The sequence below is a fragment of the Hyla sarda genome, chromosome 1, assembly GCF_029499605.1.
Source record: "Hyla sarda isolate aHylSar1 chromosome 1, aHylSar1.hap1, whole genome shotgun sequence".
NCBI classification, from domain to species: domain Eukaryota; kingdom Metazoa; phylum Chordata; class Amphibia; order Anura; family Hylidae; genus Hyla; species Hyla sarda.
This window is the reverse complement of record NC_079189.1, coordinates 517,941,785-518,013,873: the sequence shown is the minus strand read 5'-3', so window position 1 is coordinate 518,013,873 and position 72,089 is coordinate 517,941,785. Positions and strand designations below refer to the sequence as shown.

Sequence of the window (72,089 nt, the reverse complement as noted above, 5' to 3'; positions counted from 1 at the left end):
GAGATTGGCCTTCAAGCCATACTATGGCCACAGTGTCAGACTGCATCGCAGCACAGACACTGAATATATACCGGCTCTTACTTCACCAAGGCCAGGCGTCTCGGTGACACATATCGCCCATCAACCACCATGTCCTTCACCTTCTCACAATATACAGTATATTCGTGCTCAGGGCTCCAGACATGTACTAGTGACTGAAAATGTTGTATACATACCTGAACGACAACTTTAACTTAGCATAGCGGTCAGAGGTGTGCCATGAACCGCGTACGAGGGCACGCCTATAGAGGGCATACCCTATGATAAAAGAATAAAATAAGGGAGGGTTGGGAGGGTTCCGCAACAGTCACGTACATCCCGCCTGGACAGAGAAGGGGGAGTTATATACTCACGCCCCTCACTTAATCCTTAGAAGCCCCACCTAGAGGTGCAGAGGGGCGTCATAATATTTATGCCCCTGGCACAAATACAGCCCTATGGGCTCCATATATATATATATATATATATATATATATATATATATATATGTATATATATAAAATAAACCACAGGGGTCCCCAAACAATGTGAAAAATCCCACGCATAAGACAAATGTAAAAAACCACAGAGAAGCAGCGTTTTTTTTTTTTTCTTTTTTTTTCTTTTTTTTTTCTTTTCTTTTTTTTTTTTTTGTTTCTTATACATTACTTCATTCATTTTTCTCATTTTGTTCATTTTGGCATATACCACCTTGGACTTACATGGCATAGGGAAGTTGATAACGACCAGGGTCCATACAGGTACGAGCTGCTGTTTGAACACAGACACCTGGCCCCGAGCGTCCGAGGGTTTTGGTGGGTTCCGGACGCACCCGAGGCGATTGGGTGTGTCGGGACTGACACCCACCCTTAATATGTACTTATTATATAAGTCATGCTAGCAGGGGTGACCCACGGAATAGGGGTTTTGTGACCATAATCCGGTCTACTCTAATTTAATAATGCCTTGCTATGTACTCTGAAAAAGTGAGGTTCGAGAGAACCTGAACCCAACACCTACCTGTTATATTTAGTTGATTTCATCCCTTACATTCTCTTTATTTCTTATGTTTATTTGCTTTTTTCATATCCACGGTGCGAACAATCGGCGGTGGGAAAAAATCCCATCACCGACAGTCGCACCATAGAATACAGCGAATACGCGTTTTCGCTTTTTTCTATGGTGCGACTGTCGGTGATGGGATTTTTTCCCACCGCCGATTGTTCACACCGTGGATATGGCTTCTATATACACATAACTGCGCCCTGTGATATCATATTATATTGGTATGTCCGTGATGCAGGTATTATCTCTCATGACAACCTGGTGTCCTTTACCACTTTCGAGTAATACTTACCCGTCAAACACTGGGTGACTCCGATAAGAGGCTCAGCCTATGACCACGCCCCCGGGGTGGGTACCATTTCCCCTCCCCTCCCGCATCTTGGCCGCTGAGTTATAGAAGCCTACGTGGTGCCGGGTTTTTCGTCCCTGCACCACGTGGGTTTTGTGTACATCAGCCTCCATACACGTGGAACGCCGATACCACGTGGTCACACTCATGACCGTTGATTAGGGGTTTTCTGATTGGCCTTACTGTCTTTGAATTGAGTCCGATCTGTTGTTAATTTGCAGGCTCACACGTTGCGCCTATTAATGGATATGCGATGTGTGAGTCCGACATGAAGGTGTATTCTTATTACGCCCACTATTGTTCAGCCCTGCTGGGTTCCTCCTACTGGGCGTACCCAGGGCTCCTCCCCGCAGGTGCACGCTTCCATGAGTCTCTATAAGACTTCCGGTATACACATATTATCTATTAGTGACGCTGCAGTCACAAGGCAAATGGCTGGGGTTATGATTGGATCGCAATGTATATTTAAGAAGGGACGGACTATCACTGACCACACCCCGGAAGAAGCCTCCGTGGCGAAACGTCGGGTTTTGGCGGTGGGATTTTGCTCCTCTGTACCACTTGGTAATTATGAAATGCACTTTGTCTTGATTTTATGTTGTTTATTTGTTGTATCATTTGCAACATAGCAGCACCTTAATTACTCATATCTTTGCTATGCACTTTATTATTTATGTATTGTTATACTAATACAATACTACAGCTGATTGAGCGCCCACCTCCATATCTTCAGTGTCCTGTCATTGTTTATCTCTACACGCTGCTTCTCTGTGTTTTTTATATATATATATATATATATATATATATATATATATATATATATATGTACAGTATATACGCCCTGAGTCCGCTCCCGATCTATAACACAGGGCCATGGCGTGGCCCCGTGTCATAGTGGGTCGGGCCTGGCCTCTAACAACCGGCGAGACCCGTGGCTAATAGCGCGCGGCATTGATCGCGGTGGCGCGTGCTATTAACCCTTTAGACGCGGCGTTCAAAGTTGAACGCCGCATTTAAAATGAAATTGAAACCATGCTGGTTAGCTCAGGGAGCTGTTCGGGATAGCCACGGTGAAATTTCGGCATCCCGAACAGCTTACAGGACAGCCGGAGGGTCCCTACCTGCCTCCTCGCTGTCCGATCGCCAAATGACTGCTCAGTGCCTGAGATCCAGGCATGAGCAGTCAAGCGGCAGAATCATCGATCACTGGTTTCTTATGAGAAACCAGTGATCGATGTAAAAGATCAGTGTGTGCAGTGTTATAGATCCTTATGGGAGCTATAACATTTAAAAAAAAAAGTTTAAAAAAAAAGTGAATAAAGATCATTTAACCCCTCCCCTAATAAAAGTTTGAATCACCCCCCTTTTCCCATAAAAAACAAACAGTGTAAATAAAAATAAAAATATACATATGTGGTATCGCCGGGTGCAGAAATGTCCGAATTATAAAAATATATTGTTAATTAAACCGCACGGTCAATGGCGTACGCGCAAAAAATATTCCAAAGTCCAAAATAGTGCATTTTTGGTCACTTTTTATCTCATGAAAAAATGAATAAAAGGTCAATAAGTCCTATCAATGCAACAATGGTACCGCTAAAAACTTCAGATCACGGCGCAAAAAATTAGCCCTCATACCACCCCATACGCGGAAAAATAAAAAAGTTATAGGGGTCAGAAGATGACAATTTTAAACGTATACATTTTCCTGCATGTAGTTTAGATTTTTTCCAGAAGTACGACAAAATCAAACCTACATAAGTAGGGTATCAATTTAACCTTATGGACCTACAGAATAAAGAGAAGGGGTCATTTTTACTGAAAAATGTACTGTATAGAAACGGAAGCCCAAAAAATGTACAAAATGGCGTTTTCTTTTTCAATTTTGTCTCACATTGATTTTTTTTCCCGTTTCGCCGTAGATTTTTGGGTAAAATGACTAATGTCATTACAAAGTAGAATTGGTGGCGCAAAAAAAAGCCATGATATGGATTTTTGGGTGAAAAATTGAAAGAGTTATGATTTTTTAAAGGTAAGGAGGAAAAAATGAAAATGCAAAAACGGAACCCCCCCCCGGGTCCTTAAGGGGTTAAAATCATGTGTGTCACCATCGTTCCCCATTTGTAATGGAACGAGGCAGGGATGTCCCCTGTCTCCCCTTCTCTATGTACTTTGCATAGAGCACTTGCTTAATGCCATCAGACTAAATCCTGACATCAGGGGGCTCCATGACCCACTGTACCATTGTAAGTGCTCTGCTTTTGCAGACGATGTCTTACTATACATCTCGTCGCCTATCACGTCTCTCCCTTCTCTGTTGCGTACCCTAAACCAATTTTCAGCTTACAGTAATTATAAACTGAATCCCTCAAAGAGTGAAGCCCTGAATATTAGTTTGAACTCACAAATGGTACGGACATTGAAGGCGTCATATCCTTTTAAATGGCAGTCAGATTTGCTGAAATATCTAGGTATACAAGTCCCCTCGAACCTCACAGACTCTTTCCGCATTAATTTCCCCCCTCTATTACAAACAATAAAATCAGATTTATCTAAATGGTATAGCAAAGACTTTTCTTGGTTGGGGAGAATAAACATCTTCAAAATGAATGTCCTTCCACATCTCCTCTATCTCTTTGCTGCCGTCCCATCCCATATCCCACAATCCTTTTTTAAAGAACTTTCAAAACTCCAAACGCGCTTTATCTGGGCTGGAAAGCACCCAAGAATTGCTAAATCAATACTCTGTAGACGAAAGACGGAAGGTGGTTTGGTCTTACCCAATTGTCTCTATTACTACTTGGCAGCAGTTCTTACTCGAGTACTCGACTGTTTCCACAGTAGAAAGGACAAGCAATGGGTCAATTTTGAAACTCGTTCTTGTGATCAAGATCTGAGATCCCTATTGTGGACATCAAACTCCACCTCTGTCTCTCGGATATGTGAGAATTTACCACCCATCATGTTCTCAGTTGTGAAAGCACACCTCACCTACCTCACCCGAACTCCACTTTACACACCTGATGGCCCTCTTACCCCATTCCTTTCAACAGGCTTTACACCTACGCTCCTTTTTAACCTATAAACGAGAGGACGGAGTATCTCTCCGCTCCATACTAACTGAGTCTGGATTGAAATCGCTCACAGACATCTTAGGAGACTCCCCAAGTACAATACTACTAGAGTTTCAACACCATCACCTATACCATTTTTACAACTTTTATAAACATAAATTAAACTTCAGACGCCCATTGACCACATTTGAGACCCTTTGCACTGCATCCTCCCCGATCCCACATGCAATCAGTGCTCTTTACTCCCTCTTTTTGGAGAAGGATGCTACTACTGATCTCCCGTTCCGTACCTCCTGGGAGAGAGAGATGGATCTCCCACTATATGACGAGGAGTGGACTAGGGTCTTGACTCTATGCCATAAGGCATCCATGTCCTGTAAATCACAAGAAACAAATTATAAAATTATCACCAGGTGGTATAGAGTCCCATCTCTTCTCTCCCGCATCTATCCCTCTGTCACTAGCAGGTGTTGGAGATGTGGCCAGGACGAAGGTACAATGACTCATATCTGGCTAACTTGTCAGAAACTGAACTATTATTGGTTGAATATCCTTACCACTATTGAGACTTTGACATCTATATCAATGCGAAAAAGCTCGGCCGTGATCTTGCTATCCATCTTCCCACATTCCCCATTTCATGCGTCCTCTAAATTGGCTAATTTCCTTTTAATGGCCGCGAGAGCGGTGATACCCAGATTGTGGAAGTCTGCCCACCCCCCAACATTTTCTGCCTGGCTCCAGGAAGTTTCACATACGTGCCGCATGGAGGAACTTCGGGCTGACTCGAAGCGCCAACATGATAAATTCCAAGCGGTATGGTCTCCTTGACAATCCTTCATGTCATCCCCTGATTTTACAAGAATCCACTTGGAATAGTTCACTCCTCGTTACCCTATTTGACTGTTGGTTGGACAACTACACTCACCACTTTCACAGAACATACACTCTATATCGCCAGAAGGGTCGATTTAGCTGGCCCAGTTGACTTGGTAAGATCTCTCTGATACTTGTTTGCCTATCCCGCTACTTCCTCTCTTATATTTCTTACTCCCCACTCTATCTGACCTTTTTTAATCCTCTTCTCCCACTTCTTCCCTTGACCTTTCTCTCCTGACCTTTTCCTATCCCCACTCATCTTACTAAAGATAACTAAAATGTTCCACCTTGATGGTCACTTTTAGTGTTGGGTTATTGTCCTCACCTTTCCTCTATCCCTTGATTGCATAACCTCACTCCTTTACCAATACCACCACTCTGACATACCCATGTAGTGACCACCTATTGTGCATACTCTATTATTGTTGTATTGACAGGTCATACTATGCTATCGTGAAGCTATATGAAGATGCTAATAATGCATATTTTTGTATGTTGTTGGGGACAACTTTTCTTGTTGCCTATTGTTTCTCTCCTTATTATGCTGTTATTGTATTGCACTTAAACGTTCAATAAAACCTTACTGTTAAAAAAAAAAAAAACATGTGTGTATGTGTGTATATCCCAGCATTACTTCCAAACCGCTAAAGATATTAACATGAAACTTGGTACACATGTTACTAATATGCAAACATAGGATAGGTAATTTAACCCTTACCCACCCTCATTTGTGAGGGTCTGTGTTTTTTTTTTAAGTCCCATAAAAGTCTATGGGAAATATATATTACTGGATACCTTCCAAACAGCTGGAGATATGTCCATAATACTTGGTCACATGTTACTTATATGTCCACTAGAAATACAGGATAGTTATTTAGCCCTAACCTACCCCATTTGCGAGGGTTGGGGTATTTGCTTAAAGTCCCATGCAAATCTATGGGAATTGAATGCTCCAGCATAACTTCTGTACAGCTGGAGATATTTCGATACTACCTGGTACACATATTACTTTTATGTAAAATAAAAATATAGGATAGATTTACCTTGACCTACCCCTTTATGTGAAGAATGGGGTTTTTGTTTCAAGTTCCATGTAAGTATATGGGACTTCCAGTACCTTACTCCACAAGCTCCGCTTTGCATCTTCTGGTGAATGCAACACCCTCAACGCATGTCACGCCTCATCTCGCAAAGACACGCCCATTTTTAAGCAACACCCCATTTATTTTCTACCCTTTTTGTGCATTGATCTGGCTTGAAAATTACGCCCACTCCCACAAATCCACGCCCCATTCTATTTTCGGCTTACAATATCTTCATCACAACTCAGCCCGACCTTAGGTCGGGATATGAGGATGGGATATGAGAATGGGATATAAGGGCGGGATATAAGGTTGGTGTCACGCGCTGCGCTCCGGCCGCGAAATCCAGCCGTGAGCACAGTGTCCCGGGGTCCCCGTCTGTCAGCGGGGCTGGGATTCGCATCGTGGGACGCGCCTGCATGCGAATCCCAGCCCATCACTTACACCGCTCTGCTGCTTCGGGCACTAAGCTCCGCCGCGCTCATCCCCGTCTCCTAGGGTGCGCGCACGACGGAGCTCTGTAATTTAAAGGGCCAGTGCGCTCTTAATTAGTATGTACACCTGACAACACATTATAAGTTCCTGCACCTCCTGAGACCCCCCCCCCCTGCCGGATCTTCAGTGCCTATTGCCTGAGAGAAAGCGTACCCTATTGCCTGTTTGCCATACCCATGTACCCAGACTTTCCCGTTACGTTTTTTGACTATGAACGTTTGCCGTCTGTCCTGACCTTCTGTTACGCTGACTACGCCTCTGTCTCTTCCTCCTGTACTTCGCATTGCCCGTTTACCTGTGTAGTCGAGCCGTATTCGGGGTAGCGACCTGGGTGTCACCTGCCGCAGCAAATCCATCCCGCTTTGCGGCGGGCTCTGGTGAAGACCAGTGGCACCTTAGAGGATCCACTACCTGCTCCGTGACATCCACATCCAGGTGCGTGACAGCAAGATCCGGCCATGGATCCAACTGGGGTTCCTCTGCCTGATTCGGATCTTGCATCTGTCGTGGCGCTTCAGTCCCAGCAGTTAACCCAGCAGGCACAGCAGCTTAACCAGCTATCCGTCATGATGCAGCAGCTCCTATCTGCCCAGCAGAATCCGCCACAGCCTCCTCCAGCTCCAGTACAGCCTCCTGCTGCACCCGTTGCCACCGGTTCGAAACTCCATCTGTCACTTCCTGAGAAGTTTGAGGGGGATCCCAAGTCCTGTCGGGGTTTCGTGACACAGTGCTCATGGCGGACCAGTTCTCCACAGAACGTGCAAAGGTGGCCTTCGTCAGTCTCCTGTCTGTTAGGGCCTTGGCCTGGGCTACTCCACTATGGGATTGCAGTGATGCTATCACAACTAATCTCCAGGCATTCCTGATGGAATTCCGCATAGAATTCCCGCCCGAGCTTCCTCTGCTGAGACTGCTTTGCTGAGTCTTTCCCAGGGCAACTCCACTGTGGACGAATATGCCATCCAGTTCCGGACCCTGGCGTCGGAGTTGTCTTGGAATAATGAAGCTCTCTGTGCTACCTTCAAGAGGGGATTATCTAGCCAGATAAAGGATGTCCTCGCTGCCCGGGAGTTGCCATCTAATCTGAATGAACTGATACAATTGGCATCCCGGATTGATATCTGTTTCTCTGAGAGATGTGAGGAACTACTTTGCCTCCCGCAGTGGAGGCTATGCAGGTGGATCGGACTCGCCTGACTCTGCAATAAAGAACTCTCCGCCGAGCTAAGAATCTGTGTCTCTACTGCGGGTCATACTTCTCTTCTGGCCGGCCATGCCGGAATACGTAAGTCCTTGCAATTCATCTCCCGACTGTATTGGTGGCCAACTCTGAGAAAAGATGTTGTTAACTTTGTCCGCTCTTGTTCGGTCTGTGCCCGGGACAAGACCCCTCATTCCCAGCCTGCTGGTCTACTACAACCTCTGCCAGTTCCTGAGCTGCCCTGGACCAACATAGCAATGGACTTTATTACCGACCTTCCATCTTCCAGCGGCAACACGGTCATCTGGGTTGTGGTTGACCGTTTTTTTCCAAAATGGCCCATTTTGTGCCCTTGCCAGGGTTGCCATTGGCACAGCAGCTAGCCAAGCAATTTTTTACTCACATCTTCCGTCTCCATGGACTACCTCCTCATATTGTCTCCGATCAGGGGGTCCAGTTTGTCTTCAAGTTCTGGAGAGCCCTCTGTTCACGCCTCCAAGTTAAATTGGACTTCTCCTCTGCTTACCACCCTCAATCCAATGGTCAAGTCGAAAGGGTGAATCAAGTCCTGGGGGACAATCTTCATCATTATGTCTCCGCTCGTTAAGATAACTGGACAGATTTACTACCCTTGGACGAATTTTCTTATAACCATAGGAATTCTGAGTCCACTGGAACTTCCCCCTTCTTTATGGTCTTCGGCCTCTTCCACCTCTTCCCCTGTCTTCCTCTTCTTCTGGAGTACCTATGGCTGACGAACTGGTTTGAAATTTCACCTCCATCTGGCAGAAGACTTGCCATTCTCTTCTTCTTGCTACGGATCGTAGCAAGAAGTCTCAAGCGGACAGGAAAATACATCCTCCTCCCGAGTTCTCTCCTGGGGAGAAGGTGTGGTTGTCCTCCAAGTACATCCGATGTAAGGTACCCTCTTACAAACTAGGTCCACGTTTTTTGGGTCCCTATAAAGTCAAAAAACTACTTAATCCTGTGGCTAATTCTCTCCATCTGCCCTCCTCTCTCCGGATCCCGAATTCCTTCCATGTTTCCCTCTTGAAGCCTGTCATCTACAATCGTTTCTCTTGAGAAGACATCACGCCCTCCTCCATCTCTGGTACCTCTGATGTTTTTGCTGTAAAAGAAATTCTTGCTTCCAAGTTGGTCAGAGGAAAACGCTACTTCCTTGTGGATTGGGAAGGATTCGGTCCTGAATAGAGGTCTTGGGAGCCTCAGGACAATATTCTGGACCAAGATCTTCTTAAAAAGTTTCTGACCCGTAGGAAGAGGGGGAGACCAAAGGGGGGGTACTGTCACGTGCTGCGCTACGGCCGCGAACTACGGCTGTGAGAGCAGTGTCCCTGGGTCCCCGTCTGTCGGCAGGGCTGGGATTCGTATCGCGGGACGCGCCCGCATGCGAATCCCAGCCCGTCACTTACCCCGCTCTGCTGCTTCTGGCACTAAGCTCTGCCGCGCTTGTCCCCATCTCCTAGGGCGCACGCGTGGCGGAGCTCAGTAATTTAAAGGGCCAGTTCGCTCTCAATTAGTATGTACACCTGACAACACATTATAAGTTCCTGCACCTCCCACACCCCCCTGCCGGATCGTCAGTGCCTATTGCCTGAGAGAAAGCGTACCCTATTGCCTGTTTGCCATACCCGTGTACCCATACTTTCCCGCTACGTTTTTTGACTACGAACCTTTGCCGCCTGTCCTGACCTTCTGCTACTTTGACTACGCCTGTCTCATCCTCCTGTACTTCGCCTTTCCGATTACCTGTGTAGTCGAGCCTTATTGGGGGTAGTGACCTGGGTCGCCTGCCACAGCAAATCCATCCCGCTTTTCGGCAGGCTCTGGTGAAGACCAGCGGCACCTTAGACTCCGCTCCCGGATACAGTCTGAGTCATCAGCCACACAGGTAGAGGATCCACTACCTGCTCCGTGACATCCGCATCCAGGTGCGTGACAGTTGGGATATAAGGAGGGGATGAAAGGCTGGGATATGAAGTCAGAATATAAGGTAGGGATATGAGGACGAGATATGAGTTTGGGATATGAGGTCAGGATATAAGGTCGGGATATGAGGACAAGATATGGAGAAGGGATATGAGGTTGAGATATGAGGACAGGATATGAGGTCGGGATATGAGGTTGAGATATGAGGAAGAGACATGAGGACTGCATATGAGGTCGGTATATGAGGAAGAGATGAGGACAATATATGAGGAAGGGATATGATGTCAAAAGCTGCCTTCTTGTTTTCCTCCCCAACAAGGATTAGGAAGGAAAAACCAGCAACGCTGGGTACTCAACTAGTATACAAATATACTGGGTGACCGCAAGCACTAAAATTCCCAGCATACTGCCACCAATCACTGGCCTTAGGGTCACCACACTATCTGGGCTGCATACCACACAAATATGTTAGAAATCACATAGGGTTTCATTTTCATGCATTCAAACAGGCCCCTACAACAATTGTGGTGGGAAAAGTCCCTAATTTGAATGAATAGGCTCTGTAGAAGAGTAAAAATATTACATGCATTATTTGCTGTACATATATGCATGTACGATGTGTATTCATTTCTCCTATTAAATTTAGATGTTTTATACATGATATCTTTTAGTTTAGAAAATGGAAGAATTTTTGCTGCTACTTCATATTTAAATGTCTAATCAAATCAAGTCAAATTAAACTTATTCCAATAATTAAATATAAGGGTTGAAAGAAAAAAAATCACACTATAGCAGATGCAGCAAGTGTTATCTCTAGAACTCGGCTAATGAATATAAAAGAAGGGACAAATTAAAAAAAATACATGGGTTCTAAATAAAAAGAAATTAGAAAAATGTATTAACATTTGCTGTAGAATTGCTTTGGTTTTAAAAGAAAAACACATTTCATAATTGTTTGATTTTTCTTTGGATAAACTATTATGAAATGAGACAGTGCAGCAGACTATCTAGCTCAGTGTTTCTTAACCAGGGTGCCTCCAGCTGTTGCAAAACTACAATTCCCAGCATGCTCGGACAGCATTTGGCTGTCCGGGCATGTTGGGAGTTGTAGTTAAGCAACAACTGGAGGCGCTCTGGTTGGGAAACACTGATCTAGCTATTATGAGTTGCAAGAATTGGGGCACATTACCAAGACTTCTGGCACAATGCTTCAATTGTGATTATAGGTCAAATTGCTCTCGCCTCGTGTCAATATTTCTCTAAAAAATAAAAAATAAATAAAAAATAAAAGGCACTTTAATGAGAAAATTCATCAAAACTGCACATCATGTGACCTCAACACAATTATTAGTCTACTCAGTTTAGAGTGACCTCCAGAACTAGCAGTCTAATTATATTAATAGGTGCTGTAATCAAACACCACACCCTCAGCCAGGGGATTAATGGGCAATGTAGGCTGCATAACAGAACCACTTCAGAGATAAAAAAAATTAAGTGGAACCTATTCTATTTCTGCCACATCAGCTAGGATAGGTAAGCACAAGGCATACACACACACGCACTTCTACATTATTCTCTATAAGCCTATGCTGCACTATATATTTCCTGGAGTACTTCTTTAAACCTATAATGAAGGAGTGTTGGCTGATCTCTGGTACTATTACAAAGGGTGATATTGGCCTGTTTTGGTTGTTAATCACCCTGTGTAATAGGACCCTTTGCTGTCTTCCATCAAGCTGAAGGATAATAGACATTCTATGGACAAATTAGAAGGGGTATATATGACTAGATTATTAATGCTATTGGTTTGGGGATGTTGAAGACTACTTTGAGACATGTAGTGATGTCATTGCAGCATTCGCAATGGTGGCACTGGAGTGGTGTGGGGCTGAAGGGGTAAGTACATCCCCTGCCCGCAATTAAAAAGACTGGAAAACCGCTCAAGGGTAGGGTCACGTGGAGCACATTCACAGCGTATTTCACAGTCCGGATGCACCAACAGCAGTCACAAGATTAAGCTCCCTTCTGTGGCTGGGTACCTTTGTGTGTCCGCTTGTAGCTTCAGATTTTCCACCGGCAATCACAGGTGGACACACAGAACTACCCAGCCACAGCAGGGAGCTCAGGCTTCTGACTGCTGTCGGTGCATCTGCAGCCTTAATTAGGGCTGCCGATGCGCTTTGTGTGACCCTACCCTTAAACATATACCCTATACACAATAATAAAAACATAAGTGCTTTGGGCCAGAACTAGTGCTGCACCTGTCTTCAGTTTGTGCTATTGCAGCTTCGTTTCATTGAAGTGATACAAGGCACAACCATTTTTTTTTTTGGGGGGCGGGGGTTGGGGAAGGGAATGGTGAGGGAAGCAACTATGCTTTTCCAAATCTGGATAACACATTTAAACAAAACATAAATAAATAAAAATAGCAGAATAAGAAAATAGCTGTTCGGTGAAAACAATTAAATTACATTCGTACATCCGCGTTAATGAATATTATACTTCTCTTTGAAATAAACATTTATTTATTTTTTTTAATAAAGGAGAAAACTTTTTTATCAATACAAAATCCCCTCTGTGGGAAAAAAGAAAGAAAATACAGTTCATAATTTTTCAGATTCCCCACAATGTCACTGCTTCACTATCCGGATCATTGCATCATATTAGCTATGAAAGTTTTAGTAAGAAGTTATGCAAAGAGAATTATGATGACAATATTTTATTATATTTTTATAATTGATTTTTCTTATATAATCATCAGTTTCAGCTCTAAACACTGTGTCAACCCGCGGTTAAGACAGAACATCCCCCCATCTCACGGCAACATAGCAACCATTTGACAGATTCCTGGAATTGTGTTTCCACGGTGCTCCCTTCTCTTCTGTGCATCTCTATAATGTATTCTGTGTAGAAAGACATTATACTCAATTACACCACTGTACAGAACTCCTATAAGAAACCCTCTGCAACAACTGGGGACATTGTCTATTCCAGATATAGTAAGCGGGCACAAAGGAGTTATACATGTTAGGAATGTGAACACTGACTTGTATAAGATACAGAACAGGACGCTTATCGGCAGATGACTACTGGAGGTTAAATGATATCTCCCCTGAAAATTAACAGCAGATATAAGTAATTGAGTCATTTAGGAAAAATTCTATTTGGTAGTTTCCTATTACATTTGTATCATCATATAACAGGTCTGGTTTATCATGCAGGGCTCAAGGAAAGCTGGGTGACATTTCCTTGGAGCATTGTTATCCTTCTTACCCAACCATCTCAGAAGCAACGAAAGCTGAACAGAACCTGAGTATAAGGAAAACTTAAATAACATTCACTGGGAAAAAAAATGTTAAATAAGAATAGAATTTTTCTTTAATCTATATATATAAAACTCAATGGGGGAGATTTATCAAAACCTGTGCAGAGGAAAACTTGCCCAGTTGCCCATAGCAACCAATCAGATCGCTTCTTTCATTTTTCACAGGCCTTCATAAAAATGAAAGAAGCAATCTGATTGGTTGCTATGGGCAACTGGGCAAGTTTTCCTCTGCACAGGTTTTGATAAATCTTCCCCAATGTGTGTGTGTGTGTGTATGTTCCAGCATCACGTCCAAACGGCTAAAGATATTAACATGAAACTTGGCACACATGTTACTTATATGTCTACAACAAACATAGGATAGGTGATTTAACCCTTACTCACCCCCATTTGCCAGGGGCAGGGTTTATGTTTAAAGTCCCATACAAGTCAATGGGAAATACATGTTACAGCATAACTTCCAAACGGCTGGAGATATTTTGATAATACTTGGTCACATGTTACTTATATGTCCACTTAAAATATAGGATAGTTAATTTAACCCTTAACTACCCCCATTTGTGAGGGTCGGGGTTTTTGTTTGAAGTCCCATGCAAATCATTGGGAAATGTATGTTCCCACATAACTTCCGTACGGCTAGAGATATTTCAATACCTGGTACACATATTACAGGTCGTGATAGGAGGTCGGGATAGGAGGTCGTGATAGGAGGAAGGGATAGGAGGTCGAGATAGGAGGACAGGATATGAGGTCGAGATAGGAGGAAGGCATAGGAGGTCACGATAGGAGGTCGAGATAGGAGGTCGAGATAGGAGGTCGAGATAGGAGGACGGGATAGGAGGATAGGATAGGAGGTCGGGATAGGAGGTTGGGATGGGAGGTCGGAATAGGAGGTCGGAATAGGAGGACGGGATAGGAGGTTGAGATAGGAGGTTGAGATAGGAGGTCGAGATAGGAGGACGAGATAGGAGGACGGGATAGGAGGTCGAGATAGGAGGTTGAGAAAGGAGGACAGGATAGGAGGATGAGATAGGAGGTCGAGATAGGAGGACGGGATAGGAGTACAGGATAGGAGTATGGGATAGGAGGTCAGGATAGGAGGTCAGGATAGGAGGTCGGGATAGGAGGACGGGATAGGAGGTCAGGATAGGAGGTCGGGATAGGAGGTCGGGATAGGAGGTCAGGATAGGAGGTCGGGATAGGAGGACGGGATAGGAGGTCAGGATAGGAGGTCGGGATAGTAGGTCGGGATAGGAGGTCAGGATAGGAGGACGGGATAGGAGGACGGGATAGGAGGACGGGATAGGAGGTTGGGATAGGAGGTTGGGATAGGAGATCGGCATATAAGGACGGGATATGGGGTTGGGATATGACAACAATATATGAGGACGGGATATGAAGTCAAAAGCTTCCTCCTTTGTTTATTTTACTTTTTCTAACGATGTCACCCTTCGGGTGTACCGTAGAGCCATTTTTCCCGTAGACATCGATTTACTAACTGCATATTTTTTTGGGGACACACAAAAAGAACCCAAGTCTAATTTTTTTTTTGCGCACCTCGGAGGACACGTACCAAGTGAGGACACAGTAAGGACTGCAACTCCCATCATGGACAGACTCTGCCCATGATGGGAGTTGTAGTCCATGGGTTGAGGTGCAGATCACAGCAGGTCATTATGCAGAGACCCGCTGCGATCCGCATTTATTAACTATAAAAGCCGGCAGTACATGTGGCTTCACTGCGCGGCACGCCACTCCTGTATACATTGTCATAATTCATAATCCCCGCTGCCGGAACACGGGAGCTCTGATTGGTCAATAGCTATCCACCAATCAGAGCTCCCATCTCCCAGCGGGGATTATGAATTATAAGAGCAGTATATAGGAGCCAGCAGCAGCGCAGTGTAGCCGCATGTACCGGCGGCTTGTATAATTAATAAATGCAGATCGCAGGAGAATGATCTGCCCCTCTGCCCTTGGACTACTACTCCTTTCATGGGAGAGAGCCTGTCCCAAGATGGGAGTAGTTGTAGTACCGCAGCGCTGCTGAGGGATGACACTTGCACATCCCCCGACTGTGGGACTTTTAGGACTACTACTCCCATCATGGACAGATTCTGCCCATGATGGGAGTTATAGTCCAGGGGCTGAGGTGCAGATTGCACCCGGTCATTCTGCAGAGACCCGTAGCTATCCGCATTTATTAAGATAACAAGCCGGCGGCACATGCGTCTACACTGTACTGCCACCGGCTTCTATATACAGCTGTCATAATTCATAATCCCCGCTGCCGGGAGAGGGGAGCTCTGATTGGTCAATAGCTATCCACGATCAGGATTATGAATTATTACATTGTATATAGGAGCACCGGAGCGCAGTGTAGCTGCATGTACCGCCGGCTTTTTAACTTAAATGCGGATCGCATCCGATCATTCTCTGGAGATCTGTTGCGATCCGCATTTATTAACTATACAAGCCGGCCTTACATGCGTCTACATCGCGCTCCCCGACGGCTCCTATATACATCTGTCATAAATCATAATCCCCGCCGGAACACGGGAACTCTGATTGGTGGATAGCTATTGACCAATCAGAGCTCCCCTCTCCCGGCGGCAGGGATTATGAATTATGTCAGTGTATATAGAAGCTGGCGGGGTGCGCATGTACCGCCGGCTTGTTAACTTAAATGCAGATCGCAGCGGGTCTCTGCGATCTGCACCTCAGTCTGTCCATGATGGGAGTAGTAGTCCTAAAAGTCCCGCAGCCGGGGGATGTGCAAGTGCCATTCCTCAGCAGTGCTGCAGTACTACAACTACTCCCATCATGGGAAAGACTCTTTCCTATGATAGGAGTAGTAGTCCAAGGGCAGAGGGACAGATCTCTGTTCACATTATGTGTTTTGCATAATGGGAACAGAGCCTTTCTGGCAGTGTGTTCCCAAACAGGGAGACTCCAGCTGTTGCTTAACTACAGCCCCCATGATGGGAGTTGTAGTTTAGCAACAATTGGAGGCTCCCTGTTTAGGAACACGCTGCATTATATGTGCTCTTCCCAGGGGAGAGCAAAAAAAATTTACTAACCCATATTTCTTGTTTTTCTTTTCTCATTTCAGATATGTGAATGCGGAAGACTAAGTCAGATTCGGTGGACTGCGATGATGACCAGCGTTTTTTTTATTATTTCAATAAAATGGTTAACGAGGGCTGTGGGGGAGAATTTTTTTAAAATAATTATTTTTTTCAATGTGTCTTGTTTTTATAATTCAATTGTCAGGGTTAGTAGTGGAAGCTGTCATATAGATGGAATCAATTACTAAGCCAGGGCTTAGCGTTAGCCCCAAAATCAGCTAGCGCTAACCCCAAATTATTACCTCGGTACCCACCCCGGTACCAACAGGTCTGGAGCGTCAAATATGGCGCTCCTGGGCCTAGGTGGTAACAGGCTGGCATTATTTAGGCTGGGGGGGGGCCAGTAGCAATGGTCCTTGCCCACCCTGGTAATGTCAGGCTGTTGCTGCTTGGTTGGTATCTGGCTTTAACTGAAAATAGGGGGAACCCTATGCATTTTTTTTTCTTAATAAATAAAAAAAGTGTGTGGTTCCCTAATTTATTCAGTATTAGCCAGATACCAACCAAGCAGCAACAGCCTGACGTTACGAGGGTGGGCGAGGACCATTGTTACTGGCCCTCCCCAACCTAAATAACACTAGCCTGTTACCGCCTAGTCCCAGGAGCACCATTTTTGATGCTCCGGGCCTGTTGGTACCAGCTCTTCCCAGAACCCCTGTGGCGGTGGGTAATAATTGGGGGTTAGCGCTAGCTGTTTTGGGGGCTAATGCTAAGCCTCGACCTAGTAATAGATTCTGTCTACAAGATGCCTTCCACTACTAAGCCTGAAAATTCAATTATAAAAAACACAACGCATTGAAAAAATTTTTTATTTAAAAAAAACACTCCCCTCACAGCCCTCGTTAAACCTTTTATTGACATTTTAAAAAAACATTGTTCATTGTTGCAATCCACAAAATCTGACATAGTCCTCTGCATTCATGTATCTAAATTTCAAAGAAAAAAATGTGTACATTTTTTTGTTTCCACACACCAGCAAAAAATGCAAGAAAAAAAATGCAAGAAAATGCTGGGACAGTTTTTCTGGCGTTTTTTACGATTGACAAAAAACGTAAAAACCTTTAAAGTTGAACTCCAGTAAATACGTTCGAATCAACTATCTACAGGATAGGGGATAAGCGTCTGATCGCAGGGGGTCTGACCATACCCGTGCTCTGTATTTAGTATTCCTGTCCCGTATTCCTCCATGTTATTGAGTTTGGTTTTGTATTATTCCTGTTTGGTATCCTGACCTGTATTCCTCCATGTTTTGGACTTTGGCTTTTGTGGATTCTGTTCAGACTCATCTGGTTCTCAGTCTACTGTTCCATGTATTATATTTCTATTTCCTTCAAGGCCAGTATCCTGATCACACGGTGGAGTTTGCCCTGCTGGCTAGAAGTCTATTTGGCATTTGTATTGATGTCTCTCCATGTTTGGAGTGGGGAGTCTAATTTGTTCTTTGTTCAGTGTCCAGTGAGAACAGTGTTCTATGTTTCCTGATCTGTTTAGTGTTTTACATTCGGTTCATCTCTTCATCCCTTGCATCTCCTGGTTTCTGCTGTATACTTATTCCATATCAAGTCTTGTTCATTTTTTCATATCTGCCGTTTATCTGGATTCCGGTTTCTGAACTGTATGTTAGTACGCTATATCCTGCCCTGTTTGTATATTTATATCCTGACTGGTTTATCTGGTTGTTTGGATGTTTTCTGTTATGTTTATGGCCTGTCCCTGACAGTGTACAGTATTATTTGTGTACTTTTACGCCAATTGCACTTTAGTGCAGGGAGGAACCGGCTCCAGGTTGTCGATCCGCCATTTAGGGTGGATGGGCAAGTAGGCAGGTAGAGTGTTTCTAGGGACAGCTTAGGCCTCACTCTCCCTGTCCACCCCTGGTCATGACAGTACCCTGTACAGATTCAAGACACCATATACCAGATGCAGCGAAACATTTTTCTGTATGCAAACATAAAACTGATGTCATTTGCAAAAAAAAAAGCTCAAATTTTGTCTCATTTGTCCAAAGGACATTCTCCCTGAAGCTTTGTGGCTTGTAAATATGCATTTTGGCAAATTACACTCTTGCTTTTCTATGATTAACAGTTGTGTCCTCCATGATTGTCTTCAATTAAGTCTACTTTGGCTCAAACAGTAATCAATGTTGCGATCTGACACTGATGTACCTTAACTTTGGAGTTTACCTCTAATATCTTTGGAAGTTGTTCTGAGCTCTTTGGTTACTATTTGTATTATCTGTCTCTTTGATTTTTCATCCATTTTCCTCTTGTAGCCACATTCAGGAAGGTTGGCTACAGTCCCACGGACCTTAATCTTCTGCATAATATAAGCAACTGTGGTCACAGGGACATCAAGCTGCTTGGAGATGTCTTATTATCTTTACCTTTAACATGCTTGTCTATAATTTTATTTCTAATCTCCTGAGACAACTCTCTCCTTGGCTTTCTGTGGTCCATGTTCAATATGGTACAGAGCATGATACCAAACAGCACAGTGACTACTTTTTACCCTTTATATTGGTGACTGATTACAATTTTGGAGACACCTGTGATTCTAATTCCAGGACACAACTTAATTTAACAGGTCCCTATCGTCAAATTATTTATTTTCTTCTCTAGGGGGACCATCATTTTTGTCTTGGCTAGTTTTATTATATTTTTCAAAACAATTCTGTTAAACCACAATTCAGAATCAATGTCTGATTTTCATCAGTTAATTTTCAGTCAAAATTTATTAATTATTTATTTTGTCAGTTTAAGTGTTTTCAGGGAGCATTGTGGGTGTTTCTGTCTTTAACGGAAAGCAACCAACAATCTTGTCCACATCTGTATATCCCATAAATACAAGTAAATGTAACTTCAAAAACAAATCTTTACTTTAATTCTTCATGTTTTTTTCTATCTGCTTTTTGCAATGTACACTTCATAGCATATTGTTCATATTGTAGATTTAAGACGGAAAAAAAATACATGTTTCTCTTAATTCCCTCAAGTGTTTAACTATATTAAATCCAGAACCCCCCTCCCTTTATCTTTTCTAGGTTAACTATGCAAGTTCATAGGTATTATGAGGCAGTATGAGCCCTCTCTGTCCTTCCTCACAACAGCAGAAATAAATCATAGTACACTGGAGACTGTAGTTTTAGGTACCATGCTGGGAACTTCATTACTTGAGCTGTGTCACATATTACTATGCATATTGCTACTGATTGGACACAGTCTCATAAATGCAGCCTATTTCTGTCACAGTCTTTGGTAGAAGAGATCTGTTTTCTGCTTAGACAGATGCTCTACCATAGGGAGGGGTGTAAGGAACAGATAATGACAAAGCTATGGAGCAGCTGTGTGTCCTTGCCCCCCTAGAAAAGATCCTTTGCCTAATGAGATGTCTAATTCATTGTAACACTTCCTTAAACCCTCATTGTAATCATTTTCCCGTATAATTTACGGGTTACAGTCTTGTCAGGATGGGTAGTCTAGGTTTCTTAAATTTATATTGTAAAAGCCGTTCCCTCTGCCTTTTCTGGGTCTATAGATATGTCATACAGGATAATGATATGATAGAAGCCGGAGCCGTCTTCATCTACAGTAAAGCACACAAGTGTTTTTACATTTTTCTTTTTGTCAACAACATAAAATTAATGAACCAAATGTAGCAAATTAATGAATATATCCATTAGCAAGCTTCTGATAGACGAAGCAAGCAATTATTGCGTGCCATGCATTTCCATAAATTATAATTTACTTGTTCAGAGATTACTTCATGAATGGCACATTACTTTATTCATGGTAAAATGAGAAGGTAGATAATATTACTGAATCACTGGTTCTTCCCATTTATTTTCCATATTTAGTGGCTTAATCAAGCTGTAGATTGTAGGAGAAATTCTACTTTTACCAACATATTATTTATTTTGTATCTTAATGAAAAGCCCAAAAATGTTATACATTTTCTTCAAGGTCAACCAAACTAAACTCTGGCTGGTTAGGGTGGCGTCACATATACTCAGTGATCTGGCTCCGTGACTGTCCACAATTGATGCTACAACTGCAGCAGTTGTCTAGGGGCCAGAACACACTTATTTCTGAAGGCTAGAAGGGGGGAACACCTTAAAGGGGTACCCTGGTGGATTGTTTTTTTTTTTTTTTTCAAATCAAATGGTGCCAGAAAGTTAAACAGATTTGTGAATTACTTCTATAAAAAAAATCTTAATCCTTCCAGTACTTACCAGCTGCTGTATGCTCCAGAGAAAGTTGTATAGTTATTTTCTGTCTGACCATAGTGCTCTTTGTTGACATCTCTGTCTGTGTCATGAACTGTCCAGAGCAGGAATAAATCCCCATAGTAAACTTCTCGTGCTCTGGACAGTTCCTGACATGGACAGAGGTGTCAGAAGAGAGCACTGTGGTCAGACAGAAAATAACTATACAACTTCCTATGTAGTATACAGCAGATGATAACTGCTGGAAGGATTAAGATTTTTTTTATAGAAGTCATTTACAAATCTGTTTAACTTTTTGGCACCAGTTTATTTAAAAAAAAAAAATTCCACCAGAGTACCCCTTTAAGACGGGTTAAGGTGCCACATAAATCTGAACTGAATGGAAGTAGTTCAATCATCAGTTTTCCTCTAGCGCTTTTTACTGCCAGATAATCATGTGTACGTCATGTTGTGTTTACATACACACAGAGGTTTTGGAAGAAGCAATGGCTTTTTCCAAGTCATCAAAAAATAATCCCTTTTTGGGAATTTCAACAGGTTTTTGTGCCTGGAAAGTGAAATTTCACAGCTTTTACAAGTTGTGAAAACTGATTTTCATTTTGAGGCGCAGCAACAGATTTGTGCTCAGGGCTTAAAATGTGACTACTTACCTGTAACAACCTTACAATAACACATAAATGCCATATACATAATAAACGGCTGAAGTGTGCCATAACTGCAAACGAGGGCACACCTATAGAGGGCACACCCTATAGTAGAAACATAACAAGAAAAATTCCATCTACCCATTTATTTTATGATATGCGCTGGAACCTTGTGCTGTGAGGCGGCACCAAATAGGAAAGAATGCCCCGAAAGAGAAGTGGGATTATAACTCAATGTTGTAGCTAAGATATATATGTTTTACGAAATTACTGGTCCTTAGAAAAGCATTGTAAAAATAAAGATTAGAACCTGCCCCATGAACCCTTATCTACCTATGACAAGTTCTTAAAGGGGTACTCCGGTGGAAAACTTTTTTTTTTTTTTAAATCAACTGGTGCCAGAAAGTTAAACAGATTTGTAAATGACTTCTATTAAAAAAATCTTAACCCTTCCAGTACTTATTAGCTGCTGAATACTACAGAGGAAATTATTTTCTTTTTGGAACACAGAGCTCTCTGCTGACATCATGACCACAGTGCTGTCTGCTGACACCTCTGTCCATTTTAAGAACAGTACAGAGTAGGAGAAAATCCCCATAGAAAACATAGGCTGGTCTGGACAGTTTCTAAAAAGGACAGAGATGTCAGCAGAGAGCACTGTGGTCATGATGTCAGCAGAGAGCTCTGTGTTCCAAAAAGAAAATAATTTCCTCTGTAGTATTCAGCAGCTAATAAGTACTGGAAGGATTAAGATTTTTTTAATAGAAGTAATTTCCTAATCTGTTTAACTTTCTGGCACCAGTTGAATAAAAAGAAAAAAAAAAGTTTTCCACCGGAGTACCCCTTTAACCTCTTAAGGACACATAGCTGTACGCCCTGCGCCCGGTCCCGCATGCTGTTAACCCTTCAGACACGGCGATCAAAGTTGATCGCCGCACCCAAAACTAAAGTAAAAGCTTTCCCGGCAGCTCAGTCGGGCTGATCAGGACCATCGCGATAAAATCGTGATGTCCCGATCAGCTAGGGCGCGAGCAGAGTTCCCCTTACCTGTCTCCGTCACATCCGATCGGCGTTTGATTGCTCCAAGCCTGAGCTACAGGCGTAAATATGAGAACTATAAAAATATATTGTTTATTAAACCGCACGGTCAATGTCCAAAATAGCGTCTTTTTGGTCACTTTTTATATCATAAAAAATGAATAAAAAGCGATCAAAAAGTTCGATCAATGCAAAAATGGTACCGATAAAAACTTCAGAACACAGGGCAAAAAATTAGCCCTCATACCGGCCCATACGCGGAAAAAATGAAAAAGTTATAGGGGTCAGAAGATGACAATTTTAAACGTATACACATCTACACAAAAAGCGTAAAGGCAGCGGTGGCACCACAGGGACAGGCAAAAGACCGCGGTCTGCTAGGATATCTGCGCCCTGACTGAGCCCCGATATAAGGGGTGCGTGTAACAAAGTCACAATGGCAAAACTGTATGCGAAGGAAAAGAAGGACACGCACTCACCATCCCAGGGACATCAAACGGCAGCTTTATTTGAAGACACTGAAGACATCGGCATATGATGTATAGACAGCGTTCCTATGCAGCAGCAAGTCAGGTGTGTGGGCGAGTGGAGCACAGGTGAGGGGCATGGTGCTGGGGCGACAAACTCGTTTCACGTCATTGCTGACGCTTCATCCGGCCGGTGAAACGAGTTTGTCGCCCCAGCACCACGCCCCTCACCTGTGCTCCACTCGCCCACACACCTGACTTGCTGCTGCATAGGAACGCTGTCTATACATCATATGCCAATGTCTTCAGTGTCTTCAAATAAAGCTGCCGTTTGATGTCCCTGGGATGGTGAGTGCGTGTCCTTCTTTTCCTTCGCATACATTTTAAACGTACACATTTTCTTGCATGTTGTTATGATTTTTTTCAGAAGTACGACAAAATCAAACCTATATAGGTAGGGTATCATTTTAACCGTATAGACCTACAGAATAAAGATAAGGTGTCATTTTTACAGAAAAATGCACTGCGTAGAAAGGAAAGCCCCCAAAAGTCACTAAATAAGTTTTTTTTCTTCAATTTTGTTGCACAATAAAAAAAAATTCCGTTTCACCAAAGTAGAATTGGTGGCGCAAAAAATAAGCCATCATATGGAATTTTATGTGCAAAATTGAAAGCGTTATGAATTTTAGAAGGTGATGAGGAAAAAATGAAAATGCAAAAACGGAAAAACGCTGAGTCCTTAAGGGGTTAAGGACCATGGACATACGAATACGTCTAAGCTCCCTGGTAGTTAAGGACCAAGGACGTACGCGTACATCTGTCGGGATTTCGGTCCCTGCCACGTGCTGGGCGGGGACCGGATCAGGGTGACTACTGATATCGATCAGCAGGCACCTCGCGCAAATGCCCAGGGCGGTCATCAGAGTCCCCATGTCGGCGATCACAGCAAATCGCCGGTGAATTCACATCGGTGATTTGCACGATTCCAGGTCATACGGGTCTATGATGCACCGGTGACCTTGAAAATAAGGGGAATCGGGGTTGTCCGTGCCACCCTTCCTATCCCTGCTATTGGTCGTCTATAAGCGACAACCAATAGCAGATTGGGGGCGGTTAACTTTCGGTTTCCCCGTTCTGCCCACCCACAATAGGCAGGGCAGAATGGGGAAACCGATGGGGACCGGCGCCAGAGTCCACTTACAGCGGCGGAGGCGACGATCAGCGGTGGGGATCGGTGGCAGCAGAGGATGGCAATGCAGCTCCCTGGATCCTACGGAAGCCGGTGAGTTGCCTAGCAACGTCTGGAGGGCTACAGTTTAAGACCACTATACAGTGGTCTCTAAACTGTAGCCCTCCAGATGTTGCAAAACTACAACTTCCAGCATGCCCAAACAGCTGTTGAGGCATGCTGGGATTTGTAGTTTTGCAACAGCTGGAGGGTCACAGTTTGGAGATGGACCTCTAGATCTTGCAAAACTACAACTCCTAGCATGCCCACACAGCAGTTTGCTGTCTGGGAATGCTGAGATTTGTAGTTTTGCAACATCGGGAGGGCCACAGTTTGGAGATCACTGTGCAGTGGTCTCTAAACTGTAGCCCTCCAAACGTTGCAAAACTGCAAATCCCAGCATGCCCAAACAGAAAACAGCTGTCTTGGTATGCTGGGAGTTGTAGTTGTGTACCTCCAGCTGTTGCATAACTACATTTCTCAGCATGCCCTTTGGCGATCAATACTTGCTGGGAGTTTTAGTTTTGCAACAGCTGGAGGCACACTGGTTGAAAAATACTGAGTTAGATAACTTAGTTCCAACCAGTGTGCTTTAGCTGTTGCAAAAGTACAACTCCCAGCAGGCACAGTCTGTCAGTACATGCTGGGAGTTGTAGTTTTGAAACAGCTGGAGATTTGCCCCCCCCCCCCAAATAAATGTACAGGGTACATTCACATGGGCAGGTTTACAGTAAGTTTCCTGCTTAAAAACATTACACTACACTAACACATTATAAAGGGTACAACAATACATATACACCCCCTTACACTGCCCCCCCCCCCAATAAAAATGAAAAAGAACGGCAGTGTTTCCAATACGGAGCCTCCAGCTGTTGCAAAACAACAACTCCCAGCATTTCTGGACAAGCACTGACTGTCCAGGCATGCTGGGAGTTTACCAACAGCTGGAGGCATCCTGTTCGGGAATCACTGTCGTAGAATACCCCTATGTCCACTCCTATGCAATCCCTAATGTAGTCCTCAAATGCGCATGGCGCTTTCTCACTTCGGAGCCCTGTCGTATTTCAAGGAAACAGTTTAGGGCCACATCAGGAGAAATTGCACTACAAATTTTGGGGGGCTTTTTCTCCTTTTACCCCATATGAAAAGGAAAAGTTGGGGGCTACACAAGCCTGTTAGTGTAAAAAAAATAAATAAATACACTAACATGCTGGTGTTGCCCCATACTTTTTATTTTCACAAGCTGTAAAAGGAAAAAAAAGACCCCCAAAATTTGTAACGCAACTTCTCCTGAGTACGGAAATACCCCATATGTGGGCATAAAATGCTCTGCGGACGCACAACAAGGCTCAGGAATGAGAGCGCACTATGTACATTTGAGGCCTAAATTGGTGATTTGTACAGGAATGGCTGATTTTACAACGGTTCTGACATAAACACAAAAAATAATACCCACATGTGACCCCATTGTGGAAACTACACCCCTCACGGAATGTAATAAGGGGTGCAGTGATCATTAGCGCCCCACAGGTGTCTGACAGACTTTTGGAACAGTGGTAAGTGAAAATGAAAAATTTTATTTTTAATTTGCTCAGCCCACTGTTCCAAAGATCGGTCAAATGCCAGAGGGGTGTAAATGCTCACTGCACCCCTTATTAAATTCTGTGAGGGGTGTAGTTTCCAAAATGGGGTCACATGTGGGGGGGTCCACTGTGCTGGCACCACGCGGGGCTTTGAAAACGCACATGGCCCCTTACTTCCATTCCAAACAAATTCTCTTTCCAAACGCTCAATGGCGCTCCTTCTCTTCTGAGCATTGTAGTGCACCAGCAGAGCACTTGACGTCCACACATTGAGTATTTCCATACTCAGAAGAAATGGGGTTACATATTTTGGAGGTAATTTTTTCCTATTACCCCTTGTAAAAATGTAAAAATTTGGGGACAAACCAGCATTTTAGTGAATTTTATTTTATTTTTTATTTACACATCCAACTTAACAAAAAAGTCGTCAAACACCTGTGAGGTTTTAAGGCTCCCTGTACCCCTTGTTACATTCCTTGAGGGGTGTAGTTGCCAAAATAGTATGCCATGTTTTTTTTTTTTTTTTTTTTTGCTGTTCTGGCACCATAGGGGCTTCCTAAATGCGACATTTCCCCCAAAAACCATTTCAGCAAAATTAGCTTTCCAAAAACCAAATGTGACTCCTTCTCTCCTGAGCATTGTAGTGCGCCCGCAGAGCATTAAATGTCCTAGCATGGGGGGTTTCCATACTCAGAAGAGATGGGGTTACAAATTTTGGGGGGCATTTTCTCCCATTACCCTTTGTAAAAATGGTAAATTTTGGGGGGAAAAACTGCACTTTAGTTAAAAAACAATGTAATTTACACTTCCAACTTTAAAGGGGTATTCCAGGAAAAAACTTTATTTATATATATCAACTGGCTCCAAAAAGTTTAACAGATTTGTAAATTACTTTCAGTACTCATGAGCTTCTGAAGTTAAGGTTGTTCGTTTTTGTCTAAGTGCTCTCTGATGACACCTGTCTCGGGAAACGCCCAGTTTAGAAGAGGTTTGCTATGGGGATTTGCTTCTAAACTGGGCGTTTCCCGAGACAGGACTGAGACAGAAAAGAACAACCTTAACTTCTGAAGCTTATAAGTACTGAAAGGATTAAGATTTTTTAATAGAAGTAATTTACAAATCTGTTTAACTTTCTGGAGCCAGTTGATATATATAAAAAAAAGTTTTTTCCTGGATAACCCCTTTAACGAAAAGTTGTCAAACACCTGTGGGGTGTTAAGGCTCACTGGGGGTTTTCTGCTGTTCTGGCACCATAGGGGCTTCCTAAATGTGACATGCCCCCCAAAAACCATTTCAGAAAAACTCTCCAAAATCCCATTTTCGCTCCTTCCCTTCTGAGCCCTCTACTGCTCCCGACGAACACTTGACATACACTTATGAGGTATTTCCCTAAGTTACAAATTTTGAGAGGATTTTTCTCCTTTTACCCCTTGTAGAATTTCAAAAACTGGGTCTACAAGAACATGTGAGTGTAAAAAATGAAGATTTTGAATTTTCTCCTTCACATTGCTGCTATTCCTGTGAAACACCTAAAGGGTAACTACACTTACTGAATGTCATTTTAAATACTTTGAGGGGTGCAGTTTTTATAACGGGGTCTTTTGTGGGGTATTTCTAATATGAAGGCTCTTCAAATCCACTTCAAACCTGAACTGGTCCATGAAAAATTCAGATTTTTAAAATTTTGTGAAAAATTGGAAAATTGTTGCTGAACTTTGAAGCACTCTGATGTCTTCCAAAAGTAAAAACATGGCAACTTTATGATGCAAACATAAAGTAGACATATTGCATTTGTGAATCAAAATATAATTTATTTGGAATGTCAATTTTCCTTACAAGCAGAGAGCTTCAAAGTTAGAAAAATGCATAATGTTCTGTTTTTTCATCAATTTTTGAATTTTGCACCAAGAAATTATGCAAGTATCGACAAAATGTTACCACTAACATAAAGTAGAATATGTCACAAAAAAACTATCTCAGAATCAGAATGAAAGGTAAAAGCATCCCAGAGTTATTAATGCTTAAAGTGACAGTGGTCATATGTGCAAAAAACGCTCTGGTCCTACGGTGAAAATTTGCCTAGTCCTTAAGGGGTTAAGTGATACTGACATGCTCCCATGTTAACCAAAAATGCAGTGGGAGCCAAAAGTATTACATCACCCATGCATTCTGAACACATTCCGTAATACGAAACTCAGAGGATTGCAGCTTGCCCATAGTAGCAACATGACTATAGAAGGAATCTAATGACCTGTAGACATGACAGGACTTTGTGTAATCATCATGCCTTTGGGTGTGACGATGTTTGTGTAACCATATGATCAGTAGACTATTGTGATTAGACAGACATAGTACAATGTGTAACTGCAATAACCTTACTGAGGGCCTAGGAAGGGGTGACCATGGTTTACTCTGTGTACAAAGAGCACACGCATGAAGCCAACATCAGCAACAAGCTACTTACCGATACCTGGTCCTTACATTACTTATGACATAGAGTTTAACCAAGATGATCCGAATACCTTCTCTAGAAGTAGATGACTGCTTCACTTCAATAGCCTGAAATCAAAGTGGCAAAATACGGTTGAGTAGATAGGTAACATAGAGGCTTCCATGAGCACCCAGAGCAAGCCTGACATACCCTAACTGATAAGAGTGACAGAAACTGATACAATGGGATGAATTAGTTGAGTATATCCTTGAGGAAAGAATTCTTACACTACTCGATAGCAGCACTACTCATACCCTGTGAAGCCATCTAGCCTGTTTACCTGTATACTTAACTATGCCAACATGACCAATGGCAGTTGAAGGCACAACATAACTTGTAAAATCATTGTGCCCACAAATGCAAGATGCAAGTTTTACGCAACCATCATGCTTGTAGTCATGACAGGACATGGCATAACCATCATGCCCGTAGGTGTGACATTGCTTAATCATTGTGCCAGTAGTCATGACAGGTCTACCGTAGTCATCGTGACAGGACATTGTGAAACCATCATGCCCGTAGTCGTGACAGGACATTGCGTAACCATCGTGCCTGTAGTCATGACAGGACATTGCGTAACCATCATGCTTGTAGTCGTGACAGGACATTGCATAACCATCATGCCTGTAGTTGCAACAGGTATTGCGTAACCATCGTGCCTGTAGTCATGATAGGACATTGCATAACCATCGTGCCTGTAGTCGTGACAGGACATTGCATAACCATTTTGCCTGTAGTCTTGAGAGGACATTTGCGTAACCCCCCTGCCTGTAGTCATGACAGGACACAGCGTAGCCATTGCGCCTGTATTCTTCACTTTGTAAGTGTCATACCCGTAGTCATGATAGGTTGATTAAATATTGTGTAATGTGCCTATTTACAGCAGTCATAAAGTGACAAGCATGTGTGTCAAACATGTGTATTTGGAACAGATAACAGCTATAGCAACAGCTAAAAGACATTACCTGGTAATGAGCAGCAAACGGAACTGACTATGGTGACAGCTTGAAATTCGTGACAGACCTAAAGCATGCAAAACTTACTGGTGATGATCTTCATGTGAATCTGAAAACACAACCTGAGTACATGAAAAATAGCGGACATACTACCGTAGCGATCTGAAAAACACGGCCGACCCTAACCTTAGCAGACCCCACTAGACCAAGTGCACAAACGTGATAGTACTACTATTATGACAGCCTAAGAAAACATGACAACACTGAATACATGAGGAAACATAACTGTAGCAATGACGACACATGGCAACCTAAACATATGAAACATATCAGTGCCACCTGCCCTGTGCTGCTATGTAAAATAGATATATGATAACGACATCTACCCGGCATACACATGATAGGAACTTCAAATCTATATCCAACAATATAACTTATAAGATGAAATCGTTCATAAACTGTCATTCCTCACATGTTATATACCATGCTGTCTGTCATACCTGCAATTTACAATACATAGGATGCCCGAAAACTAAAAAAAAGAATCTCGTAACATCTCCATATGCCGCACGATCTGAACAGGACTTACTAAACACTTTTTTGAGAAGCCTTCGGGCAACTTGTCCAGCCTAAGCATACAAGGAATAGAGAGGGTTAAGCCTCCAAACAGAGGCGGTGACTGGGGGAAGATGGTGTTCAGATGAGAGATATTTTGGATCCTGCGTCTGGATACCAGATTCCCCCGAAGACTCAATTACAAAAATGATCTTATGAACATTTTTTGAGCAGAGACTATTCTATTGATACTGCAGTGATGTTATATACTATTTTGTACTTTTTCCATTTGTTTTGTTTCTTCTCCCTTACCTGATTTTCTGCACAGGTGTGAATTCTCACACCGAGTTAATTAACGAATTCCTGTCTCCACCCTCCAGGTGGGTGCGCTCTATACCTTGCTAACTACACTTATCACAGGTACATAAGGAGGAACAGGCTCCCACATATGAATATCTCTATGATTAAGGTTTATTAATAATCCAAAACGCATCTGCATTTCATTTGGATTTTATGCGTTCACCTATATGTTTTCTGCACGTTTTTAAAGGAATTAAATAAAATTACTTTTTTCATGGAAGCGGGAAACCTACTTTTTTCTCGTATACATGATAGGAACGCATATATTGCACCTGTATGATGGCATGACGGAAATATATACATACATTAGTGATTACATTGTCTACTTTGCCTGCATGGGATCTAGTAACGTGTACGTAGATGGTAAAGTGTACAAGGTAACAACTATAGAAGCGTATGCATTTTGTCTCTCTTATAGTGACATATGCTTAGTATGTGTATTTATAGTGACATATATATGGAATGAAGCTATAGTAAGGGAAGCGATGGTATCTATGCTATTGTAAGTGTACATGGTGTATGAGCTGTGATGACTCCTACAACCAAGCTGGGTTTACTCTCTACCCGCAGGCTCGGTAACCCCACTGGGGCCAGCAAAAGGTTGTTCCATCAGTAATCTCCCAGCGGGAAACTCACTGTGAACCCCCACCCATGTGAATGTACCTGTCACGATGCCGGCTGGCAGGAGGTGGATCCTCTGTGCCAGAGAGGGATTGGCGTGGACCGTGCTAGTGGACCGGTTCTAAGTCACTACTGGTTTTCACCAGAGCCCGCCGCAAAGCGGGATGGTCTTGCTGCGGCGGTAGTGACCAGGTCATATCCACTAGCAACGGCTCAACCTCTCTGACTGCTGAAGATAGGCGCGGTACAAGGGAGTAGGCAGAAGCAAGGTCGGACATAGCAGAAGGTCGGGGCAGGCAGCAAGGATCGTAGTCAGGGGCAACGGCAGGAGGTCTGGAACACAGGCTAGGAACACACAAGGAAACGCTTTCACTGGCACAATGGCAACAAGATCCGGCGAGGGAGTGCAGGGGAAGTGAGGTATACATAGGGAGTGCACAGGTGAACACACTGATTAGAACCACTTGCGCCAATCAGCGGCGCAGTGGCCCTTTAAATCGCAGAGACCCGGCGCGCGCGCGCCCTAGGGAGCGGGGCCGCGCGCGCCGGGACAGGACCGACGGAGAGCGAGTCAGGTACGGGAGCCGGGGTGCGCATCGCGAGCGGGCGCCACCCGCATCGCGAATCGCATCCCGGCTGGAGGCGGTATCGCAGCGCACCGGGTCAGTGGATCTGACCGGAGCGCTGCAGTAGCGAGAGTGTAGCGAGCGCTCCGGGGAGGAGCGGGGACCCGGAGCGCTCGGCGTAACAGTACCCTAAAAACCCTACACTACACAAAATAAAAAGCAAGACACTACACATACACATACCCCTACGCAGTTGCCCCCTCCCCCCCCCCCCCCGCAATAAAAATGAGAAACGTCTGGTGCGGCACGTTTTCTAAAATGGAGCCTCCAGCTGTTGCAAGACAACAACTCCCAGTGTTGCCGGACAGCTATTGACTGTCCAGGAATGCTTGGAGTTTTGCAACACCTGGACGCATCCTGTTAGGGAAAGACTGCCGTAGGGTAATTTTGGTATCGTAGGCAAGTGAAATTCTTGCATCTGGGTCTGCTTCTGTACAAATCCCTAATTTAGGCCTCAAATACGCATGGAGCTGTCTCACTTCGGAGCCCTGTCGTATTTCAAGGCAACAGTTTAGGGCCACATATGAGGTATTTCTGTACTCAGGAGAAATTGCCTATCAAATTTGGGGGGTCTTTTTCTCCTTTTACCCCTTATGAAAAGGTAAAGTTTGGGTCTACTCCAGCATGTTATTGTAAAAATAATTTAATTTTTTTACACTAACAGGCTGGTGTTGCCCCATACTTTTCATTTTCACAAGAAGTAAATGGAAAAACAGACCCCAGAATTTCTACGGAAATACCCCTTAACCTCTTAAAGGGGTACTCCGCCCCTAGACATCTTATCCCCTATCCAAAGGATAGGGGATAAGATGTCAGATCACCGGGGTCCCGCTGCTGGGGACCCCGGGGATCGCTGCTGCAGCACCCCGCTATCATTACTGCGCAGAGCGAGATCACTCTGCACGTAATGACGGGCAATACAGGGGCCGGAGCATCGTTACGTCACGGCTCCGCCCCTCGTGACGTCACAGCCCGCCCCCGTCAATACAAGTCTATGGGAAGGGGGCGTGGTGGTCGTCACGCCCCCTGCCATAAACTTGCATTAAGAGGACGGTCCGTGATGTAATGAGGGGCGGAGCCATGACGTCACGCTGCTCCGGCCCCTGTATCGCCCGTCATTACGCACAGAGCGAACTCACTCTGTGCAGTAATGATGGCGGGGTGCCGCAGCAGCGATCCCCGAGGTCCCCAGCAGCGGGACTGCGGTGATCTAACATCTTATCCCCTTAAGATGCCAGGGGTGAAGTACCCCTTTAACCCCTTAAGGACCGGGGGTTTTTCCGTTTTTGCATTTTCGTTTTTTGCTCCTTGCCTTTAAAAAATCATAACTCTTTCAATTTTGCACCTAAAAATCCATATGATTGCTTATTTTTTGTGCCACCAATTCTACTTTGTAATGACGTCAGTCATTTTGCCCAAAAATCTACGGTGAAACGGAAAAAAAAATCATTGTGCGTCAAAATTGAAAAATAAAACGCTGTTTTGTAACTTTTGGGGGCTTCCGTTTCTACGTAGTACATTTTTCGGTACAAATGACACCTTATCTTTATTCTGTCGGTCCATACGATTAAAATTATACCCTACTTATATAGGTTTGATTTTGTCGTACTTCTGGAAAAAAATCATAACTACATGCAGGAAAATTAATACGTTTAAAATTGTCATCTTCTGAACTCTATAACTTTTTTATTTTTCCGTGTATGGGGCGGTATGAGGGCTCATTTTTTGCGTGATCTGAAGTTTTTAACGGTACCATTTTTGCATTGATAGGACTTATTGATCGCTTTTTATTCATTTTTAAATGATATAAAAAGTGACCAAAAATGCACTATTTTGGACTTTGGAATTTTTTTGCGCGTACGCCATTGACCGAGCGGTTTAATTAACGATATATTTTTATAATTCAGAAATTTCCACACGCGGTGATACCATATATGTTTATTTTTATTTACACTGTGTTTTTTTTATGGGAAAAAGGGGGGTGATTCAAACTTTTAATAGGGGAGGGGTTAAATGATATTCATTCACTTTTTTTTTTTCACTTTTTTTGCAGTGTTATAGCTCCCATAGGGAGCTATAACACTGCACACACTGATCTTTATCATTGATCACTGGTTTCTCATAGGAAACCAGTGATCGATGATTCTGCCGCTTGACTGCTCTTGCCTGGATCTCAGGCACTGAGCAGTCATTCGTCGATCGGACAGCGAGGAGGCAGGTAGGGGCCCTCCCACTGTCCTGTAAGCTGATCGGGATGCCGCGATTTCGCCGCGGCTATCCCAAACAGCCCACTGAGTTAACCGGCAGCTTTTACTTTCAGCCGTGCGGCTCAGCTCTGAGCGCTGATCATTACAGCAGTTCTGACATAAACACAAAAAAAAAAAAACACTCACATGTGACCCCATTTTGGAAACTACACCCCTCACGGAATGTAACAAGGGGTATAGTGAGCCTTAACACCCCACAGGTGTTTGAATAATTTTCATGAAATTTGGACAGAACATTTTTTTTTTTTGTCAATGAAATGTTGGTGTTATTCAAAATTTTTAATTTTTGCAAGGGGTAATCGGAAAAAAGCCCCTTAATATTTGAAACCCCATTTCTTCTGAGTATGGAAATACCCCATATGTGGATATAAAGTGCTCGGCGGGCAAACTATAATTCTCAGAAGAGAAGAAGCGCCATTGAGCTTTTGCAGAGAGAATGTGTTTGGAATTGAAGGTCATGTGCATTTACAAATCCCCCATGGTGCCAGAACAGTGGACCTCCCCCCCACATGTGACCCAATTTTGGAAACTACACTCCTCACGGAATGTAATAAGGGGTGCAGCGAGCATTTACACCCCACAGGTGTCTGACAGATTTTTTTGAACAGTGGTCTATGAAAATGAAAAATGTAATCTGTCAAACGCCAGTGGGGTGTAAATTCTCACTGCCCCCCTTATTACATTCCGAGATGGGCATATTTTCCAAAATGGGGTCACATGTCACTTTGAAAAATGCACATGGCCTCCAACTTCCATTCCAAACAAATTCTCTCTCCAAAAGCCCAATGGCGCTCTTTCTCTTCAGCACATTGCAGTTTGCCCGCAGAGCACTTTACATCCACATATGGGGTATTTCCATACTCTTTTTCTTCCATTACTCCTTGTGAAAATAAAAAACTTGGAGTAACACCAGCATTTTTGTGAAAAAAAATCAATTTTTTTTTTTTTTGCTGTTTTGGCACCATAGGGGCTTCCTAAATGTGACATGCCCCCCAAATACCATTTCAGAAAAACTGACTCTTCTAGATCCCATTGTCGCTCCTTCCCTTCTGAGCCCTCTAGTGCACCTACAGAGCTCTTAACATCCACATAATAGGTATTTCCTTAATCTAGAGGAATTGGGTTACACATTTTGAATAAGTGATTTGAATACTATTCACATCACTGGCCGGCCAGAGAATAGTGCAGAGATGTGATCGTAGGAGAAAGCCGCTCCATCTCTGCAATAGAAAGGACAATCACATCGGGTATCAGGAGTGACACCTGCTGTGATCTGTCTATTAGTACAGGTACTACAGCTCCCATCATGGAACAGTCTGTTCCATGCTGGGAGTAATAGTACTACCTAAAAAAATTTTAAACATAGAGAAAAAAAGTGAAACACACATACACACACACTTTATTAAACACAATATTAACCCCTTAACGACAATGGACGTAAATGTACGTCATGGTGACGTGGTACTTAACGCACCATGACGAACATTTACACGCCGCCATGATCGCGAGCACCGAAGCAGTGCTGGCATCATGCCCGGCAGGTCCTGGCTGTCACGCAGATATCCGCCAGATGCCCTCAGATGCCGTGATCAATACAGATGCGGTACTTTGAATGGCTGATCGGATCGCCCGCAGCGCTGCCGCAGGGATGTCCCCTCACCTTGCTCTGGCTGTCTCCCGGGGTCTTCTGCTCACCGATAATACTGATCAGTGCTGTGTCCTATGCATAGCACTGAACAGTATTAGCAATCAAATGATTGGTATGAATAGTCCCCTATGGGGACATAAAAAGTGTAAAAAAAATTTGAAAAATCCCCTCCCCCAATAAAAAAGTTAAACGGCAGTTTTTCCCATTTTACCCCCAAAAAAGCGTTAAAAAAAATTATACACATATTTGGTATCGCCGCATGCATAAAAGTCTGAACTATTAAAATATATTGTTAACTATCCCATACGGTGAACGACGTAAATGTAAAAAACATATAAAAAATCCAAAATTGCTGCTTTTTTGTCACATTTTATCCCCAAAAAAATGTATAAAAAAATTATAAAAAGTAAAACCCAAGCAAAATAGGTAATGATAAAAACTACAGATCATTGCACAAATATCGCCCCAAACACAGAAAAATGAGAAAGTTATAGGTGGTCAAAATAGGGCAATTTCAAACATGCTAATTTTGTTAAAATGGTTTGAGATTTTTTTAAGCAGTACAATTATAGAAAAGCATATAACATGGGTATCATTTTAATTGTATTGACCCACAAAATAAAGAAAACATATCATTTTTGCCAGAAAGTGTACAGCGTGATAACAAAACCCTCCAAAATTTGCTAAATTGTGGTTTTCTCTTCAATTTTCCCACATAAATAATATTTTTTTGGTTGCACCGTACATTTTATGGTAAAATAAGTTATTTCATTACAAATTACAATTGGTGACGCAAAAAACAAGCCCTCATATGGGGTCTGTGGATAGGAATATAAGAGAGTTATGATTTTTAGAAGGCGAGGAGGAAAAAACGAATATGCAAAAATAAAATTGGTCTGGTCCTTAAGGCCAAAATGGCCTGGTCCTTAAAGGGGTTATCCACCATAAGGTGATTTTAGCAGGTACCTGGCAGTAATGGACATGCTTAGGAAGGATCTGTGCTTGTCTTGGGGCTAAATGGCTATGTTGTGAGTTCACCAGAATACTGTGGGTAGCATTCTGTGAACTTGTATTTCCTGTTTTCAGTTCTTGTGTTTGCCTACAAATCCTATGATTCCATTTTCCTCCTTCCCACAGATCAGCCACCCCACCCATTGAAACATAAATGAGCTGCAGACCTGTGGTTTTCAATCATGGTGCCTACAGCTGTTGCATTAGTTGTACATTGATCCCTCCACCCATTGAAGCTCCCTATCATCAGCAGACTAATGAGTCAGGTCTCGACTGCATTGCAAGCTGGGAAAAATTCGAGACAGCAGTCATTTTGTATGCTGTGAAAATCACATAAGAATTGTGAGAAAATCGTCACACACAGGTACAGACATTAAATCATGAACTACACTAACTTTACAGCCCCTGTAGCATAGTCAAATAAAAAAAATCCTGGAATACCCCTTTAAGGGGTTAAAATAAATTACTAATAAAGAAATAATAATAATAATTATAGAAAAATATATTATTTTTACATTTAAATGGCCCCTTTCTACATTTTTTATATTGTTGGCTAAATTTTTAGGTCCATGCCCTCCCACATAGATTGATTCCTGTTTAAAAATTAACATTAACATATATTTTTTTTGGTGGCTTTATAATTTTTTTATACACCCAAGAATGGAGTCTACATTTTAGGCTGCTATCACAAAATGAGTATTCATCCATTATGAAAAAAAACATCCGTTTTCTGTATTGTACAATAAAAAAATAAATGTATAATAACGGATGAAATAACGGGTGTTAATGGCTGAATAATGTCCGTCAAAATAACGTGCATATTCAACCGTTAATACCGTTATAACAGCCATCTTGTACTGTTATTTTATGGCCATTTTAAAACCTCTGCCTACAGACTCCCGCAACCGGGACTACTACTACTCCCATCATGGAACAAACTTGTTTCCATGATGGGAGTATTAGTTCCCCGGCTCCTGGAGTCTGCCGGTGGCTGGGAAGGCTACATTAGTGTTTGTACTACTACCCCCATCATGGAACAGACTCTGTTCCATGATGGGGGTTGTAGTTCATGGGCTGAGGGATTGATCTTACCGGGTTTCACTTCTGAGACCTGTTGCAATCAGAAGTTATTAAACAGGGGAGCAGACGGCATGCCCGATCGCCGAATGACTGCTCAGTGCCTGAGATCCAGGCATGAGCAGTCATGCGGCAGAATCGTTGATCACTGGTTTCCTATGAGAAACCAGTGATCAATGATGAAGATCAGTGTGTGCAGTGTTATAGGTCCCCATGGGACCTATAACACTGCAAAAAAAAAGTGAAAGAAAGGGAATAAAGATCATTTAACTCCTCCCCTATTAAAAGTTTGAATCACCCCCTTTTCCAATAAAAAAACACAGTGTAAATAAAAATAAAAATAAACATATATGGTATCACCGCGTGCAGAAATGTCCAAATTATAAAAATATATCATTAATGAAACCGCTCGGTCAAAATTCCAAAGTCCAAAATAGTGCATTTTTGGTCACTTTTTATATCATTTAAAAATGAATAAAAAGCGATCAATAAGTCCTATCAATTCAAAAATGGTACCGTTAAAAACTTCAGATCACGGCGCAAAAAATTAGCCCTCATACTGCCCCATACACGGAAAAATAAAAAGTTATAGGGGTCAGAAGATGACAATTTTAAACGTATTAATTTTAAAATCAAACCTATATAAGTAGGGTATAATTTTAATCGTATGGACCTACAGAATAAAGATAAGATGTCATTTTTACCGAAAAATTTACTACGAAGAAATGGAAGCCCCCAAAAGTTACAAAACAGCGTTTTTTTTTTTTTCAATTTTGTCGCACAATTATTTTTTTTTCCGTTTCACCGTAGATTTTTGGCCAAAATGACTGACGTCTGTCACGATGCCGGCTGGCAGGTGGTGGATCCTCTGTGCCAGAGAGGGATTGGCGTGGACCGTGCTAGAGGATCGGTTCTAAGTCACTACTGGTTTTCACCAGAGCCCGCCGCAAAGCGGGATGGTCTTGCTGCGGCGGTAGTGACCAGGTCGTATCCCCTAGCAACGGCTCAACCTCTCTGGCTGCTGAAGATAGGCGCGGTACAAGGGAGTAGACAGAAGCAAGGTCGGACGTAGCAGAAGGTCGGGGCAGGCAGCAAGGATCGTAGTCAGGGGCAACGGCAGAAGGTCTGGAATCACAGGCAAGGAACACACAAGGAACGCTTTCACTGGCACTAGGGCAACAAGATCCGGCGAGGGAGTGAAGGGGAAGTGAGGTGATATAGGGAAGTGCACAGGTGTAAACACTAATTGGAACCACTGCACCAATCAGCGGTGCAGTGGCCCTTTAAATCGCAAAGACCCGGCGCGCGCGCGCCCTAGGGAGCGGGGCCGCGCGCGCCGGGACAGAACTGACGGGGAGCGAGTAAGGTACGGGAGCCGGGGTGCGCATCGCGAGCGGGCGCTACCCGCATCGCGAATCGCATCCCGGCCGGAGGTGGTAACGCAGCGCCCCGGGTCCGTGGAACCGACCGGGGTGCTGCAGTGAGGGAAGTGTAGCGAGCGCTCCGGGGAGGAGCGGGGACCCGGAGCGCTCGGCGTAACAGTACCCCCCCCCTTGGGTCTCCCCCTCTTCTTGGGGCCTGAGAACCTGAGGATCAGACTTTTGTCCAGGATATTGTCCTCAGGTTCCCAGGACCTCTCTTCTGGACCACAACCCTCCCAATCCACTAAAAAAAAAGTTCTTCCCCTGACCTTTTTAGAGGCCAAAATCTCTTTGACAGAGAAGATGTCCGAGGAGCCGGAAACAGGAGTGGGAGGAACAGATTTAGGAGAAAAACGGTTGAGGATGAGAGGTTTAAGAAGAGAGACGTGAAAGGCATTAGGGATACGAAGAGAAGGAGGAAGAAGAAGTTTGTAAGAGACAGGATTAATTTGACACAAAACTTTAAAAGGACCAAGATAGCGTGGTCCCAACTTATAGCTCGGGACACGGAAACGGACATATTTAGCGGAGAGCCATACCTTGTCTCCAGGGGAAAAAATGGGAGGAGCTCTTCTTTTCTTATCTGCGAATCTCTTCATGCGAGAAGAAGCCTGTAAGAGAGAATTTTGGGTCTCTTTCCATATGGTGGAAAGATCACGAGAAATTTCATCCACAGCGGGCAGACCAGAGGGCAAGGGGGTAGGGAGGGGGGGAAGAGGGTGACGGCCGTACACCACGAAAAACGGAGATTTGGAGGAAGATTCAGAGATTCTGAAATTATACGAGAATTCGGCCCAAGGTAGAAGATCTGCCCAGTCATCCTGGCGGGAGGAAACAAAATGTCGTAAATAGTCACCCAAGATCTGGTTAATTCTCTCTACTTGTCCATTGGATTGAGGATGGTATGCAGAAGAAAAATTTAATTTAATCTTGAGTTGTTTACAGAGAGCCCTCCAGAATTTAGACACAAATTGGACGCCTCTATCCGAGACGATCTGTGTAGGCAACCCGTGAAGACGAAAAATGTGTACAAAAAATTGTTTAGCCAACTGAGGCGCTGAAGGAAGACCAGGAAGAGGGATGAAATGTGCCATTTTGGAGAATCGATCAACGACCACCCAAATAACAGTGTTGCCATGGGATGGGGGTAAGTCAGTAATAAAATCCATACCAATCAGAGACCAAGGTTGTTCGGGGACAGGTAGAGGATGAAGAAAACCAGCGGGCTTCTGGCGAGGAGTCTTATCCCGGGCACAGATAGTGCAGGCTCGCACAAAGTCCACCACATCAGTCTCTAGAGTCGGCCACCAATAGAAGCGAGAGATGAGTTGCACAGATTTCTTGATGCCCGCATGACCTGCGAGATGGGAGGAGTGACCCCATTTGAGGATCCCAAGGCGTTGGCGTGGAGAAACAAAGGTCTTTCCTGGAGGAGTTTGCCTGATGGAGGCTGGAGAAGTGGAAATCAGGCAGTCAGGAGGAATGATGTGTTGAGGAGAGAGTTCAATTTCAGAGGCATCTGAGGAACGAGAGAGAGCATCGGCCCTAATGTTCTTATCAGCAGGCCGAAAGTGAATTTCAAAATTAAATCGGGCAAAGAACAGAGACCACCTGGCCTGACGAGGATTCAGCCGTTGGGCAGACTGGAGGTAGGAGAGGTTCTTGTGATCGGTGTAAATAATAACTGGAAATCTTGATCCCTCCAGCAGATGCCTCCATTCCTCAAGTGCTAATTTAATGGCTAGAAGCTCTCGATCCCCGATGGAGTAGTTCCTCTCCGCCGGAGAGAAGGTCCTGGAAAAAAAACCACAAGTAACAGCATGCCCGGAAGAGTTTTTTTGTAGAAGGACAGCTCCAGCTCCCACTGAGGAGGCATCAACCTCCAATAGGAAGGGTTTAGATGGGTCAGGTCTGGAGAGCACGGGAGCCGAAGAAAAGGCAGACTTGAGTCGTTTAAAGGCGTCTTCCGCTTGAGGAGGCCAAGACTTGGGATCGGCATTTTTTTTTGTTAAAGCCACAATAGGAGCCACAATGGTAGAAAAATGTGGAATAAATTGCCTGTAATAATTGGCGAACCCCAAAAAACGTTGGATGGCACGGAGTCCGGAGGGGCGTGGCCAATCTAAGACGGCAGAGAGTTTATCTGGGTCCATTTGTAGTCCCTGGCCAGAGACCAAGTATCCTAGAAAAGGAAGAGATTGGCATTCAAACAGACATTTCTCTATTTTGGCATAGAGTTGATTATCACGAAGTCTCTGAAGAACCATACGGACATGCTGGCGGTGTTCTTCAAGATTGGCAGAAAAAATCAGGATATCGTCCAGATATACAACAACACAGGAGTATAGGAGATCACGAAAAATTTCATTAACAAAGTCTTGGAAGACGGCAGGGGCGTTGCATAGACCAAAGGGCATGACCAGATACTCAAAGTGTCCATCTCTGGTGTTAAATGCCGTTTTCCATTCATCCCCCTCTCTGATGCGGATGAGATTATAAGCACCTCTTAAGTCCAGTTTGGTAAAAATATGGGCACCTTGGAGACGATCAAAGAGTTCAGAGATGAGGGGTAGGGGGTAGCGGTTCTTAACCGTGATTTTATTAAGACCGCGGTAGTCAATGCAAGGACGTAGAGAGCCATCTTTTTTGGACACAAAGAAAAATCCGGCTCCGGCAGGAGAGGAGGATTTACGGATAAAGCCCTTTTTTAAATTTTCTTGGACGTATTCAGACATGGCAAGAGTCTCTGGGACGGACAGAGGATAGATTCTGCCCCGGGGTGGAGTAGTGCCCGGGAGGAGGTCAATGGGACAATCATAAGGCCTGTGAGGAGGTAGAGTCTCAGCTTGTTTTTTGCAAAAAACGTCCGCAAAGTCCATATAGGCCTTAGGGAGACCGGTTACATGAGGAAGCACAGGGACACGGCAAGGTTTACTGGGAACCGGTTTTAAGCAGTCCTTGGAACAAGAGGGCCCCCAACTCTTGATCTCCCCAGTGGACCAATCCAGGATTGGGGAATGGAGTTGAAGCCAGGGAAGTCCAAGAAGGATTTCAGAAGTGCAATTGGGGAGGACCAACAGTTCAATCCTCTCGTGATGAGATCCGATGCACATTAGAAGGGGCTCCGTGCGGAAACGTATAGTACAGTCCAATCTTTCATTGTTTACACAATTGATGTAGAGGGGTCTGGCGAGACTGGTCACCGGGATGTTGAACCTGTTGACGAGAGAGGCTAAGATAAAATTTCCTGCAGATCCAGAGTCCAAGAAGGCCACAGCAGAGAAGGAGAAGGCAGAGGCAGACATCCGCACAGGTACAGTAAGACGTGGAGAAGCAGAGTAGACATCAAGGACTGTCTCACTTTTGTGCGGAGTCAGCGGACGTCTTTCCAGGCGGGGAGGACGGATAGGACAATCCTTCAGGAAGTGTTCGGTACTAGCACAGTACAGGCAGAGATTCTCCATGCGGCGTCGTGTCCTCTCTTGGGGTGTCAGGCGAGACCGGTCGACCTGCATAGCCTCCACGGCGGGAGGCACAGGAACAGATTGCAGGGGACCAGAGGAGAGAGGAGCCGGGGAGAAGAAACGCCTCGTGCGAACAGAGTCCATATCCTGGCGGAGCTCCTGACGCCGTTCGGAAAAACGCATGTCAATGCGAGTGGCAAGATGGATGAGTTCATGTAGGTTAGCAGGGATTTCTCGTGCGGCCAGAACATCTTTAATGTTGCTGGATAGGCCTTTTTTAAAGGTCGCGCAGAGTGCCTCATTATTCCAGGATAATTCTGAAGCAAGGGTACGGAACTGTACGGCATACTCGCCAACGGAAGAATTACCCTGGACCAGGTTCAACAGGGCAGTCTCAGCAGAAGAGGCTCGGGCAGGTTCCTCAAAGACACTTCGAATTTCCGAGAAGAAGGAGTGTACAGAGGCAGTGACGGGGTCATTGCGGTCCCAGAGCGGTGTGGCCCAAGCCAGGGCTTTTCCAGACAGCAGGCTGACTACGAAAGCCACCTTAGACCTTTCAGTGGGGAACTGGTCCGACATCATCTCCAAGTGTAATGAACATTGGGAAAGAAAGCCACGGCAAAACTTAGAGTCCCCATCAAATTTATCCGGCAAGGATAGTCGTATTCCAGAAGCGGCCACTCGCTGCGGAGGAGGTACAGGAGCTGGCGGAGGAGATGATTGCTGGAGCTGTGGTAGTAACTGTTGTAGCATAACAGTCAGTTGAGACAGCTGTTGGCCTTGTTGCGCAATCTGTTGTGACTGCTGGGCGACCACCGTGGTGAGGTCAGCGACAACTGGCAGAGGAACTTCAGCGGGATCCATGGCCGGATCTACTGTCACGATGCCGGCTGGCAGGTGGTGGATCCTCTGTGCCAGAGAGGGATTGGCGTGGACCGTGCTAGAGGATCGGTTCTAAGTCACTACTGGTTTTCACCAGAGCCCGCCGCAAAGCGGGATGGTCTTGCTGCGGCGGTAGTGACCAGGTCGTATCCCCTAGCAACGGCTCAACCTCTCTGGCTGCTGAAGATAGGCGCGGTACAAGGGAGTAGACAGAAGCAAGGTCGGACGTAGCAGAAGGTCGGGGCAGGCAGCAAGGATCGTAGTCAGGGGCAACGGCAGAAGGTCTGGAATCACAGGCAAGGAACACACAAGGAACGCTTTCACTGGCACTAGGGCAACAAGATCCGGCGAGGGAGTGAAGGGGAAGTGAGGTGATATAGGGAAGTGCACAGGTGTAAACACTAATTGGAACCACTGCACCAATCAGCGGTGCAGTGGCCCTTTAAATCGCAAAGACCCGGCGCGCGCGCGCCCTAGGGAGCGGGGCCGCGCGCGCCGGGACAGAACTGACGGGGAGCGAGTAAGGTACGGGAGCCGGGGTGCGCATCGCGAGCGGGCGCTACCCGCATCGCGAATCGCATCCCGGCCGGAGGTGGTAACGCAGCGCCCCGGGTCCGTGGAACCGACCGGGGTGCTGCAGTGAGGGAAGTGTAGCGAGCGCTCCGGGGAGGAGCGGGGACCCGGAGCGCTCGGCGTAACAACGTCATTACAAATTAGAATTGGTGGCGCAAAAAATAAGCCATCATATGGATTTTTAGGTGCAAAATTGAAAGAGTTATGCAAGGAGCAAAAAACGAAAATGCAAAAACGGAAAAAACCCCAGTCCTTAAGGGGTTAAAAACCCCGCTGGGAGCCCTGAATGGCTCCTTGGTGGCATCCATTCAGGGCTACCAGCGGGGAATTTAAAAGTGAAAGTAAAAATATACCATACATCATAGGGTAGCGAAGCATGCCTACCGCTCCCCCGTTTAATATTTTCTGATCGCATCAGGTCTCAGAAGTGAGACCTGGTACAATCAATCCCTCAGCTCATTTACTACATCCCCCATCATGGAACTGAGCCTGTTCCATGATGGAGGTAGTAGTACAAACACAAATGTTGCCTCCCCAGCCACCGGCTGACTCCTGCAGCCGGGGAACTGCTACTCCAATCATGGAAACAAGTATGTACCATGATGGGAGTAGTAGTAGTCCCGGTTGCGGGAGTCTGTAGGCAGAGGTGTTAAAATGGGCATTATTCAGCCCTTAGCGCCCGTTATTTCATCCATTATTATACATCATTTTTTTATTATACAATACAGAAAATGTATTTTTGAAAGCAGCCTAAAATGTAGACAAGATTTTTGGGTGTGTAAAGCCACAAAAAAAAAGTTAATTTTTATACAGGGATCAATTTAAATGGGTGGGCAGGGACCTAAAAATGTAGCCAACAATAATAAAAATGTAGAAAGGGGCCGTTTAAATAGTAATGTATTTTAATATTGTGTTTAATAAAGTGTGTGTATGTGTGTTTTACTATTTTTTTAAAAATTTTTTAGGTAGTACTACTACTCCCAGCATAGAACAGACTGTTCCATGATGGGAGCTGTAGTACCTGTACTAATAGACAGATCGCTCCAGGTGTCACTCCTTATAGCCAATGCAAATGTCCTTTCTATTGCAGAGATGTGAATAGAATTTGCATCACTTAATCATATTTCCTGCAGAGAGCTGTGATTGGCCAGATGGTTCCAGCTACTCACAGCTCTCTGCAGGAAATATGAATAATTGGTATATATACGGCATATACGGCATATACTATAGTGGGACCAGAGAAGATGTTCATTATACAGGACGATCGCATCGGGTGTCAGAAGTAATACCCGCTGTTATCTGTCTATTAATGCAGATACTACAGCTCCCATCATGGAGCAGAGTGTGCTCCATGTTGGGAGCAGTAGTACCTGCAGTTAAGGACAGATCATAGCAGGTGTCACTCCTGACACGCGATGCGATTGTCCTACCTAGATGCGAGAAAGCCGCCCCATCTATAAATTATACAGGACGATCACAGCAGGTGTCAGGAGTGTCACCTGGGGCGATCTGTCTATTAGCACAGGTACTACTACTACCACCATGGAACAGTCTGTTCCATGCTGGCAGTAGTAGTACTACCTAAAAAATGTTTAAGAAAAATTGAGACACTTTATTACACGTCACTAAAATACATAACTAATACAAATTTACAGAGAATTTATTCAGATCAAATCAATTTTTTTATTTTCAAGATTCGGCAAATCAGCCAAATCAAATTTTTCAAAAATGTGCTCATCTCTACTTACAACAATTATGTGTGGTCCTACCCCTATCTGTGTTGTTCTCAGTGTCCCTCACAGAGATCTTCATCTAACACCTGCAATCTCTGAATTAGCTGCTGAAGCTATGTGCATAGACTTTACAATCTCAATGTACAGTATTTGTGTTTTCTCATTGTGTATGTTTTTAAGTAGGCAAAAGTACTGTGTGCCTGTAATATATAGTCGCTGAGAAAAGAAAGAGAGCAGGAATTTTTTTTTGTATCTGTTTTCATACAGCCAATGTCACTTGTTAACATAAGTCAGTTCAGAGTTCAGATTTTTTACCTATAGGGTTAGCTTCCAGGCTCTGGCTACAGGAACAATAATATGTTTCTCATAAAACTGTTGTGCTAGGTATTATTCTATGTAGAACTAAACAAATAAATAAATAATGAACAGTTTTTTTGGGTCAGAGCAGAGATATGGAAAGATATGTCAAATTGTATTTAATATACTTTTAGATCCACATATTAACAAATATCCATGATCATCCTCATTATTTGGCATGCTTATAGTAGAATGTAAATAGTAAGAATTTCTCATGAAAGTTCCCAGGTTTTCAGCATTTTCATAAGCATAATTGAATATTTCACTGAGAAGAGATTAGTGCTGGCAGCATTAATGAATCATATGGGTACACTGGCAGGCCATGATTTATAGATGTATTTGATAGATAATCTTTGTACTGTTCTCTTGATGCTTACTAGTTCTCAAAACTAGGCATGTGTAACAAGGAGGTTTAATATTATCATTCATCCATATTTAACCTTATAAGAAGGATATTTATTTTGATCAGAAATATCATAGCAAAATGTTCTAATTTTACAGAGAACAAAATCATATATTATATTAGTAGTAAGTTTGAGTTTTTAAGTAAGTTTATGCTGTGTTTATTTCTCCTCAAATATTTCATAGATTTGAGTAAGTGCTGTCTGTAGATAGGTGACCTGTAATCACATTCCTTTCACCCTCACACAACATTAACATACTATATATATATGCAGAGATCTGGGGGTGATAGGAGTGTGATTACTGCAACCACACTATTCTCACTTTTAGACAGCCTGTACATGTGAAGATCTCATAGTTACGTTCTAAAAGGAAAGTAAGAATATATAGGTAACGTTTACAAAGCTAAGCATTATATTGTTACAGACCAAATCCTGTATACCGAGACCATGATTACAAATAATACCATTATACAAGGAGGAATATTATCACCACACATATTACCACCACACTGTTACTGACCAAATCTTGTATACCGAAACCAATATTACTAATAATACAAGTATACAGGGAGGAATAATATCACTGTGCATATTACCGCCATACTGTTACTGATTGAATCCTATATACCAAAACCAATATTAGCAATAATACCAGTGTGCAGGGAGGAATGTTATCACCATACATATTACCATCATACTGTTACTGACCAAATTCTGTATACTGAGACTGATATTACCAATAATGCCAGTATACAGCAAGGAATATTATCACTATGAATATTACCGCCATACCATTACTGACCAAATCCTGTATACCAAAACCAATATTACCAATAATACCAGTGTAACACTTACGGCAGTAGACTGTGGCACTCAGGGTAGTAGTGGATCCGCTGGACCTGTGGGATAGATGACATGGGCCATGCTAGGGAGGGGAGTCTAAGGCAGCACCCAGGTCTCTACCCCTGGCACGACTCGACCACACAGGCGGCTGAGGAGATTCGAGGCGCAGGAGGGATTCGGCAACTCGTGGTCTGGATAGCAGAAGGTCAGGGCAGATGGCACAGATGCGAAGTCAGGATCGTAGCAGGAGGTAAATAGGAAGACGGCACAGGAGCATGGTCTGGTCATGGAAAAATGGGGTCAGGAACACAGCAAGGCAAGACTACAAACGCTTTCTCTAGGGCACTAAGGCAAACAAAGATCCAGCAGGGGTTAGAAGGAGGTGCTGATACTTACAAGTTAGGTGCAGGTGTAGGTGATAATTACGGGCTCACTGGCCTTTTAAATCTTAGAGCCCCGGCACACGCGCCCTAGGAGGTGGGGGCACACGTGCCGGTGCTGCAAGAGAACTGGAGAGCCAACAGAGAGCAGAGGTGAGTGACGGACTGGGATTCGCATGTGGGCACATCCCGCAATGCAAATCCAAGCCCCGCTGGCAGAGGAGGACAGAGGAGGTGAGCGCTCATGGCCACCATGTCTGGCCAGAACGCAGAGCGTAACAACCAGTAAACAGGGAGGAATATTATCACCATACATATTACCACCATACTGCTATTGACCAAATCTTGTATACTGAGATTAATATTATCAATAATGCCAGTACAAAAGGAGTAATATTATAACCATACATATTTCCATCATACTGTTACTGACCAAATCCTGTATACTGAGACCACAATCATTAATAATACCAATATACAAGAGGGAATATTTTCACTATACATATTACCATCATACTGTCACTGAACAAGTCCTGTAAACATAGACCAATATTACCAATAATACCAGTATACAGTGAGGAATATTTTCACTATTTATATTACCGCCATACCATTAGTGACCAAATCATGTATACCAAAGCCAATGTCACCAATAATACCAGTATACAGGAAGGAATATTATCACCATATATATTACCACCATACTGTTACTGACCAAATCTTGTATACTGATATTAACCCCTTCACGACGAGCGACGTACATGTACGGCACCGCAAAGTGTCATTTGGCGCGCGGCGACGTACATGTACGTCACAGGGTTCTGGGAGCGCAGCGTCACTGGTGATCGGGCCGGGATGACTGCTGTTATCTAACAGCAGGCATCCCGGCACATTGCCGAGGGAGGTCCTGAGACCCCCCCCCCCATGACTGCGATGGGCGCAAATCGCAGGAATCTGCGCGATTCCTGATCATACGGGTCACTGGTGACCCGGAAAATAAGAGGGATCGGGGGTTTCCGAGACACCCTCGATCCCCATGAAGGGATAGGAGTTTGGTGGCAGGGGTGCCACCCCTCCTATCCCAGCTATTGGTCGGACGAGCGACCGACCGACAGCAGACCGGGGAGGGGGGGTTAAAGTTTGTTTCCCCCGCTTTGCCCACCTATCGGTGTCCGGGCAAAATGGGGGAACTGTCCAGGGACCGTCGCCGAAGGTCCCTTACCTGGATCCCGGATCCCGGAGCGTGATCCTCCATGAGGGGATCCCCCACATGCGGCGGCGGCGACGGCAGCAATTCATCCGGGTCCTGCCAGGCGAGTTATTGCCTAGCAACATCCGGAGAGCCACAGTTTACAGTGGTCTCTAAACCGTGGCCCTCCAGATGTTGCAAAACTACAACTCCCAGCATGCCCAGACAGCTGTTTGCTGTGTGGGCATGCTGGGACTTGTAGTTTTGCAATATTTAGAGGGGATCAGGTTGTAGATCACTATGCAGTGGTCTCAAACTGTAGTCCTCCAGACGTTGCAAAACTACTTTTGCAACATCTGGAGGGCCACAGTTTTGAGTTCACTGGACAGTGATTTACATTCAGGAACAGCATAAGGCTGTCTTGGCATGCTGGGAGTTGTACTTGCGTGCCTCCAACCGTTGCATAACTACATCTCCCAGCATGCCCTTCCGCAATCAGTACATGTTGGGAGTTGTAGTTTTGCAACAGCTGGAGGCACACTAGTTGGAAAATACTGAGTTAGGTCATAGAACCTAACTCAAGGTTTTCCAACCAGTGTGCCTCCAGCTGTTGCAAAACTACAACTCCCAGCATGCATGGTCTGTCAGTGCATGCTGGGAGTTGTAGTTTTGACCCCCCTCCCATGTGAATGTACAGGTTACATTCACACTGGCGGCAGATTACAGTGAGTTCCCCGCTTCAAGTTTGAGCTGCGGCAAATTTTCCGCCACAGCTCAAACTCCTAGCGGGAGACTTAGTGTAATCTGCCTCCAGTGTGAATGTAACCTAAAAACACTACATTAACATAAAATAAAGAGTAAAATACTACATATACATACGTACAATACCCCCCCCCACCCCCCCCCCTTCCCCAATAAAAATGAAAAACGTATTGTACGGCAGTGTTTCTAAGATGGAGCCTCCATCTGTTGCAAAACAAATACTCCCAGCATTTCTGGACAGCAATTGACTGTCCAAGCATGCTGGGAGTTTTACAACAGCTGGAGGCACCCTGTTTGGGAATCACTGGCGTAGAATACCCCTATGTCCACCCCTATGCAAGTCCATAATTCAGGCCTCAAATGCGCATGGCGCTCTCTCACTTCGGAGCCCTGTTGTATTTCAAGGCAACAGTATAGGGTCACATACGGGGTATCGCCGTACTCAGGAGAAATTGCCTAGCAAATTTTGGGAGGCTTTTACCTCTTATGAAAAGGAACAGTTGGGGTCTACAATAGCATGTTAGTGTAAAAAAATAAACATTTTTACACTAACATGCTGGTGTTGCCCTATACTTTTCATTTTCACAAGAGGTAAAAGGGAAAAACGCCCACCAAAATTTGTAACACAATTTCTCCCGAGTACGGAGATACCCCATATGTGCGCAAAGTGCTCTGGGGGCACACAACAAGGCCCAGAAGGGAGAGTGCGCCATGTACATTTGAGGTGATTTGCACAGGGGTGGCTGATTGTTACAGCGGTTCTGACAAATGCAAAAAAAAAAAAAAAAAACACACCAACATGTGACCCCATTTTGGAAAATACACCCCTCATGGAATGTAATAAGGGGTGCAGTGAGAATTTACAGCCCACATGTGTCTGACGGATCTTTGGAACAGTGGTCAGTGAAAATGAAAAATGTTGCACAGCCCACTGTTCCAAAGATCTGTCAGACACCAGTGGGGGGTAAATGCTCACTGTATCCCTCATTACATTCTGTGAGGGGTCTAGTTTCCAAAATGGTATGCCATGTGTTTTTTTTTTTTTTTTTTTTGCTGTCCTGGTACAATAGGGGCTTTCTAAATGCGACATGCCCCCCAAGCAAAATTTGCTCTCAAAAAGCCAAATATGACGCCTTCTCTTCAGAGCATTGTAGTTCGTCCGCAGTGGACTTCAGGTCCACTTATGGGGTACTTTCATACTCAGAAGAGATGGGGTTACTAATTTTGGGGGTCTTTTCTGCTATTAACCCTTTAAAAAAAAGTGGAATTCGGGGGGGAAACCCACATTTTAGTGAAAAGAAAATTTGTTTACATATGCAAAAGTTGTGAAACACCTGTGGGGTATTAAGGCTCACTTTATTCCTTGTTACGTTTCTCAAGGGGTCTAGTTTCCATAATGGTATGCCATGTGTTTTTTTTTTTTTTTTTGCTGTTCTGGCACCATAGTGGCTTCCTAAATGCAACATGCCCCCCAAAAACCATTTCAGAAAAACGTACTCTCCAAAATCCCCTTCGCTTTTGTGCCCTCTACTGCGCCTGCCGAACACTTTAAATAGACATATGAGGTATGTGCTTACTCGAGAGAAATTGGGTTGCACATACAAGTATACATTTTCTCCTTTCACCCCTTGTAAAAATAAAAAATTGGGTCTACAAGAACATGCGAGTGTAAAAAATGAAGATTTTGAATTTTCTCCTTCACTTTGCTGCTATTCCTGTGAAACACCTAAAGGGTTAAAACACTTACTGAATGTCATTTTGAATACTTTGGGGGGTGCAGTTTTTATAATGCGGTCATTTATGGGGTATTTCTAATATGAAGGCCCTTCAAATCCACTTCAAACCTGAACTGGTCCCTGAAAAATAGTGAGTTTGAAAATTTTGCGAAAAATTGGAAAGTTGCTGCTGAACTTTGAAGCCCTCTGGTGTCTTCCAAAAGTAAAAACTCGTCAATTTTATGATGCAAACATAAAGTAGACATATTGTATATGTGAATAAAAAAATTTATTTGGAATATTAATTTTCCTTACAAGCAGACAGTTTCAAAGTTCGAAAAATGCGAAATTTTTTATTTTTTTATCAAATTTGGGGATTGTTCACCATGAAAGGATGCAAGTTACCAAAAAAATTTACCACTTTGTGAAAGTAGAATATATCACGAAAAAAAACAATCTCAGAATGATAAGTAAAAGCATTCCAGAGTTATTAATGTTTAAAGTGACAGTGGTCAGATTTGCAAAAAAGGGCTTCGTCCTAGAGGGGAAAATGGGCTGCGTCCTTAAGGGGCTAATATTACCAAAAATGCCTGTACAAAAGGATGAATATTATCACCATACATAATACCATACTGTTAATGACCAAATCCAATATATTGAGACCAATATTACCAATGACTCCAGTATACAAGGATAAATATTATCACCACGCATATTTTCATTATAATGTTACTGATCAAATCCTGTACACTGAGACCAATATTACCAATTATTCCAGTATTCAAGGAGAAATATCACCATTCTATTACTGACCTAATTCAGTATACTGTGATCAACATTACCAATACAAAAAATAAAAATGGTCAGCACCTCCAAACAAAATGCTTAATGTGCATTGCTAGTTTTGTATGTTACCAGTTACCAGCAAAACATATTGCATGCTCGCACCCAACAAACCCCACTGACATTAACCCCTTAACGACGCAGGACGTATATTTACGTCCTGCGCCAGCTCCCGCGATATGAAGCATCATATCGCGTCGGTCCCGGCGTTCATCAACGGCCGGGACCCGCGGCTAATACCACACATCCCCGATCACGGCGATGTGCGGTATTAACCCTTTAGAAGCGGCGGTCAAAGCTGACCGCCGCTTCTAAAGTGAAAGTGAAAGTGACCCGGCTGCTCAGTCGGGCTGTTCGGGACCGCCGCGGTGAAATCGCGGCGTCCCGAACAGCTGACCGGACACCGGGAGGGCCCTTACCTGCCTCCTCGGTGTCCGATCGGCAAATGACTGCTCCGTGCCTGAGATCCAGGCAGGAGCAGTCAAGCGCCGATTACACTGATCACAGGCGTGTTAATACACGCCTGTGATCAGGATGAGAGATCAGTGTGTGCAGTGTTATAGGTCCCTATGGGACCTATAACACTGCAAAAAAAATGTAAAAAAAAGTGTTAATAAAGGTCATTTAACCCCTTCCCTAATAAAAGTTCGAATCACCCCCTTTTCCCATAAAAAAAATAAAACAGTGTAAAAAAAATAAATAAATAAACATATGTGGTATCGCCGCGTGCGTAAATGTCCGAACTATAAAAATATATCATTAATTAAACCGCACGGTCAATGGCGTACGCGCAAAAAAATTCCAAAGTCCAAAAAAGCGTATTTTGGTCACTTTTTATACCATTAAAAAATGAATAAAAAGTGATAAAAAAGTCCGATCAAAACAAAAATCCTACCGATAAAAACTTCAGATCACGGCGCAAAAAATGAGTCCTCATACCGCCCTGTATGTGGAAAAATAAAAAAGTTATAGGGGTCAGAAGATGACATTTTTAAACGTATAAATTTTCCTGCATGTAGTTATGATTTTTACCAGAAGTGCGACAATATCAAACCTATATAAGTAGGGTATCATTTTCACCGTATGGACCTACAGAATAATAATAACATGTAATTTTTACCAAAATATGCACTGCGTAGAAACGGAAGCCCCCAAAAGTTACAAAATGGCGTTTTTTTTTTATTTTGTCGCACAATGATTTTTTTTTTACGTTTCGCCGTGCATTTTTGGGTAAAATGACTAATGTCACTGCAAAGTAGAATTGGCGACGCAAAAAATAAGCCATAAATGGATTTTTAGGTGGAAAATTGAAAGGGTTATGATTTTTAAAAGGTAAGGAGGAAAAAACGAAAGTGCAAAAACGGAAAAGCCCTGAATCCTTAAGGGGTTAAAGGGGTATTCCGCTGGAAACCCTTTTTTTTTTTAAATCAACTGGTGCCAGAAAGTTAAACAGATTTGTAAATTACTTCTATTTAAAAATCTTAATCCCTCCATTACTTATTAGCTGCTGTATACTACAGAAAAAATGTTGTAGTTCCTTTCAGTCTGACCACAGTGCTCTCTGCTGACAACTCTGTCCATGCCAGGAACTGTCTAGAGCAAGAGAGGTTTGTTATGGGAATTTACTTCTACTCTGGAGCAAAGTGGTCAGACTGGAAAGAACTACACAACCTCCTCTAGAGCATACCGTAGCTGATAAATACTGGAAGACTTGAGTTTTTCAGTCCTGGGCCATAAATAATCATTACTCCTTTTTATATTGTAACAATTATCCATACACCCATTAGGTTTTAGTGCACCATATAAGAAAAAGTGCAACGTTTCAGCATAATCAGCACTAATCCATACACCAGTAGGGGGAGTTAGGAGGTCATATTGTTTATTAGCAAGTGAAAACAATGGAAAGCAAGGGTTGTCCCTTAGCATATTCTTTGTATATTGCCTAATCTATTTAAATGTATCTACAGTAACTATCTATTTATCTAGTATGTATTTATTTTCTTGTGCTTTTTTCTTTTAACAAAAAATTTGCTAATTGCAAAATATCATTAATTAACACACTTGTTAAGGGGGTTATCCAAAAAAAGATGACTTCAGTACTTACCTGCTAGACTGTAATGGATATGTTTACCAAGGATCCATGCTTACATTGGTGGTAAATGTCCTGAGTCCCCCAAAACGTTGATGGTTACTGGCTATTTCCTGTTTCTGAGCCCTCCCTTTAACTACAATCCAACAGGACTCCTTGTTTCTAGGTAAAAGGTGACTTATCTTCCTCCCACGCAACAGTGACCCAACCCATTGCAGCACAGCCAGGCTCCCTTTCATGTGTGCTGTATATAACACTACAATTCCCAGCAGCCCTGCGGAGAATGATCTTCCTCCCACCCAGCAGTCGGTACCTCCACAAATTGAAGCAGACAGGCTCCCTTTAAACACCTGAATAGTGATGTAATATTTCAGGCCACACTGCAAACTGGGAAAGGCCAGAGACAACACTCATTTTGTATGCTGCGAAAAATAAACATCCGGGGCAAAGATCACATAATAATTGTGAAACCAGCCATCAAACACAGGTGCAGACACTATATTATGAACTACACTAACTTTACAGCCCCAGTAGAAAATCTATGCCACACTAATGCTGTGTTATTAGTTATTTTCAGCTAATATGTGAATAATTTTTCCATTTCATGTTATGCTATGTATTTAAAAAAACATTTGGTCATATAATAATAATGCATTTGGTTACTTAGAATTCTCCCCCCCCCCCCCCCTGCCAATACACAATTTACTAAGAGTGGAGTGTAGGTTTCTTTGTGGGTTTTAATTTCCTACAATTTATTTTCCACGGTATTTACTAAGGTTTCCCTACATTTTCCACTTTCCCTACATGTCCCTTTTTTTTACACCTGCTCTTATCTGTAGGGTTTTCCTCAGCTGAAATCCACTACATTTTCTGTCAAAAGCTTAGTAAATATGTTGGGTTTTTGTGAAAATGTCTGAAAAACGCCCCTTTTCGGTGACCACCCCCCCTTTCCCAACAGCCACGCCCCTTTTCCAGGTTTTCTCAGTAAAATGGAGAGTTAGTCAGGTTTTTTAAATGCTGGCGCAAATTCTGGCCAAACAGAATTTCTGGCGCAATGCGCCAGAATCTGGCGCACAACGCGACAAAACATGTCGGGTTTGCAATAGTAAATGAGGGCCATTGGGGAGGCTCTTTTTCTTCCTTAGTGTGACTTTAAGCCATTGACCGTGCGGTTTAATTAACAATATATTTTTATAATTTGGACATTTCCGCACGCGGCGATACCACATTTGTTTATTTTTATTTTTATTTACACTGTTTTTTTTAAATGGGAAAAGGGGGGTGATTCAAACTTTTATTAGGGGAGGTGTTAAATGATCTTTATTCCCTTTTTTTTCACTTTTTCTTTGCAATGTTATAGCCCCCATAGGGGGCTATAACACTGCACACACTGATCTTTTACATTGATCGATGTACACACTGCGCACACTGATCTTTTACACTGATCGATGATTCTGCCGCTTGACTGCTCATGCCTGGATCTCAGGCACTGAGCAGTCATTCGGCGTTCGTACAGAGAGGAGGCAGGTAGGGATCCTTCGGCTGTCATGTTAGCTCCCTGAGCTAACCGGCATGGTTTTACTTTCACTTTAGACGCAGCGTTCAATTTTGAACGCTGCGTCTAAAGGGTTAATATTAGCCACGGGTCCCGGCCGTTGTTAGAGGCCGGGCCCGACCCACTATGACGCGGGCCCAACCCGCTATGACGCGTACGTGTACGTCATGGGTCCTTAATAGGTTAATGAGACTAGCCCCCACCCTCCTGGAAGACAAACACCACGTGATTTCTGGCTTCACAACCAAACCTCCCCTCCCCCTTCTTCTCCCTTTGTGAGGACCTTGCGGCAGAGAAGAACAGTGAAGATTCTCAGTCACAACTCAGCACATAAAGCTGATATTTTCCTGCTGTAGATCTTATCACTGATTGCTGCCATTCAGAGCATAGCATGATTTATTGCTGGGGGAAGGATAGTTTAAAAGAAAAGACATGTACAGTGTGTTTACAACAACACAGCATGCACACAGATAGTGAAAGCAATTGGCTGGCAGCCATTACTCAGAACTGTACTGACTTCTGGGAGTTGTAGTCTGGGCTGCAAGCAAGGAAAAAGAATATTAAGGAGACTACAGGGGCCACAAGAGCTGCCAAAACCACATGAATATCTAACAGATGACACAGAACAGTTATTGTGGTGGCTTTGGATTTTTTTTTTACTTCCCCAGAACACCCCTTTAAATACTATTAGAAATAGTGCTAACACTTTGATTGGAACCTACATTTTAAAAAGTTAATGTGTGATGTTTTAAGATCTTTAAGTAACAATGCTTAGTATTACCTATTTATGTTTTCCTTGTTGTCAGAGTTCTTCTTTTTCTCACAACTGTCTCTCAAGCCAGCAGATCAAAGTGTCTTAAACACTCTGAAGTTGACTGTGTAATGTACATCCTTAAGCATAATAGAGGATATAAAGAATATTGACAGCATGTCTGTTTACTTCATTCCATATGATTACCAAGGATGCCTGAACAGTTCTGCTTTGTCGATTCCATTGATAATGTTCTGTTCTTTCAGGGTAATTGCTGCAAAAATTAATTAACTGTGAGAATTGCACCTACACTTTCTGGATGTCTTCACACTGGGCTATTTCTAGCAACATATAGACTACTGTTACTGCCTTCATCTATGTAAAATGGATGTATCTTTCCCATTGTATTTGTTTGCATTAATGTATTTTATAGCAGTGCGATATGCGATGCATTAGAAAAGTTTTCAGACACTTTCTCCTACCCACATTTTTTAATGCTGTGGCCTTTTGCTAAAAGAAAAGAAAAGAAAGCTTTCTACAAATCAGTTTGTACTCATTTGGTAGGTTGGAGGGTTATTCTTTTTTGTCTATTTTTGTTGCAATGGTTTAGTCATTTTCTGCAGCAAAAGTGTGCGTCTTTTAATAAAGAGTGCTGTTGGCTTTATGGTTGTGTTTGGTTAGGAATTTTGCGGTGGTAATGTATTTACTTTGTGCAACTTTTGAAAAAGTCACATTCGTCTTATGTGACTAGCCTCCAAACGGTGCAGACTCATGCCACCTCTAACCACAATTTACAGATTTGTAAATTACTTCTATTAAAAACCTCATAATCCTTTCAGTACTTATCAGCTGCTGTATGCTACAGAGGAAGTTGAGTTGTTATTTTCTGTCTGACCACAGTGCTTTCTGCTAATCACCATAGCAAACATATCCTGCTGCGGTTAGCTCCTGACATGGACAGAGGTGTCAGCAGAGAGCACAGTGGTTAGACTGGAAAGAACTATAAACTTCCTCTGTAATATATAGCAGCTGATAAGTACTGCAAGGATTAAGATTTTTTTGTAGTTATTAACAAATCTGTTTACCTTTCTGGAGCCAGTTGATATATAAAAAAAAAAAAAAAAAAAAAAAAAGAACATTTCCACTGGAGTACCCCTTTAAGCTTTCCTATTTTTCCCGCTTCCAAGACCTTCAAGAGATGACTGTTCATCTGCTGCCTAATATACCACACCCAATTGATAGCTGCCATTCCAATGTTATTCTCTTCACCTGTTAATGGTTTTAATGTTATAAATTATTGATGTATCTATACAGTAGAAAAAAACACAGCAACTTTTGAATCTGAAATAAAAGCAAACTCTTTGGCTTATTTACTAAGCAGTGAAAACAATTAATTCATTCCTTTTCTTCTTGTTGCAGAGGGCAAATGTGGATTCTGAGAAGAAATTTATTTAATTAACATGACTGTTTTCATGCAGCTCTTATTAAAATCATAAATATAATGGAATTAATAACATTTATTTCAAATATACCACAGCCATGAAACATTTATGTTGTATTCTAATGATAAAACTCTTTTTCATAGAGATAATACATGAATTAAATACTTTGGCCTAATGGAAAATTGTTGTAGTATTGTACTAGGGAAATTATTTACCATTAAAGGAAAATCGTCACCCATTCACCCGCACTATAACCTGATACACGGGGTTATAGTGTGGGTGAACAGGAAACCGATGCGGGGTCTCGGACTGCTATACCTACCTGCAGTCCTGAGCCTTGATTCTCCAAAGGTCCCCCTCTTCCAGCGCTGACTTGAACTTTGAGGCGAGCCCGCCGGCTAGACTTAAATATTCATAAGTGCCAGTCACATGAGCGCTCAGTAGGCACTAGCGCTCACGTTACCAGCGCTTAAGAATATTCAAATCCAGCCGGCAGGCCCACCTCAAAGTGCAAGAACAATAAGACCAAGGCGACATGACCCTGAATCACATGCAAGATTCAGCCTATCAGCAGCCAGTCACCCCTGTGATATCACAGCCCTATATATAATCGGCAGCCATTTTAAGGCTCGTCATATCACTACACTGCTTACAGATAAGAGGGACAACACTGTGTGTGTGTATGTGTGTTATACCTAAAAGCTCATTCCAGCAACGTTTCACATCCTAGCCACATCAGCGTTCTGATGGACAGAGAGCATTGTTTTTTTTTTCCCAGTCACTTTCTTCAGCATTGTATTACAGAGAGGGGCAGATAGCTGTATGTTGCCTCATACATACCAACAAGCTGCCTCAACTTCATAAACCTGCTGAGGCGGCAGGAAGAATTTTTCAGTGCAATTCTGAGTCTTTGTTCCCCAACAACTCATCCGGCCTGGGAGAACCGTGGCGCCTATGTAGTGCTCCAGCCTGCTGCATCACCCAGTGGCACGCCTCTACCTCTTTCAGCCAGCCAAGGCTCCACTACCTCAACCGAAGGGATCTGTGTGTCATAACTTCCTTCTGTCGCTCTATATGCTCCTGCTCCTCCTACTTTTAGACAGCCATTCCGCCAACAATCCATCGGCGAAGCCATGTCCAAGAGACAACATTATGCGCCCACTCATCCAATGGCACAGAAGCTGAATGTGCTCCTGTCCAAGTTGCTGGTGCTGCAGTCCCTCCCTTTTCAAGTGGTGGACCCTGCACCTTTCAAAGAACTGATGGCTTGTGCCAATCCGAGGTGTAGAGTGCCAAGCCGTCATTTCTATGCGAAGAAGGCAGTACCAACCCTGCACAATTTTGTGGAAGAGAAGGTGGACCAGTTCTTGAACCTGTCGGTACAAAAGTGTACCAAAGTGCACGGTAGAGCCGACGTCTGGAGCTGTAACTATGGTCAGGGACAACATATGTCCTTTACGGCTCACTGGGTGAATGTGGTTCCTGCACGGCCACAGCACCAACTTGGACAGGTCACGCCGCTTCCTCCTCCACGCTCTCATCCCGTTGATCCTGTGAAAGTGTGTGACACTGCCTCCTCATCCTCCACCGTGTCCTCAGCCTCCACTGCCCAGACAAGTCTCAGTGGTCCTTCAGCATACCATGTGTGCAGAGCACGGCTGTGTCACGCTGTCCTTCACATCTTTTTGCCTTGGAGAACGGAGTCACACAGGGGGGGAAATGATAAAAGTCATTTGTAAAGAAATAGGAGCATGGCTTACTCCACAAAAACTGGAAATGAGAACTATGGTGACTGACAAGGGGAAGGACATCTTGAATACGCTGCGACTGGGAAGGCTGAGCCATGCGCCCTGCATGGCACATGTGTTCAATCTGGTTGTGAAGCAGTTCCTGAAGTGTTCCCCCCATTTGCAAGACATCCTAACAATGGGGAGGAAACTTTGCATGCACTTCAGCCACTCGTCAACCACACAGCACACCCTCCTTGAACTGCAGCGTCAGAACGGTATCCCCCAACATAGTCTGATTAGTGACGTTGCCACACGTTGGAATTCATCCCTCCATATGTTGGACTGACTGTACAAACAGAGAAAAGCCATCACTGATTTCTTGAAGATTCAAGCAGTACTCCACTGTGTAACTTATTAGTAAGTCGCCTGGATTACAAGATGAACAACGTCATTTCACTGCTTGATTTCTTACACCACATGTTGGAAACAATGGCTGGTCAGGGAACTGGAGACGTTGTGCCTACATCTCACGGCCACATAAGCCCTGTGGGGGCTGAACTGGAGGAGGAAGGGGAGGGGCATAGTGGAGCACAGTTTAGATTTCACCACATGGGCGTTTTTACTAGTAATCTGACAGGAGAGGAGGAGCAGAAGCAACGATAGAAGCCAGAGGGTTACGAGGAATGCGAGACAGAGGTCCCAGACACACCGTGGCAGTATGCAGTGGAGATGGAGGCAAGGAGTCCCTCTGAGTCACTTGTAGAAATGGCCGAGGCATGCTCACTTGCTTGCGTAGTGACAGCCAAATTGTCACCATTCGGCAGCGGGATGACTTCGAGATCTCCACCTTATTGGACCCTCGCTACCGCCACAAAATGTGGGCCTTTTTTACACCCACTGAGAGGGAGGACATACTGTGCCATCAGAGTGGGGGTTTGGTGCTGCGGGGGCCATAGTCACCCCAAGGAGAACTCATCTGTCCACGAAAAGTGTGGAGTGACTGACCTTTGTGAAGATGAATCAGGCATGGATCAGCCAGGAGTTCCAACCACCAATGCCTGATGCATCAGAGTAGATTGAACACTTCCCAAATATGGATAGTGCCAAACAAATTTAAGGCGCCGCTCCCCAGTTACAAACATTCCTCCGCATCAGACCTTTTTCACAAACCTTCATCATCGGGTATGGGTATTGCCACCCACCACACCACTCTCTCACCAGGTCATTTTCAGGACTCCTGATCCTGCTGCTGCCACCTCCAGGCTGTCTCATTCAGCCACTATTTGGTCTCTTCTCATGCTTCAGCCAACTTCAGGATGTGCCATTCAGCCACTATATGGTCTCCTCATGCTTCAGCCAAATCCAGGCCATGCCATTCAGCCACTATTTTGTCTCTTCATGCTGCCATTAACTCCAGGCTGTGCCATTCAGCCACTATATGGTCTCCTCATGCTTCAGCCAAATCCAGGCTGTGCCATGTACCCACTATATGGTCTCTTCGTGCTTCAGCCAAATCCAGGTTGTGCCATTCAGACACCTTATGGTCTCCCCATGCTGCCACAAACTCCAGGCAGTCATTCAGCCACTATATGGTCTCCTCATACTGATGCCACCTCAAGGCTCTGTCATTGTACTGCCATGTGACATGCGACTCCTTGTTCGATTTGGTCCTTTGACCCACACGTCGGAGATCGGGACACTAAAACTTTGGAGTTAAAAGTTCAGTTTCAAAGTCCTCAATTTAAGTTTAACCCCTTAAGGGGGTTTTTCCGTTTTTGCATTTTCGTTTTTTGCTCCTTGCCTTTAAAAAATCATAACTCTTTCAATTTTGTACCTAAAAATCCATATGATGGCTTATTTTTTGCGCCACCAATTCTACTTTGTAATGACGTCAGTCATTTTGGCCAAAAATCTACGGTGAAACGGAAAAAAAATCATTGTGCAACAAAATTTAAAAAAAAATGCCGTTTTGTAACTTTTGGGGGCTTCTGTTTCTACGTAGTATATTTTTCGGTAGAATTTACACCTTATCTTTATTCTGTAGGTCCATACAATTAAAATGATACCCTACTTATATAGGTTTGATTTTGTTGTTCTTCTGGAAAAAATCATAACTACATGCAGGAAAATTAATACGTTTAAAATTGTAATTTTCTGACCCCTATAACTGTTTTATTTTTCCGTGTATGGGGCGGTATGAGGGCTCATTTTTTGCGCCGTGATCTGATGTTTTTAATGGTACCATTTTTGCATTGATAGGACTTATTGATCATTGATCATTGATTATTTATTCATTTTTAAATTATATAAAAAGTGACCAAAAATGCACTATTTTGGACTTTGGAATTTTTTTGCGTGCACGCCATTGACCGAGCGGTTTAATTAATTATATATTTTTATAACTCGGACATTTACTCACGCGGTGATACCATATATGTTTATTTTTATTTTTATTTACACTGTGTTTTTTTAATGTGAAAAGGGGGGTGATTCAAAAGGGGTTAAATGATATTCATTCACTTTTTTTTTTGCAGTGTTATAGGTCCCATAGGGACCTATAACACTGCACACACTGATCTTCATCATTGATCACTGGTTTCTCATAGGAAACCAGTGATCAACGATTCTGCCACATGACTGCTCATGCCTGGATCTCAGGCACTGAGCAGTCATTCGGCAATCGGACAGCGAGGAGGCAGGTAGGGGCCCTCCCGCTGTCCTGTAAGCTGTTCGGGATGCCGCGATTTCGCCGCAGCTATCCCGAACAGCCCACTGAGTTAACCGGCAGCTTTCACTTTCGGTTTTAGCCGCGCTGCTCAGCTCTGAGCGCGCGGCTAAAGGGTTAATAGCGTGCGGCACCGCGAACGGCGCTGCGCGCTATTAGCGGCGGGTCCCGCCGTGATATGATGCAGGGTTACCGTGTAACCCCGCGTTATATCACGGGAGCAGGACCAAGGACGTACCAGTACGTCCTTGGTCCTTAAGGGGTTAAAAATCTTAAATTTCTATTTCAAATTCTTAAATTTCAATGGTTTCCTCATGCTTCAGCCAACTCCAGGTTGTATCATTCAGGCAATATATGGTTTACTGATGCTGCTGGGACTTGGTCTGGACCTAAAAATGTTGTTATGGTGAAACTAGCTACCCAAAATTTTCAATTTATATTCCAGTATTTATCTTTTATTCTTAGGGATTGTGAAGCCCTAGTGTCTACTCATGCTGCTGCCAACGTCAGACTGTGCCATTCAGACATATGGTCTTCTCATGCTTCAGCCAACTCCATTCTGTGCCATTCAGCCAATATATGGTTTACTGATGCTGCTGGGCCTGGGTCTGGCCCTAAAACATTTGTTATGGTAGCACTAGCTACCCTATATCTTGAATTTAAATTTCAAAATTCATCTTTTATTCTTAGGGATTGTGAAGCCCTAGTGTCTACTCATGCTGCTGCCAACTCCAGACTGTGCCATTCAGAGACTATATGGTCTCCTCATGCTTCAGCCAACTCCAGGCTGTGCCATTCATACACTATATGGTTTCCTAATGCTTCAGCTAATTCCAGGCTGTGCCATTCAGCCAAAATATGGTTTACTGATGCTGCTGGGCCTGGCTCTGGGCCTAAAAATTTTGTTATGGTAGCACTAGCTACCCAAAATCTTCACTTTATATTTCAAAATTCAAATTTTAATATTAGGGATTGTGAAGCCCTAGTGTCTACTCATGCTGCTGCCAACTCCAGGCTGTGCCATTCAGACACTATATAGTCTCCTCATGCTTAAGCCAACTCCAGGCTGTGTCATTCAGGCAATTTATGGTTTACTGATGCTGCTGGGCCTTGGTCTTGGCCTAAAAATGTTGTTATGGTAGCACTAGCTACCCTAAATCTTCACTTTATATTTCAGAATACATCTTTTAATCTTAGGGATTGTGAAGCCCTAGTTTCTACTCATGTTGCTGCCAACTCCAGGCTGTGCAATTCAGACACTATATGGTCTCCTCATGCTTCAGCCAACTCCAGGCTGTGTCATTCAGGCAATATATGGTTCACTGATGCTGCTGGGCCTGGGTCTGGGTCTGGCCCTAAAAATGTTGTTATGGACCCAAAATCTTGAATTTAAATATCAAAATTAATCTTTTAATCTTAGGGATTGTGAAGCCCTAGTGTCTACTCATGCTGCTGCTAACTCCAGGCTGTGCCATTCAGACACTATATGGTCTCCTCATGCTTCAGTCAACTCCAGGCTGTGTTATTCAGCCAATATATGGTCTCCTCATGCTGCCAACACCTTCACGCTGTGTCATTCAGCCACTATATGGTCTCCTCATGGTTCAGCCACATCCAAGCTGTGTCATTCAGCCACTATATGGTCTCCTCATACTGATGCCACCTCCAGGCTCTGTCATTGTGCCGCTCTGCGGCAGTGATTCTAAAAGCGATGCCTGTAATCTGTATTATTTCACTACCCCAGCACACTCCATATGCGTGTTAGAGCAAAGCAAAGTGTTCTACACCCCTATTGAGGCTCTCTATAGTCCAGATATAGCCGTTTTTAATAAAGATTCACCGCAAATAAATTTGGATCGAAAATACTTTTTTTCAAAAAATCCGGCGAATAGGCCAACTCAAATTTTTCAAATGTTCGCTCATCTCTAATGCTGAGCATGGTAGTTCTGCAACATTTGGCCTTTCGGATATTGCCAAACTACAACTCCCAACATACCTGGGCAGTCTGGGCATGCTTGCAGTTGACGTTTTGCAACATCTGGAAGGCACAGTTTGGAGACCACTGCACAGTGGTCTCCAAACTGTTCTCCAGTTGTTGCATAACTACAACTCTAAGCATGCCCTTCGGCTGTCCGGGCAGCAGGGAGTTGTAGTTTTGCAACAACTGGAGGCACACTGGTTGTGAAACTGTCTGTTTCCTAACTCAGTGTTTTCCAACTGTGTGCCTACAGCTGTGGCAAAACTATAGCTCCCAGCATGCACTGACTTACCATGCATGCTGGAAGTTGTAGTTTTGCAACAGCTGGAGGTACACTGGTGCAGAAACACTGCGGTAGTCTGTTACCTAACTCAATGTTTCCAAACCAGTGTGCCTCCAGCTGTTGCAAAACTAGAACTCCCAGCATGCACGGTCTGTCAGTACATGCTGGAAGTTGTTGTTTTGCAAAAGCTGGAGGTTTGCCCCCCCCCCTACCCCCCATGTGAATGTACAGGGTACATTCACACAGGCGGGGGTTTACAGCGAGTTTCCCGCTTTAAGTTTGAGCTGCTGCAAATATTCCACTGCAGCTCAAACTCCCAGTGGGAAACTCCCTGTGATCCCATGCCCATGTGAATGTACCCTAAAAACACTACAGCTACACAAAATAAAGAGTAAAACAGTACATATACACTACATGCCCTTACACTGTCACAACCCCCCCCCCCCAATAAAAATGTTAAATTCTTGTACGCCACTGTTTCCAAAACAGAGCCTCCAGCTATTTCAAAATAACAACTCCTACTATTGCCGATCAGCCATTGACTGTCCAGACATGCTGGGAGTTCTGCAAAAGCTGGAGGCACCCTGTTTGGGGAACACTGCCGTAGGGTATTTTGGCGACAGATGCAAGCGACATGCTTGCATGCTGGTTCACCCTATGCAAATCCCTAATTTAGGCCTCAAATGCCCATGGCGCTCTCTCACTTCGGAGCCCTGTCATATTTCAAGAAAACAGTTTAGGGCCACATATGGGGAATTTCCATACTCGGGAGAAATTGGGCAACAAATTTTGTGGGGCTTTTTCTTCTTTTACCCCTTATGAAAAGGTAAAATCGGGGTCTACACCAGCATGTTAGTGTAAAAATTGTTTATTTTTTACACTAACATGTTGATGTTACCCCATACTTTTTGTTTTCATAAGAGGTAAAAGGAGAGCAATTTGAAATGCAATTTCTCCAGAGTACGAAAATACCCCATATGTGGACGTAAAATGCTCTGCGGGCGCACAACAGGGCTCAGGGGTGAGGGTGCACTATGTACATTTGACGCCTAAACTGGTGATTTGCACAGGGGGGTCTGCTGGTTACAGTGGTTCTGACATAACCACAAAATAAAACACCCACATGTGACCCCATTTTGGAAACTACACCCCTCACGGAATGTAACAAGGGGTATAGTGAGCCCAAACACCCCACAGGTGTTTGACAAATTCTCGTTAAAGTTGGACATGAAAATAAAAATAGTTTTTTTTTCACTAAAATGCTGGTATTACCCCAATGTTTTCCTTTTCACAAGGGGTAATAGGGAAAAAGCCCCCCAAATGTGTAACCCCATTTCTTCTGAGTAAGAAAATACCCCATATGTGGATGTAAAGTGCTCTGCGGGCGCACTACAGGGCTGAGAATAAAATGAGCGCCATTGGGCTTTAGGAGAGAGAATTTGGCTGGAGTTGAAGGCCATGTGCATTTACAAAGCCCCATGGTGCCAGAACAGTGAGCCCCTCTCATAGACTTGCATTGAAAGGGCGGGGCGTGCCATCACAATGGGGGCAGAGCAATGACATCACGATACTCCAATTTTTTTTCATAGTTTAGACATTTACACACGTGGCAATACCAAATATGTTTATAAAAATATATATTTTTCATTTTTTTTAGGCTTTTCAGGTTAATATGGGAAAAATGGGCCATTAAATTTTTTATTGGGGGAGGAGCTTTTTCAAATTTTTTAAAAACTTTTTATGTCTCCAAAGGGGACTATTTATAGCAGGGGTCTCAAACACATTATCTGGGGGCCACTGGAGGTAGCGGCTTGGTGAGGCTGGGCTGCACGCGCCCCTCACATATAATGCCCCCATCATGCGCCCTTCACATATAATGCCCCCATAATGCACCCCTCATCATCCACCAACAACACCCCAACCAGCAGTTGCACCACCATCATCCACCAGCAACACTCCCCACCAGCAGTAGCACCCCCATCATACACCAGCAACTCCCTCCCCCCATTCCCCCTACCCCCTGTGGCAATAGCATGAGCTGACAGATGATGGGGTGCTACTGCTGGGGGGGAGCATTAGGTAGGCAGCAGTTTCCCCACATTATGAAGGTAGTAGTTTCCCCACATTAGGTAGGATAGTTTCCCCACATTAGCTAGCACAGTTTCTCCACATTAGGTAGCTGTAGCACAGTTTCCCCACATTAGGTAGCCTTAGCACAGATTCCCCACATTAGGTAGCCTTACCACAGATTGCTCACATTAAGTATCCGTAGCACAGTTTCCCCACATTAGGTAGCGCAGCACAGTTTCCCCACATCAGGTAGCGCAGAATAGTTTCCCCAAGTTAGGTAGTGCAGCACAGTTCCCCACATTCGGTAGCCGTAACACACATTCCCCACCTGGACAGCGCTACTTACATCTACCTGCAGGGATTTCCTGCCGCAGGTGCGTGCTACAAGTGATGTCATCTCACCCGAAGCAGGGCTAAATGCCTGAAGAAATCTCCTGCCTGGCACCTGGAACTGCATGTCCAGGGCGTCGGGCGATACAAATTCCAGATCCCTTGAGCGGGCATGATGCGAGCATCGGTCCTGGTGCGCTAAGTACCAGTACAACCTGGTGCATTAAGTACCAGGGCATCAGGACAAACATTTATGTCTTATGTCATTAAGGGGTTAATACCTATAATGCTACATCTTTGCTGACAAGGTTTATGTGTCAAAAATGGAACCCCCTTGATCAATGGAATAAGTTGTGAACAGCTATACATTTCTTGGGCCTTATTTGCTAAATATGGAGGTACATATAATTAACTCATCTTCTCTCTGGCTCTTAAAAAATGGGTCACAAGCAACTCTATGCTGTTTTTATGCCATAATAAAGAAAAGGGATGGGGTTGTTGTAGTGAGACAACCCTATTAATCCATAAAAACCCACCAGTAAATCCATACAAGAACCTTTAAGAGAAGATAAAAGCTGTTATCACCAATCGTGGCAAAAATCAAAGCAAATGTAAATTTTGGCTTTCTTGTGTAAAAATGACAGTTAGTAAAATGTAATATGTGATGATATCATAAATAATTTTAGGAAAATAATTCCTTCAAAAAAGGTTAATAAAATGAGGGACTCCTATAGTGTATACTAGCAATAAACAGCATGAGAAAAGTATGTGCATCAATTACAAACATACATAAAAGAGTAGATGTCATTTCTGAAGGCATAAAAATGTATGGGATCTGATTAAGTGCCTAAAATTTCAATATCGGAGTCTACAGTAAAATGAGTAAAATGTTATTTATAATCTGTAGTGTTTAGGGAATGTTATTTTTCTCAATTGACAAAGAATAAAAAGAATTTGAGAGTAATAAATTTTCATAGAAAACTGTCTATGAACGGTAATTAAGTATCTCCCTTCAAATCTGATCTTTTCTCTTTCAATGGGAGATAAAACTAATAGAAGTGTAATTAACTCTTGTCTATAGAATTGTGATACTTCACCTGAACATTATTAACAAAATTAGGAAGAATACCCCACCATTCTTATTCCAAAGAACACATTGCTATATACAATTTACATAGTAATTCTAACAGACAAAGATTGGGATATATATATATATATATATATATATATATATATATATACATATATAGATATATATATATATATATATATATATATATATATATATATATTTATATATATATATACACATATATATATATATATATATATATATATATATAGTTTTAGTATACTGACCCTATATACAGTTATAGCCCCTATACTTCCCCACATTTATAGGTCTTATTCTGCACCCATATAACTGTAGGCCCCTATACTGCCCCAAATATAGTTGTAGGCCCCTGTACTGTACCTATATATTGCTTTAGGTCTTATTCTGCTCCCATATAATTGTAAGCCTCTATACTGCCCCACATATAGTTGTAGGCCCCCTGTCCTCTCTGCGTTCATATAAATAGGCAGCCCCCACAGACTAACTACCTCCAGTGGCCCAGCCTCCTGCGCCAATGCTTCAGTGCACCACAGCTCCTGAGCTGGCGTGAGCGGTAGTTTAGTTACCATTCTGGTGCTTGCTCCAGGATTTAGGCCCTTGATGTCCTCCTTGATGTCCTCCTTGATGTCAAAAGTACTTGCAGCCACGGCCACTTTAGGAGCAGGGACCAAGTCCACTTTAAGAACAGTCACCAGCGGCTGCTGCAGAACATAAATGCAGAAATGTCCATTTTGTTTGAAAAAAAAAAGTGACAAAATAGATATTTTTAATAAAAAGATGGGGCAGCCTTAAAACAAAGCTGTCCAGTTACAAATGGGATGTATGGTCAGCCTATAGCAAACTAATAACACTAATACCAGCTGATGAAATGTACCTAGATCAACACAATATCTACTGACCATACTAGACTCCAAATAGATAGGTAAACTTCTACTAAAATAGCAAAGTGTTTGGGTAAACCTGGCCCCTTGGAAGTGTTTCAACAGATGGCAGATTAACTTTTTTTGGGGATTTTCGGTTTATTTGAATTCCCTTCCCTACTGTTTTTCACTGTATTTACTCTTCTGGCCCATGCTTAGTTTGGGTGCAGTCTTACAGAAAACCCCAACCTAGCCTTTACCTAACCTTTCTTGTGACATCTAGAGATCCCTGAGAAACCTCGAGCAAATGGAGCAAGGGCCAATAAAATATTAAAAAGAGAAAGGAGAAAAGTGCCACCAAGGCTTTGCAACAATTCTGTTATGATCTGTGCCAACACCCTTTACTGAACTCAACCATGCAATTACTTTGCAAGTTTAATTATAAATTGACATTTCAAAAAGAACGTGTATGTTTTAAAAAAATATATATAAGATAACTAATTGCCTCGCATTTAGGTTTGTACTTAAAAAAAATGGTAACATGTAAAGAATTTATTATATTGTAGATGCAGAAACAAGACATGTGAGTGTATAATAACAGTTTGTTATTAAATAAATAGAACTTTGAGAACAAAACAAAAAGGCATATGGCTGCATTCACACCTCGTTTTTACGTTACGGGTGCTGGATCAGGCTGTGGGAGGGGCAAACCGGGCTCTCCCATACCCCAGCCGGACAAGCACTGAAATCCATTTACTTTATTGAGTCAACCGGAGTCAAATGGTGACTCCGGTCAGCTCATTTTTGACCCATATTCCGATTTTGTGACCGGACCTAAAACTGTAGTATACTACGGTTTTAGGTCCGGTCAGGAAACCGCTTACGGGTCAAAAATGAGCCGATTACCATTTGACTCTGGTTGGCTCATTATAGTAAATGGATTTCAGCGCTGGTCCGGCTGGGGTATGAGAGAGTCCGGCTTGCCCCTCTCCCAGCCAGATCCGGCACCCGTAATGTAAAAACGAGGTGTGAATGCAGCCTATCCTCAAAAATTTTAATAAAGGGGTACTTCGGTGGTGCCAGAAATTTTAACAGATTTGTAAATTACTTCTATTTAAAAATCGTAATCCTCCCTGTGCTGCTGTATGTTCCACAGGAAGTTCTTTTCTTTTTGCATTTTTTTTCTTTCTGACCACAGTGCTCTCTGCTGACTCCTCTGTCCATGTCAGGAACTGTCTAGAGCAGCATAGGTTTGCTATGGGGATTTGCTGCTGCTCTGGACATTTCCTGACAAGGACAGAGGTGTCAGCAGAGAGCACTGTGGTCAAACTGAAAATAAATTAAAAAAGAAATTCCTGTGGAGCATACAGCAGCTGATAAGTACTGGAAGGAATAAGATTTTTAAATTGAGGTCATTTACAAATCGGTTTTACTTTCTGGCACCAGTTGATCTAAAAAAATTATTTTCCACCGGGGTACCCCTTTAACTCTGATTTACTATTGTGTTTCTGACTCCAGTAAAAATCCCTCCCCCCCTCCAAAAAAAAGGCATGACCTCCTGTTTTTCCACTTTACCTGACCAATTTACAAATGTTTTTACAAAAAACACTCATAAATTTAGCACTGTGACTTTCCTACCAAGTAAAACCTGGCCAGAAAATCCATTATTTTCACTTTTCTATCTTAATAGAAAAGATAATGTCCCAAAATAGAACTTGAAAGGTCCGCCCCTTGTGATGGCGAGTGGGCTGCAACTCCAGCAGAGGAGACGCTGGCAGATTCCAAAGGGCCGTCGCCCATGAGTTTGTCGCCTCACTGCCGCAGCTGGGGTTCCTGGGCTGAGATCCTGATGGAGGAGTCTGATGTGAGTACCCCGGCTGAAGCCAAATTCTTTTTTTTATTTTTATTATTATTTATTTATCTTTATTTAGAAAATATCAATACTGAAAAAGCTTCAAAAGATATTTACCTGTTTATAACTTCCATAATACAAACCCTTTCATACATTTCTTTTCCAAGCCCAGCTAGGTTTTCATTTAACATTCACATCTTAATCAAGTTTGAAACTGTAAACCGCGGGTGGTTGTCAGCAGAAGCAAATGACTAGTACGTTACCAGTTCAGATAGCCTAACTGCATCCTTCTACCCTGACTGTTGCCACAGAATACAGCAGAGTGAGATCCCAAAGTGTGCACACCACAACCAAGAGGTATTCCACATTCCCTGTAGTCAAAGAATATTGAGCAGACCTTTTAAAGAGTGAAGAATACTATGTATATACATACACATTGTAAGGAAGACAGTTCAAATCTTATATCTCACAGCTTATTGTACACCAATATACACAGCCAATGGTCTAGCTGTAAATCTGCAAAGTGGGTTTGGAGATTTCAAAGTTGCTGTATGTGGCAAAAAAAAAAAAAAAACATGCACAAGTGTATGGGAATGCCCACTTTTTGTACGATGTTATAACAAGGCTCAGGTTGTAGCAGTATCCATATATGCTTGTTTATTAGCTTAATGGGAACGTCCACATCTTGTCAACAGGACAGCAGCACCACTATAGCCCCAGTGGAAATACAGAGCACACGTTTCCCAGTCCATCCTCAATACATCCAAAGAGTCCATCACTGCAAGAACACACAACTGGATCCCAAAGACCAGACTTGTATGTGTTCATGAGTTGCAGGATTGCAAGGCTTTCTCAACATTCAACTGTCAGTCTAGTAAAAACCAACCAGCTGATATGATGGGAATTATGGCACAATGGACTTCTGAAAAAAAACATAGATACCAAAAAGGCAAGTCCAGAGAGCAGAGATCCCCGTGAAACATTCATTGTAGGAAGTCATTGAAGACTGCGCATTCAGGTCATATACCTAGTGATTGCTCTCAGAGCATAAAGGAGTTCAGCTTGCATCCTCGCTTCCAGAAGATGTCATACATTCTTTTGGTTGTCTTTTCTGGACTGCACACCACATTTTTAATGTAAACTTTAAAGCTACGGTCCAGTAGCTCATTCATTTCTCCATAGTCATAATCCTAATTCCAAACATACAATGAACGTAGTTCCATATGGCCCTTCGCAGTGTTGAGGTATCTACATGCCTGTGCATTGCCACATTGTTATAAGTAAGGTTATATGCTATGAGAAACATTTCATCTAGTAGCTGCCCAACGTCTGGATAAAGACAATTTACTAAGGAGTAGCCATGGTCTTCCCAGCTGAAATCCTG

At 43.3% G+C, this 72,089-nt stretch overlaps 1 pseudogene; it reads right to left on the bottom strand.

Annotated features, from left to right (window-relative positions):
• Positions 1-71,431: 71,431 nt before the first annotated feature.
• Positions 71,432-72,089, bottom strand: part of LOC130310657 (sestrin-1-like) — a 1,698-nt pseudogene continuing 1,040 nt past the window's right edge.